At 43.7% G+C, this 71,146-nt stretch overlaps 2 protein-coding genes and 1 long non-coding RNA gene across 4 annotated transcripts; 2 read left to right on the top strand and 1 right to left on the bottom strand.

Moving 5' to 3' along the window:
- Positions 1-25,819: 25,819 nt before the first annotated feature.
- Positions 25,820-31,954, bottom strand: SPRING1 (SREBF pathway regulator in golgi 1). 2 transcript variants are annotated; one of them, XM_062631138.1, is made up of 5 exons: positions 31,695-31,954; positions 31,122-31,278; positions 29,744-29,922; positions 29,151-29,264; positions 25,820-28,167 (listed from the first exon to the last, which is right to left on the bottom strand). In XM_062631138.1, exons 1-5 carry the CDS (start codon positions 31,803-31,805, stop codon positions 28,084-28,086), a joined length of 645 nt encoding a protein of 214 aa, XP_062487122.1. In that variant the 5' UTR covers positions 31,806-31,954; the 3' UTR covers positions 25,820-28,083. The 2 variants fall into 2 exon arrangements, with proteins under 2 accessions (XP_062487122.1, XP_062487123.1); XM_062631139.1 differs by having other exon boundaries at positions 29,771-29,922; positions 31,695-31,951.
- Positions 31,955-31,969: 15 nt separating this feature from the next.
- On the top strand, positions 31,970-62,514 carry RNFT2 (ring finger protein, transmembrane 2). Its single transcript, XM_062631137.1, has 11 exons — positions 31,970-32,104; positions 33,022-33,201; positions 35,291-35,776; positions 38,760-39,238; positions 40,353-40,429; positions 41,963-42,063; positions 44,549-44,702; positions 55,090-55,239; positions 59,460-59,525; positions 60,565-60,666; positions 61,904-62,514. Exons 3-11 carry the CDS (start codon positions 35,694-35,696, stop codon positions 62,036-62,038), a joined length of 1,347 nt encoding a protein of 448 aa, XP_062487121.1. The 5' UTR covers positions 31,970-32,104; positions 33,022-33,201; positions 35,291-35,693; the 3' UTR covers positions 62,039-62,514.
- A 5,005-nt stretch (positions 62,515-67,519) lies between these two features.
- LOC134170072 (uncharacterized) lies at positions 67,520-69,866 on the top strand. Its single transcript, XR_009967114.1, has 2 exons — positions 67,520-67,654; positions 69,119-69,866. It is a non-coding gene; the product is annotated as an uncharacterized LOC134170072 (long non-coding RNA).
- Positions 69,867-71,146: the final 1,280 nt, after the last annotated feature.

Genomic DNA, 71,146 nt, shown 5'->3' with positions numbered 1-71,146 from the left:
TAACCACCTTCTAAAGATCTCACTAGCCACCATAGCTGTGGGAAATGCAAGAGCTGGGAGGCAGATGTGCACTCTTGGAATCCCACTGTGACTTGGATTTCTGTATCCAGTTACTGTCTCAACAAAGCCATTTGTAAAACGAAGCTGTCTGCGCCCTCCCCCTTCCCTCTTGCTGCATTACTGGGATCTATTTTTGGTTGGGTTTTTTTTAAGTGTTCCACTTAGAACATTTTGTTGTGTTCTTTGCCACAGTGCTTAAGACCTCAGTGCTCAAGATGTAGGCAGCGTGTACCTGGCTTCTTGCAGGGAGAGCTGGAATCCAAAAGGGGTGCTCTTTGATTTACAAATTACAGTCTTCTAAGTTTTAGTAAACTGAGTAAACACAGGGGAGAAAAGGCTTTTATTGTGCAATCTTCTGCGGATAACAAATATTATACTGCTTTATTTATTTTAGTCTAGTAAAGTGGGAACATTGCTACCTACCCATGCATGTGTACATGTACACAGATCTATTTCCTTTGGTATAATACCAGAGATTTACACTAACAACCGTTCCTGAACAGAAGCAGTCCGGAACACTTTGGTACATTTACAGAACAGACTGTATTACTGTTTTATAAGGAAAAAATCACACCCTTATTCAATCAGTGTTACATACAGGAAACCTCCATGCAGACAAAGTGCAGGGGGCAGGAGGGAGCTGAGGGACCCTGCCTGCCTCTCCGCCACACTGGGATGTGCTGCTGGCGGGGCTGGGATGAGGTGCAGGATGCCCTCTAGTGATGCAATGTCCTATCTTTGGAAATAGCGTGGCTTCTGAAAGCTGAACAAAACAGCAGGTTTTGGCCTAAGCAAGGCAAAGCAGCTGAAAGCATTAGCGGTAATTCCACTACGCCCTCAGCCTTGTGGAAAAAGGGGCACTGTGCATGCTGCTGAGAGTCCTGCTTTTCAGACAAGACTGTTTGGGAGGCTACAAAATGAGCCTCACGCAGAGCACCTCTGTCAGAAGGAACACTGCTGTGATGGCTACTGAGCAGGAAGAAGGGAGGCTGAGGGAAGAGTGGCCTGAATCCTCTAACCTCTGGTTTATGACTGTCTCTGGCATAAAGCCTTGTTTGGGAAGGTGGATTTTAAAGATGGGCATCTAATGGGCAAGAACTTAAAAGCAGAAGAATTAGGTACAGGTAAGGCTGTAGACAATATTACTGGAGAGAGGAAGCAGTAGCCCTGTGCTTGAGTGGTCAGTGGGGCACAAGCTCTTACTTCAAATCAGACTATAGTCTTTGGGGAATATATGTACACACGGCTGTAATTCCTACTTGCTTACCATGCCTTTAGCTTCCATTAGACAGGTGATATTTACATGCACTGAGAACCGCCAATCCAAGGACTTGACTCATGTTGAAACCTATTTTCCTGCTTCCCATGAACCTCATGAGCAGTCCCTCCACCTCAGCCTGGAAAAGCAGTAGCAATAAGGCCAAGCCTCTCATCATGCTGCAGGCACAATGCAAGCGACATTGATATAAAATGGAAAGTGAGTCTGAAGCATACTCCAGAGACTTTCTCCAGCGTACTGACATCTGTGAAGACGCTGTCATTTCCCAGCAGCTAAGCAGGTATTCTTCAACAGAATCCCCTAAGGATACTATGGCACTCCCAAGCTGAGCTGTTGCTGCTAGTACCAACTGTAATAAACCCCAATTTCTTCTAATTGTTAAGGCTCACAGGGTTAATGCTACACTGGAAGCATGGTAAACTTGGCCAGGTTAGATGTAGCTGAGTATTTTATTTTCAAGGTGTTTTAGAAGAGCCAGGACCAGGGGGGATGGAGTGTGCCCTCGTATGACTGGATCAGCTCCATCACAATTACTCGGTTCCACAAGAGGTCACTCACAGTCTGTGCCCTGCGCCTCTGCCAGGACACAGCAGCGAGTGGCCACTGCCTCTTGGCACCAGAAGCATGATCCTTGTGCCAGACACAAACCAGAAGATCACTTCTTGAACGGCAAGCTACAGCCAAGTGCCCAGCTGCACTGCCTTCAGAACGTGTGAAAAGCATGGAGCATTAGAAAAGCACTGGGGAAGATGGCAATTAAAGCTCATCTACACACTAAGTAGAATTAACTCAGTTTTAAGATACTACAGCCAAAGGAGATACGGACACACAGACTTGCACTGAAATAATTGTCAGAATAAATCAAAACAGACCTTTGGTCATTTAGCTCAAGGTGTAAGCAGACAAACCCTTGCTTTTGGAACCAAGGAAACAAACTCGCCTCTAAATAAGATAAGATGCAAATATTTTGATATGGGGATGTGAAATCCATCAAGCAAACTCCATTACATCATACAAATAATGGCAGATTATCTGGTGACATTCATCATTTTCTTTTAAAATGTCAAACAAGAGGGCAAGACTGACAGCCCAGCAACACTGCTGCTGCTGGCAACAGCTCATTTCAGCAATGGAGATGCTAATTCTAATAATGTCCTGGGCTTCATGTAATTCTGATTACATCATTGTTTCTTCTCAGTCAAGTTTTGCACTGCTCAGCTTTACAAATAAGTGTTTTATATTTGATACTGTCTCTGTCTGGAATCTTCTTCTCTGCCACTTACACTTTTGCTTAGATTTGAAAAGCTGAAGCCCCATCTGCTCTGCTCCTGAAGATCCAGCAGTACATTTAGTTTTGAACAGCCATTTGCCTCAGACAGAATCATAGAATCACAGACTGCTTGGGGTTGGAAAGGACCTTAAGATCTTCTATAGTTCCACCCACCCCCCCGCAATGGGCAGATTCTTGGTGAAGTTCCTACCCATGGTTAATATTCACAGCATGCTCATTCCATCATCACCTTCTTTCCCCAGACATTGGTGCCTTCCAGTGACACTATCAAGTATGAAATACCATTACTCCTGACACATCTTCTATTCTTGTTCTTTCAGGTCTTTTGATCCCCTATCATTTACATAGCTTCCTCACTTTAACACCTATAATCCAAGCTAAATTTCAATGCAAGCCAAGAGGGAAAATAGCTCCATACCTTGTATAATAAGAAAAGGTAAGTTATTTGGTATCTTAGCTGCTCAGCAGCTTACATGAAAGCAAATAAAACAGTGTTCCTCATTATTTGAAACATAGCAGGCAATTCTTTTCAGGAGACAAGTTGCCTTGTAAAGTGAAATGACAGCTCTTCTTTAAGGGTCAGCAGCTCTTTCAGGGCCCTTCCCATTCCTCTCCAGCCTCCACAAAATGGATTTTAAAACAGAAGATATAAAAGTCCAATTATTTGCCTTGCCTGTATGAGTAAAATTATCCTCCAACATAAACATGTGAATATACTAAATACAAGCTGAATGTGGCCTGAAGGGATGAAAAACAAAGAAAGAATTAATGTAAGAGCAAATGGGAAAATGTAACTTTTAAAATAACTCCTGTGGTGATTGCAGGGCTTGAAAACCACTTGAATACAGCCAGAATGTTCATCACCTCTGAAGAAGCATCTTGTAAAACCCAGGTTTTTAATAGCAGATCATTGAGGTTTTATAAAATCAGTTCAGTAATTAAAAGTGCAGTTGTTTTCTACAGGAGCAGATTAAGAGCAGTTCCATACTGGCTGCTTTGCTTCTAAAGCCAGAAGAATGATGACACTGTCAAAACCAGGTGCTATCGCAACAATCTTCCTCGATTTCACTTGGACTTAAGAATATAGATCTGTTTATGTTAATATTATGGTAATAATTTCTCAGTTTTGCTAAAGACGCATAAAAATTTATATGTGATTTCCCAACACACACGAATGTGTGGAAAGTGGTCCCAAGGCTGAAATTCTCTATAATTGCCTTTGCGGCAGAGTTCATCCTTCTGACTCAGGTGCTATAACTAATTTATTACGTGTCTTATGTCTGAGCTTGTCAGCACTTAATTATATCCTAGAGAACTGGCTTGTCTGTCCTGACAAACTACCACTCTCCGTGTTGCTGTTCTTATTAGGACATGGAACACTTGTAGCTTAACATAATATACCCAGTAGTACAACAGCAAATCGGCTTAGGGTGGCTGCAGCCTCCTGTCAGCCAGAGCTGGGCCACTGAAGTGGAAAAGGAGGTTGGATCTCTGTAGCCACCTGCAGCATTCCTGCGGCACCTGGAACTGGAACCTTGCATTTAGGACACCAGCAAACTGGCCAGGCCATTCACCCCCAACCATTGAGCTGGGAACTGTATTCACACAGGTACTTAGGCTCTCATGTTTAAAACATCCAGTCTTACCAAAATGCATGTAGGTTAGGGCCAGTATATACCTTTAAGTAGTTTTATCTGACCTTTTATCATCAGTTGTATTTCAGCCACCCACCTTACATTTAAGCCTAATAACTTGTGTTTGGCTAAATTATGTCTTCCCAGAAAGTTTCGTTCACATTCCTAACAAAGCGTGAGCTTTAGAATTAGAATAGTTTCTGTTGAAATGGACCTTCACAGCTCATCCAGTCCACCCCTGGCAATGAGCAGGGACACCTTCAACTGTATCAGGCTGCCCAGAACCACATCCAGCCTGGCCTTGAATGTCTCCAAGGACGGGGCATCCACCATTTCTCTGGGCAACCTGTGCCAGTGCCTCACCACCCTCACTGTAAAGAATTTTCTCCTCACATCCAGCCTGAATCTCCCATCTTAGTTTAAAATCATCATCCCTTGTCCTATCGCAAGACGCCCTCCTAAAAAGTCTCACCCCATCTTTCTTATAGGCCCCTTCTTAAATACTGAAAGGCCACAATAAGATCTCCGTGGAGTCTCTGTGCAAGGCAACTTCATTTGAACAACGTTAAATCTTCAATAACGGTTCCAAATGTATGTGCCATTTTGCAGAATTATTCTGGTTTGGTTTCTTGAAGCTTTTCAACTGTAACTATTTCACTTCACTTTTGGCAGAGTTTTGTAGTGTGTAGAGATAGGGTCGATCTGTTCATTACAAAAGGCTCAGTTTAAATCAGACACAGTAAAACACCCAGTCCAGGGCAGGACTATTTCAGTTATTCATTTCTAAATATCTTTTTTAGTTTCTAACAACATAATGCCACTATGGACCCCCCAATTTTCCATTTTCCTAATAAACAGAACCACCTTTTGCTCAAAGAGCTGCTCCCTGTAATGCCACATGTTCCGTGCCCCTCTCCTCCACGGCAGCATTGAGACTGCACGGAGGATCTGTATGTTTGGGGTTGGATGCTGTGATCTACTGAGAAAAGGGAAGCAGACATTCCTCCCTTGTGTGAAATTCTCTAGGCAAGCCACATACACACAAGAGCAGACACAAGAATATGCTTTGTCACATAAACTCTACACACACAGCAGCACTGAAACTGAATAGTTCACACAGCCTGAAAGGGGCTTAGAGAAAGCCTTTCCGAACAGTTTAGTGCCTATGCCAGTAAAGCCATTGGTTGAGCTGATCTTTTTAATGCTTTGTGTGCCTTGGAACGCACTTTTACTACATGCAGCAGTGTAGCTTTGAAGGCAGCAAAGCTTTTGGATTGGCACAGTTATAGCGCTGGGTGAATTGTAACATCCTGGAAAATCCCTTTTAAATGCCAGACTAGGCCTTGGAACACATCCAAGCATTTGCAGCAGGCACAGCAAAACAGCTTTTGGAATTTAGCCTCCTTACTATGCAGACACTTAAAATGGCACAGATAGGCACGTTCAGGAAAGCTAAGAGCACTTGAAGTCAAGCAGCATAAAATAACCAGGGACACTGGATTAACTGGTATAAGATTCTGCATGGGGAAATGATGTGTTTGCCTGCTGGGTGAACAGGGGAGTGGGGGCTGCTCAGGAAGCTAAGCTTCAGCTTCTTAATAAACACGCTTCCAGCAATACCAATTCTTCTGCCATGGCTGGATAGGGATTTCTGGAGGAAGACTTTTTAACTAGGAGAAGTTCCAGCTGTTTGCAGGGACTAATGGTCCGAGTATCCCAAGTGCTAATTGACAATGAGAGCAGATCTCATCCCACAGTGTGCTACTTCTCATGCTAGAAGAGAGCCCTCCTTTCTGGCTGCAGTTAGCTGGCTGCCGGGCAGAGGAGCTGCTTTGGTTTCAGGCTGCCAGCTGGTAGGAAACTTTGGGATGATCCCTTACCATCAGCCATAGCCTGAGCAGGAACCCTACAGCTATGAATGCATTTGGGATCCTCCCCAGAATCAATAAGCCTGTAGCTAAACCTATAGCTACAGATGCCTAAACCACACCAGGCTGGCTAGAAGTAGCTTATTTTCTTTTAGGTGAAGAGCAGCTATAACACTTCACGCCAAGTCCCTCCATTACCTTTCCAAAGTTAGCTTGTTTGCAGAAATTAAAATTAAGCCTATTTTATATTGTATGTCTGGGTCTCAAAATCCATGACCACAGATTTAATGGTCAAGCTGTGGGCATTGCAAAGCAAGCTCAGTTTTTGTTAAGAATAGCTATACACACCTTTAAAGCAGCCTTTGCTCCAGGAATGCCTCACCCTTGCTGTTACACACTGTGTTGTGTCATCATTAGCCAGCCCTATGCTTCAAAGGGATATTGTCTGGTACACTTGGGCAACACCAGCAGGTTTTACTAGTGCCTTGCATGCTAGTCTTTAGAATTATTTCTGCATCTCAATGTTTGGAGAATTGTCTTTCTAAGTGTGCTAAGGTATGGATCTATAACAAACAGTGAGTCTGAATTCATAGGACTACTTAGGATGCTTACTGCAACATGAGTTTAGTGATCAGAATGTGTGCTCTGGTTTCAGCCTCTTTCCTGATCTTCTGATGTCACCTTTATTTGATGTTGTCTTTGCAAGATGTAACAGTATTAAACTGCATCCATGTCCTTTACTTTTCTTTCCACGGTCTACTGCTCAATGGGCAGAGCGATACCTTTAGGCACATGCCCACCACATCTCATGGGCTCCTTTTTGTGACTTCCTGTAGTCATTACAGACCATTTTCCAAATGATCATAGATAAACCTGCATTTCTTCTCTACCTTGATTAGACTGAAAAATGCCAGAGAGGCCTGGAAATATTTTGGGGAGTTTGTTTCTCTAGATGGCACAGATCATTACTGCTTGCTGATGTGAGCCCTTCCCAGACTTACAGCTGTCGCATATAGTTCAGTGCCTGTTACCTGGGGGCACTGTTACTGCTGCTCATCTGAGATACTCCCAAAATAGACAGACTGCTTTAAGCCAAGCTGGCACAAACTAATGGCAATGAGGAAGTCACTAACTCTTTACAGAGTTCTGAGAGCTTTGCCTAGTACTTGTTGACAAGACATAGATCACTAGTTTTGAAGCCTTACTGGTCTGTGATACTGGTATACAAATAAACTTTTTGAAACATACCATTCAACATCCATGACAAAATAACCTAGAAATAACACCACAGGAAAAAAAAAAAACAAAGAAGCTGGTATATAAATGAAAGGAAACCTCTGTGCTCACCAGAAGTTTCATGCAAACTGTCAATGGAACATGTAGGATGATGCAAGCTTGTATTTAATGCAGTGCTAACTGATTTAGGGTTGTTCTTGTGCAATTCTCATGTCTCTAAAAGGATCAAATGCCAGGGTTTCAGCAGCATACAAGGGAAAAATTAAAAAAGGCAAGTGTGGATGTGGCAGCACAGATGAGTAACTGATGGCAAATTGAGCAATGCAAACCAGTTGTTTACCATGTTCTAAAAACCTGAAAGTTCAGAGTCATCATCTCACCAGGCACAAATCTGTTTCCCCCAGCTCCTGGGAAAGCTTGTTTTCCTGTCTAATCCTAGAGCAGCTGTATGCCACTGGGACAGTGAGATTCTGTGATCCTATAAAGGTGATACCCAGCGGCTAAGGCATAACATAAGTCCTGATGAATATAAGGAAGAGAGCTTGAGCTCTGCTAGTGAACCTGGGAAATTAGCATCGGGAAGCAGCGAGATGCTGTCAGTAGATAAACAGCTGCTTTTCATACACAAGGTAGAACTGAAAGGCACAAATGCACGTGTCAAACCTCTATTTGTTGCGATACATCCTTTTGCCTACTTGCAACTTCCATTTTTGTAGCATTTATAGTTACTCAGGTGCCAAAAGCACTGGTAATGTAAAAGATGAGACTGTAGACAGAGCAATAATACTCTAATACACAGCTTGAGTAAGACAGAGACAAACCCCAGATTTATGGACAGCCATAGGTCACAGAAGATGAAAATGGATGCTTGATGTGACAATACAGTATCTACCTGTTCCCTTTCACCCTGTCCCATGTACCATGCTCCCAGAAGCCCTAACTGCTTTGCTGCAGGTTCTGTTCAATAGGCAGGCATCTTTTTGAAGTAAATATTGACACAGTATTTCCTTACAGGTCAGGGGAAGCTTGAAGTCCATCAGCATACAACACTGAAAATGCCCAGAGTATTCTTGCCTGAATGTGGTACTTGACATAGCCAAACAAAACGTCATCTACTGTAATAATGATTGTCCCAGTGATTTGCTTATCTTTGCATGGACATTACAAGCTCCATAGCCTTTATCCCTAAGTTTTGAACACTTAAGGTCCTTTTTTCCCAGATCATTAACAAGTTTCAGATGTCAATCTCAATAGCAAGCCCTAGAATGCTCAATTATTATCTTTGTTTCATGGCAAGATGCAGTCATTCCTCACAACTATTTGCCTTAATACTGCATTTTTGTGTGGAAATCACACATTTAACCTCCCGTTCCAAGCGCTGTCATACAGGTGCTATCTTGGTGTCAAAACAGTGAAGATTCCAGACAACACACAAATTCATATCAGAGAGTCCTCCTCAGTATTTTTTGAGGTTCTGGCTCCAAGAGTTCCTCTGAAGATGTGCTCACAAAAAATACTGTTGGTCAAACTTGGAAATCATTCCAGAAAAAGAAAACCCTGCTACACTGGGGTTTTAATCTAGCAGGAAGTTTTCTATGGAGAACAGTATTTTGAGTGGTTTGCTGTAGCATTTTTACATCAGAGCATCTTCACTGGCTGTGGTCAGAAATAGGATGCTTGCAATTGCTTATGTGACATGAAAACTCTAAACAACCCTCGGTGCCTGCTTCACATTCCCTCCCAGACTTGTAAGGGAGCCCTGAACTGAATCAGGGGTCAGCCATGAGTCAAGTCAGAATTATGGGCCCCGTTAGCCACGGAGCAGACAACTTTCCAGACTGGCAGTCTCTTTTGGTTTTATGCCACCATGCAGCCAGCTGACAAAGTTACTTTATGGGGTTTGGGACTTTAACTGGAAGCATTTACTTTTGAAGCAACATGAAAGAAAGCCTCCAGTGTTTCTTTCTTTCTTTCCAAGTGGATTTTTAGGTCTTGACTAGCATATACAAACAAAAGATGACTGATGAGAGTATTCATCCTCTGCTTCTTGTTTCATTTATGAAGCACTTGGGAAACAGAGAAAAAATGTAAACCAAACCCAATTCCTAATATTTCATGTGTAAGAGAGGAAAATTTTTCTGTAGAATGCTGCAATAGTTCTATCAGAATGTTCTATCTGGAAAATAACAACTCTTTGGGAAAGGGTTTTGCTGGTAAAATGACTGACTTCCCAAATCCTTCCTCAGAGCTCATGATTTAGATCTGTGAGCCCTCAGTCAAAACCTGAAGACATTCAGGCAACTCATTACATTACCAGCACACCACTGGCAGGATATTAGCAAGGTGTTTCATGGAGCACTCCTGGTCTGTTGATGGCAGATATTAGCTCATGCTGACAAACAGTACTTCATTCCTCTTTCTTCACATCACAGAGAGTACCACTGAGAAACTCCTGACACCTGATGCCATGAAGACACAAGTAAACAATCAATTTTATAACTAAAAAAATCAATTTATTTCTCTTATACTCCATCATCCTAGGCTGCCAATGCTGCTCCATGCACAGGAACGCCCCTACCACCCACTCACACAGAAAAGCAGCACTTGGGGTACAGTTTTTGGTGATGGACAGAGCTAACTATATCAGCAACAGGATGAAATTAAAACTCACTTATGCCAACTACCATGTCATTCTGAACGATGCAATCCTGTTTACTCTCACTGCACTGGCAGCCAAACTCCAACTGCCCCAGATGGAGCAGATTAATTATGATGCATTCCTCCTCTCTGAATGTCATTCATTCTATAGTCCAAAATCTTCACTCATAACTCTATCAAGTGTCAGAAATGCTGGTATTTATTAAATCTCATTCTACAGTTAACACTGGTGATAGCTTGAAGAATAGGGTGTATGTTACAAGGTCAAAGAGAGTCATAAACCAGTACAATAAACAAGGCTGGCTGTGCTCATCTTCAATCATGTGCCACTGCGGTAAAAGTATCCCCCAGAAGGGAAGAGCAAACCAAGGGTATGGAAGGCAGAATTGGAAAGACCACTGCAAAAACAAGCATATTCCATTTTCCCTTTAGAGGCCTCCCATCTGGAACAGCACAGAGCAGAGGAACAGTTCACACTGTTTGTGGCCCATTGCTAGCAGTAGCCTGCCATCTGCTGATCTGCGCAGCTGTGTTTGTAGCCTGCAAGGTAAAGCAGCCATCCATCTTTCTTCACAGCCTGCTCTTGTTTCAGCGTACCCTGGTACATGAGAATGTGAAATGCAGTGTCTACTCAGCTATGCTACAGTCAAGCAAAACCCAAAGCCAAAACTACAGGATATCAAAGTGCAGCTGACCATTACAGAGAGATGCCTGGACCTCTGTCAAAAAGCCATTCCCTAAACTTACAGCTTTGAACCACAACAAAAGAAAATAAAAACACAGTTTACCCTAAAGCAGCTTCCTGCAACCAACAGAAAGTGGTTCTTGATACAGGCCAGCAAACTGCTGCCTTTCTGAGTACTGCTTGAGCTGCCAAGGAGTTCCATAATCTCACTGTTAACCCCTTCCTCCTCTGCAGGCAGTCCCTACGTTTGTGATATGCCACATTTACTCCCCCCTGATCAGAGCCAGAATCCTTCCAGCAATTCTTCCCGTGCAGGAGTACTGACAGAGCATGTGGGAATTCCACTCGCTGCATGTGGCCAGCTGTACAATTCCATTATGCAAATAGCAATGCTGATAATTAAAAGTGTTTATCAACTAACCACAGAGGAACAGGGCTCTCCTCCATGACCAAACCACAGTCTGCATCATTATGGGACTATATATTGTGCCTACCTCTTATCTTTACTATAATTGTCTTAGTACCTATCCAAGACACTGGTTTACAGTCAGTATTTTTCTGCAGTGTGACTATTGTAGGACGCTGACAAATAAGAAGTCTGGCATTGGCGAGTTGGGATTCAACATTTAGAGATGAGCTTTGAAAATTCAGCTTATTTCTCCCTTCTTTTCTAAGAAATTTGCTTTTGAAAGGTGAGAGCTTCAGCTGGTAAATAGAAGAGTGTGAATGTCCAGGTCCTATGCAGAAAAGAAGTTTCTATGGGACCTGTTGTAATCTTGGTGTTTTCTCAGATCTCTTTCAAGTAAAAAATACAAAACCCCACAGAAAAACATAAATCAAGGCACCTTTTGAATAGCTATCAACAATCTAAAGCTTAAAAGGAAGGAAGAATAGAATGATGTACTAAAACTGAAACTATTTGACTTTCACACAGGAATATACCACAGCAGAGGTTTTTCACCCACAACCACTTTTATAAACGGAATTGAAAGGGAAAATGAGGTGGAATTCATCTGAAAGGAAAAAAAAAAAAAAATGGAGAGAAAACAAAAATGGGAGTGGGTTCAGAAAAGTTCAGTGGAAAGAAACCAAAGCAAGTCCTGAGAGAGGGGAGACGAGCTGGGAAGACTGGAGAACTCGGCTCCCATTTATCCATACTGCCTGTGAAGCCCGAGCAGTAACACCATCCATTCCACCAACCATGGGACTTAATCTTACACCTGAGTAACCAGACATTTTTGGAAGGAGGCGATGTTTACTTTACATCTCTATAAAGAACTAATTCCCATTTATTTGACTAGCCTTAAGGTTCCAGCTGGGATTCAACTAGCTGTTTCCTGGGGAATAAAACCAACCTACCAAGTGACTGTCAAACACACCAAAAAGAGTGTAAAACATTATTTGTGACTCAGAACTGCTTTCGAACTGGCAACTCTGAAATTCGATATTATTTTCTCAAAAAAATGTCAAAACCTATTAACAAGTTGCCAAAACCAAATAATTTTAGCAATGTTTTTGGTAACCCTGGTAAGACTTCAAGAAACCGTTGTGGTCCACATTCTCCAGATAAAGCACCAGCAACTGGGAGGAAGGTTAAAACAACAAAGATCTAGACTTTCTTTTTGTTCTAGGGAAGTTATTTTACTCCTTTTTACTAAAAACATAACACACTATTTCTTTATTTGTTACCCCCTACAAAATATTCAAAACAACATTGACATCAGAGTAACAAGTGAGCAGGAACCAGCCAGGAACAGTTTTAGAGAGAAATTAGGGAAAGGTTCCCTAGCCACCAGACAGATGAGGTTCTCTAACAGCTTTCTAGTTCTGGAGGAGTACTGCATTCAGCTCTGAGGCCCCCAACACAAGATGGACATTGAACTGCTCAAGTGAGTCCAGAGGAGGCCATGGAGATACTACAAGGGCTGGAGCAGCTCTGCTTTGGAGCCACGTTGAGAGAAGGCTCCTTAAAGGAAGATCGTAGAGCAGCTCCCAGTGCCTAAAGGGGCTACAGAAAATCTGGAGAGGGGCTTTGGACAAGGGCCTGTAGGGACAAGGCCAAGGGGAATGGCTTTAACCTGCCAGAGGGGAGATTGAGATGAGCTCTTAGGCAGAAGCTCTTCCTTGTGAGGGTGCTGAGGCGCTGGCACAGGGTGCCCAGAGAAGCTGTGGCTGCCCCATCCCTGGCAGTGTTCAAGGCCAGGGGGCTTGGAGCAAGCTGCTCTAGCGGAAAGTGTCCCTGTCCGTGGTAGGGGCTTGGAACTGGGTGAGCTTTAAGGTCCCTTCCAACCCAAACCATTCTTTGATTCTGTGATTTTTCAGTGAAGACAAAATGGCATAACTATTTGTTAAAAGATAGTAGATTTACTGAAGATACTGTATGACCTTGACATCAGGTACCTGAACTTGATGGCACAAGTTCACATGGCTAGAGCAAAAAAGCACCTCATGATTCTTCTTTACAGCCACACCATGAGTCCAGTATTTGATCCTAGGCAACTCAACCTCTGTGTGTTTCCCTGTTTCAAAGGGATCTTGAAGAGGTTCATTGGATAATGCTATAAGCAGGCTAGGACTCCTCAAATGTAAGCAAGGTGGGAGGAAAACAGATTTACTTACATGTATAAAGAACCTTGACTAGTGCTGACAGTTGTTAATTGCCACCTCTGTTACTTTTTCCCCTTAGAAAACATGGTCTTCAAAGAATTTAGTCAGAATTCAATGAATAATATTTTGAGGAGAGAGAGGGAAAAGGTGACAGAAAATGTTGCAGTTACTTGCAACTGCTAAAATGTGTCTTGCTGGCAGCTTCATTTGGAGGAAAAATATAATCTCCAGTAAAAGTGATTTATCATAATGACACATCTCAACGCAGAGCTCAGCAAGAGCTACTTAATACACACACACAAAAATGAGAATGAGAGGCAGAACACTGAAGAGAATAAAAACCCTGCATTTCTGATACCTTTGGAAATTACAGTCCTCTTCTGCTTTCTCTACAAAAAAAGGCAGCTTTGCCACCAGGCTCCCACTCCAATCCCCAGCCAATTGCACATTATTCATTCATCTGATTTTTTTTCATTGGAAAGGACTTATTCTGTTATGTCTGGGTTTTATTCAGAGTAAGTGAAAAAAATTATCACATATAACACAAATATTAAGAAAAAATTGCCAAATATTCTAAAGGTTTAGGTTTTAATTCAATTTGAGCTACCATTTTTTTTACCCCCAGATATTAGTTTCTTAAACCAAAACTCACTTTTTCTCTTAGCATTTTCACGTCATCAAAAAGCAATTTTCTTTGGGGAGGGGAAAAAAAAAAGGATAGAAAACTTTTGATGAGACATTTTTCCAGAAAACAAATGAATTGCTAAGTCCTTCTGAACTTCCTGGCTAACACTGTATTTGTCACGCTAGCAATAACAGAATTTAGGCGGTCTGTTCTAAAAGCACACGCTTTGCTCTCCCAAGGAACAGCCAATTTTCAGGAGGTGTTAGCAGAGGAGGACCAGACACAGCTGAAGAGGTCTGGCAGCGTGCAGGAGGCTGAGGCACACATTCCCACAACTGCACTCCCTCACATGCTGTCTTCTGGTCACACAAGTCCAGTCTTGCTGTTCCTGTCTACAGGCAGTGAGTGAGGGCAATGATGTACAAGAATTACTAACTTGTCCTCTTCCCAGCACCTAGAACTTGAAAAGAAAGTACAATCTTGCCTTAGGACATTGTCCAGGCTCACAAAAGATGATGTTCCTAGTTTGGAGGGCAGCACAGCTAATACAGTATATACTTCCTGATTCTGTGACCCACTTGGTGGACAGACATGACTGTTAGAGTGCTAAAATGAACTGGAAGTGTGAGATTAAAACATACTCACTGCTCCTTTTCCCTCTGTGAAGGAATTCATTAAAATATTTTTCAATGCAAGATAAAAACTGGCCGGATGACAACTCAGATTGAAGTCATCAGGTACTGTCAAGGCTTCTTAAGAGGAAAAAACCACAGATGTAGCACTTATAAGCACAGCACCTTGCCAGCAACAAGATTCACTAGTATCCAACTGTCTACTAAAGAATGGCTCTATTCACTCACCTGCAGCATAATCCTTACAACAAGGCCAGCTATTCAGTCTTGTGCCCTAAGCAAAATCCTACAAAGCAGCCAGTTTTATTTGGCATCGGTTGCTATGGGTATCAGTGCATCTCGCTTTTAAATTAGCTCAGGTGTGGTTTAAACAGTAGGAATAAGGGATGTTGTGGAATTTTAGAAAGCCTGAGGACACAGTTTCCTTCAGGGATCAAATTTACAGATGTTATATTTAACAGCATTTCCTAGAAAAATAATTCCTCAGTAGGCACAGACTCTGTTACTAATTGCACTGGGATAAAAACACAGTAATTTCACTACCTTAAAAGTTCTTTTCCATTTAAATCACCAAAAAGAGAGAGATTTATGCAGCTTGGTTGCAGATTTTCAGTTCTGTCAAACAAAAGATGGGGAAAGAATAAAAATAGCAGCAAAGCTATGCAGTGAACACAGCCTTTGTCTACTTCTCTACAGAGTACTCTAGTATAAACCAACCGAAACAGCATAAGAGCAGCAGAGTTTGTGGGAATTAAGTAAAACAAAGCACATGGATTAAACAAGGAGATCAGTGAAATGTCACAAAAGCTGGTATTTCAATACTGCACAGTAAACACTTTTAATAGAGTGATATACATTTATTTCTTCAAATAAATCATAAGTGATTTAGCAAAATAAAGATCGTTGAACACATTACTGGTAAGCAACTGCAAATGACTGTAGCAATATCCTTTGCTGCCTTGTATACAAAATACCAGAAGAATTGCCCAACAGATGCAAAAATAAACAAACTAACAAATGATTAAACAGCTCCTGGCTGGGCTCTCTCTGCCAAATCTCTGCCTGGAGAGGACTTTTATGCCCATGTAATGAACCCTCAAAATTAGGGACTTACAAAGGAAACAGCTGCTTAACCATAATGGTAATTACCCTGGTCAGATCGCAGAGCGCCCAACCTTGAGGCTGCGGCTCAGGGCACCCATCTCCTGTAACACCCAGGGATGCAGAGATGGAACCGAATTAGTGTCATTGCACAGAGCTTGTGGCTGACTCATCTGCATTGTTTGTCACAAGACAGGTTGAGGAACAAGACAGAGCAGTGTGTTTGGCTTGACTGTGTATCAGGCTCTTCCAGGAAGGACTAAAGGCTGGGAGTGTGTTGGATACAGGCCATGTGGCACCATCATAAGGTGCTGTGGGATGTGGGAAGCAACATGATGTGGCCCAGCTCACACATCCTACAGCTTGTGGCAGTTTCTAGCCCACCCTGAAAGTTAGTGGGGTCAAGTTCTTCTCCCACTGCCCACTGAAGCTCACCCAAAAGTCATACAAAAACATCATCTTAGGCTCCAAAAGCAGCCAGGTAGTATTAAGGCTGAAATTATTATGCCAACAGTCTGTGGACCTTGAAGCAACCCTGCGTGCAGGGCTGTTTATCTTACTGGTGAGTCTCATTCATCTCCAGAGAAGGTGGTATAGGCCCATCTGCTTCAGCAGCAGTGGTTATGTAAAGAGAGAGGAAAGAGTTTCCTGTAAGTACAATATATCCTTCTCTAGCAAACATTATAGTTGAAGCAAACCTAGATAAAACCTAGCTGAGTGTCTTTCTCATGGTCATCTGGCAACTTTGTGCCAGATGGAGTTGTCAAGCCTAGAAAGCAGGATCCTGACTCTTAGTTTTCAATTCTAGCTACTAGAAAACACAGTTTCCTGTAAGTGCTATTTTCCATATTTATCTTGATACCTATGTAACTATGAATAGTCACAAATACAACACTCCTTAAATTCTTCGATAGATGGAACAGATGGAGGCTGAGACTTCCCTTGCCACAGATCCTGCCCTAAGTGGTGGAAGCCACTGAACTGAAACAAAGTGCTCCAGCTTGCACAGAAATTATTCTGATACATATATGCCCAAGGTAAAATCATCAATTATTTATTCAGCAGATGACAAAGGGTACCACTTGCTACTATGTGCCCTGTAATTCCACACTGGCACAACCAGTTTTGGCTCAGTAATCTGCAGGGTTAACTGCACAGCACCACCTATGAAGTGCGTCCACAGCACGCTGGAACGTTCATGCATAAACTGCTCATTCCAGCTAAAAGAGTACTTGGGCTGTGAAAGTTGCTGCAATATTCATATGCACAATAGGGTGCTTTCAAAAATGTCACCTGCCAAATACATTTTCTGACAGAAAGTGATTGCTGGTATGATACTAGATCATTTCTGTCTGAATGGAGTTAAGCATGGCTTGTAAGAGACCAGGACAGCAGTATTTCAAGAAGCAGACAAGAGATTAGAGACAAGTGACAATGCTGATCATGCAGCTGCAATTAACTGTCTTTCCTCCAGTCTCTCCTGCACAGTCCAAGAAGGACTATGCTTTCCTCCTGCTGCTGAAGGTTGATTAGCAGTCAGGTGGGGAGAGGCTCTGGGGATGGCATGACGCATTAATTAAATCACTTCTACCAGCTAAGTGATGACACTTTGATTTATAGCAGAGCTCATTCAACTAGACACTGGCATTTCCTGGGCACCAAGATGAGGAAAAGCCAAGCTGGGAAGCAGCTGGGAGAAGAGGGGACATGCACATGAAGGAAAAAGAAGAAACTGATGTAAATACCTGCAGCTGAGAGAGACTATTTCTGAACCAGCATGCTTGCAGAGGCTGTAGGAATGACCGTAAAACGCAAGATGAAAATTATTTAATTCACATTGCTTATATTTAATTTTGGTTGCATCTATAACAAAAGCTGCCTTAGGACAGACTCTTGTAAAAACCTCTCAAATTAAATGTAACATGAATTATTTCATAAGGCACATTTCAACCTTGCATACTCAGTTTGTGACTACAGACATGAGTCAGTGCCATCTCCGGGCACAACAGCAATCTCAGAAGGAGAAGGTAGAAACCTCCAGAAGGCAGCACAGGGCAGCAATCCAGGGGCCAGTTTTACATGCTTGCCCCAGCCCACTCCTGCTGCATCTGACAAGAAGCTGTCTCCTAAACACTGTGTTTCAATTTCTCCCCCCGCCACAGGGCGATAACATTATTTCACCAGCCTCTGTAAAGGGTTACCTTTATCCAACTTGATCTATTTCGGTTGGGATTTTGACATTTGCAAAGGCTAACTTAAACAGTCTTCCTATTAGAAAGCTTCTCTTTTAGTGACAATTGAACATATTCTTCCTTGGGAACTCTGTGGTTAAAATTACAAACCTGCTCAAGGGAGAAAAACACTTCTACACCCCAGAATCCAAAATAGGTCAAAGCATGATTATCATTATAGTAATATTTCACTCCCACTTCTGAGTCAACCACACTTTGGTAATCCTTCAACTACTTTTTCCTTTGAAAGCCTAAAGCAAGCATTTTAGAACACTTAAGGTCTAAAACACTCCACACGCTGTACAGGCCAGTGGTATTTTTAGTAAGCCATACTTTTATATCTTTGAACACAGAGAAGGTTTGTTTGCTCACAACATTTTGTGGGAGAATTTTATTTAAATAAAAGATCTTTAAAATATATGCAAACTTTTAGCAAGAATCATTTTGGAGCTCTTGAACTACACCAGGTTCAGTCTAGTTTCATAGATGAAGTGGTAACACTTAAGAAAAAACATCAAACAATAAGGTTGATTTAGAGGACGTGGCAATCTCTGTTGCTCTGTTGCTACAGCAGACAGTAGCCTCAGTCCTGTCTGAGGCCATGTCACGGTAGCTGCTTGTAAGATTAAATAAAAAGTGAATTCTTATTCTCCAACCTTTCACTAACAAACAAAATAAACCACCTCTACTGATAAGGCTTCTCTAACAGTGAAATAACTGCTCTTACTGCAAATCCAAATTCTCATCAGAAGATCTCATGAGCCTCTTTGCTTGGCACATGCATCTTGTGTACATTTATTTTATCTCATTAATTTTGCTTATCTAAATTGTATTACTTCTTTCAGCTCAAAGCCTTGCTGTGTCTTCTATAAACAATTTCCACCTCTCTCTGTGCTTTATCTTATTTATAGGTGTGATTACTGTTACACTTGATAATATCTTGAACTTTCCTAGCATATCCCTTAGGACCCCCAAGTGCTTTATGACTAATTTATTGTGAGTCAGGCACAAGAAACCCTTTCCAGAAGCAGCAGCAATGGAGAAATTTGGATCATAAAGGAACTCTGTAGCAGACCAGCACATAGGTGTTTAACCAATATCATCTGTCCTTATTAATGTTGTATAATGTATTTGTATTCTTCTGCATCATCAGCTCTTAATAACAAGAGACTTTATTTAATGCTGAATTTGGTATGTAGCTAGGCGGGGGTGGAGAAAAAAGCCAGCTTGCTTTTAAATAGATCCACATGCATCTCCTTTTCATCATTAGAATAAATTTCCAGAGGGGTGAGCAGAGGTTTAGCTGCATGACTCTCATTAATGTTAACTTTATTTCAGTAATGAGGTGAAAGTACAATCACTGAAGCTAATATAATCAGAGTGATGAGACAAAAGTCTGCTGCCATAAAATACTGCTGAAGAAGATGACATTGACAATACTGATAGGTAAGGAAAAATAGGTGTCAGCAGCAAAATGATGCAGTGAGGGCAAAGACCTTGCCTTTAGCTACAGTAGTAAAACTTCAAACTGACAGGAACTGTTGCACTGATGTGAATGCACTGACACTGGTCAGAGGACTGTCTGGCAAGATACCGAATATGCCAACACTCAGCTTTCCTACTCCCTAGGAAAAAACTGAGGAAGCAGGAGGCTAACAGTCCTGTGCCCTTAAAAGTCATTTAGGAAGGGTAAGGAAGATCAACGTAGTAGCAAAAAAGAAATGTTGAGATAAAAGAAAATGGCAGGTGTAGGAAATCCAAAGCAATTGGTGACAGCACCGGAAGACAATCCCAGTAACTTATTGCTCCAGAAAGACCTCATATAAATGACAAGTGTGAGAGCCATCGTGCCACTGCACTCCATTACTTTAGCTAATAGAATGATCCTAACAGAACAGGGCTGGGAAGAGTTTTATAGTAATTAGCAAATCTGCTAGCACCTATTTTTCTTCTGCACAACAAAAGAAAAGCAGACAGAGCTGTAAAAAAGAAAGAGTCAGGAAGGAAAAGTGGGAAGACAAAAACTGAATTGGGTACCTCTGCAGAAATAAAAGTAATGATTACTTTTTTTATTACAAAAGCAGTATATGAGGAATTTTAGCTTTGCACTAAAAAATACATACTGTGATACTCTACTAAATATATAGCACATAATCATCCACATGCAAGTACTATTAGTGGAAAAAGAACAGAGGAACCATAACATGTACATGCACTCCATATAATTCTTGCAACATTCAGTACCTCTGTAAGCAGCTCAGTATAACTTTATCCAGATACCATAAACACAAGGGGTTTTTTTAATCATGTGGAACTGATCCATTGCAAGATGTTTGTACTGAATCCATGATTTTAACCTTATAGCTACAAACGAAGTGTATTTATAATGACATGAACAAGATGTGCCCTTTCCATTTGATTTCAGTATCTTACCAATCCTTTGCAGACTGGAGCAGAATTGCTCCAAAACTGCTGATGCTCAGCAGTGAATCTAGGTAGTAAATCCTCTCGCTCACTGGATTAAGACAAAGCATATTTGGTTTTGCCATCCTGGCTTGCTGCACTGTCCTAGTCATTGTTATTGCAGATACCCAGCCCTAGCAAGAAGAGCCCTGATCAATATGTCTTTGTTGTGTAGACTTGAATTAACTGCAACTCACTTTCCTTTGACAGCAACACAGATCACACACAGCTGCTGCTTCCACTATGAGAAACACGAATTCTGGAAAGCATATTCATTATCTGGCTGTTCAAAGCAACAGAGCATGCAAGCCTCGCCCTGCCTGGGTTAACTGAGAAATCAACATCTCCATCTGATTCAGTGACTGCCAGCCAGTCACCTTCCATTCTAACCTTGATGTGGCAGGACTGTGACAAGCGCATATAGTGTAACATCACAAAACATTTCACTGATGTTCACAAATAAATAATTTGTTTTAATAGCCTGGTACCTTGCAGCATTTCCTCTGGTTTTGAGGACAGAATATATCGACTCTTTCAACAGAACCTACCCAAAAGCCAGCTGGCGGGAAGCCAGAGAGAATCCTGATGAGGTCCAAAGTTTTCCCTCTTTACCCAACTTACAGCACTCAATAAATTCCAACGGAATTCCACTAACCACCACTGCCATTTTTTTAGCTGTAGGATTTGGGATCAGAAAAATTGGCTTTACAAAAAGTACGGCTCCTTAACAGATCTTCTGTAGTTGAGTATTACTTGTACACCAAAAAACAAACCCTGGATTAATACCTGTTTTATATATGGGAGCAACAAAGTCCCTGTAAGGTGAGGTTTTCTTTCACTCATCTTGCAGAAAAGCACAGTGCTGTCAGTCACCAACTCCCACAGTGTTTTCATGGGCCTTATATTACTGGTTGCTTTTTTTCCAGTTGCAGCCACTGGATGAAGGTGGCCACACAGAAAACTCAGATTTTACACAAGAAAGAGAAATGAAACCTTTACTGTTGTAGAGGGGAACTAGGACCTTTGAAACTTCATTATTCTGCCTTCAGGTGATAAATAAGCATGGTTCTCGCTAATGTATTGTGTGAGTGGACCTGGCTTGTGATTGCTGAACATTTAAGAGCTAGAGAACTCTGAGCATTCAACATCCAGGTTCATGTACCACCAGTAAATCATCTCACTTCCAGCTGCAAAGCTATTATAAATAGAAACATGATAGATAGAACACATAGAAGCATGATAGATAGAACCCAGGCTGAATTTACAAACTAGCAGGACAGGGCATGTTGAGCACTGAGTCTTCCCAGGTGTCGCTAGGCAAAGATCTCTGTTCATATATTTCCTTAGAATTACTTTCCAGTATAGGGCTGCACCTCCGTACAGTGAGATGAAGGTTCATGGGTACAACACATTTAGGCTCATTTGGAAATAAAATTTACATTAACTACTAAAAAATTAATTGATCTTGGTGCTATTTTTGGTACTACAACAAATCTCAGTGTAACGTTTTTACAGTGAAGCCTGATACAACCTACACCTTTCTTCTTCGTAAATCCTATTTCTCCCGCAAGCAAGCCTCCTGTGCTGTTGACAGCAAGCTAGGATATCACAATTAGGGCAAATGTTTTCTTCAGTAAGCTAAGGGTTTTCAGTAACCTTCAAATGGGTGCAGCAGCTCTTACTGCTGCAAAAGAGCTCACCCAATCTCTAATCTGAAAGCTCATGCTGAGAAAACACTAGTTTTCTCTCCTGAAACTTCAGATGGGTTTGACTTTTAACACACGCTGCAACCACAGTAGTATGGAATTTTGCATCAATACCCAAAGCAGTGGTGGACTGAGACACCGGAAAGCTACAGCTAGCACCGAAGTGGAGTCGAAGAGAAACTGAGAAGGCAAGCACAGTGAGATGCCCTCCCATCTCAAAAGCGCTACCTCTCCCTACTTAGAAAAGCAACATTTCAACGAGAAGGGAGAATTTCCACTCCCCTGTTTCAACCTCCAGTAACTACAGACAAGGCCCGAGGCAAAACAGGGGAAGGGAGAAGGCAAAGCTGACACAAAGCAGCAACATGGCGCAGACACGCGTTGGAGCAGCCATCGCGACGCTGCCTCACCTCGTTTTATCCTGCCAGAGCAGCCATCGGGGAACGCGGCGAGGAACGGGCGCTACAGCGGAAGGCCGCGGTTACGGAGCTCCGTGAACGGCAGGAGACCGCTCTGAGAGCCACAAGCCTCGGCCGGGGCCCGGCCCGTTACCTCAGCGGCCGCCTCAGCGCAGGGCTCCCTTCAGCGCGGCCCGGACAGTTAATGGAGGGCACGGAGTGGCGTGAGGAGACAAAGGAGGTAAACGGCGCCGAGCGGGAGGCGGCGGGGTCACCCTGAGGCAGCGCTCCTCACCCGGCATCGCCTCCCGGCCAGCCTCGACCTCGACCGCGGAGCCGTCCCTTCACACCTCCGGAGCCTGGCTGGAGGGGAGGAGCCTTTATCACCGCGCTGTGAGAGCGCGGCTGCCCTGTGGCGTGAGGAGGGCCGCCATGACAGGCACAGCGGGAGCGGGACAGGGCTTTCCTTTCTTTCCCCCTCCTATGAGGGTCAGAACGGGATTTTTTATCTTATTTTATTATTTTAGTATAACGGTTGTCAATCAGCGTGCCACAATGCCACGGCTTTTTCCCCCACATTAGCACTCCACGACTGCCCAACGGGTTGAAAACCCAGGCAGCCCTCAAAGGCGAGTTCATTCCGTGGGTTTGGGCGGCCCGTCCGAAGGCGCAGCAGTAATTCCAGACTCTCCACAGGTTTTCCTAGAGCAGTGCAATGAGTTGTGCTCTGTCCTTGCAGGTTTTGCCAAGTGAAACGCAGCTCTAAGGGCCATCTGCCAGGGAGGAGACCGGCTTCTATCCGCATGCTGTGGTAACCTCTGCTGGCGGAGCCTCGCTGTTGCACCGGTTGAGACGCGTTAGGGGTAAGCTTGTGAGCTGATGCAAATGGAGCAGACAAAAACACCTCGGAAGAGGTATTTTTCCTTTGCTTCCTCATACTTCTGTATGTATTTGCTACTACAGATGATTGGGATTTTATCCTTTAACGTGTATTTTTAAATCCTCAGCGATTCAGATCCTCCATGTATGAACATGTTTACTTCCTCAGCACAACTTTTATTACTAAGCGGGTTTGTAACTGTAGTTTGCTACTAATCTACGTTTTTCAGTTGGAAGTTTTGTACATGCATACCCAGTGTCATCTTACGCACCTGATGGATGTGTTTTTATGCATAGGATAAGGTAAATAGCTTAGGATGCTACTCTTTTGTGTGTATTAAAATAAGTATGTTACACCTGTGACTTATACCCAACCTTATCCCACTTCTCCAAATGGCTGCATTTCATATCTGTGTAAGAGGTATGATTCCTATCAATAGGTACATTAAAGGCTCCACATGAAGCCACAGTCAGATGCCATAGGAACTACAAATGTGAAGTTATCCTTTTGCTCTAAGGAGATTAAATCTAAACACAATTTTGTGCAGGGAAGAAACAGAATGCAGACAAATGATGTGATTCCCATTCACCTTGATGCCTATTAGTGTGCCTTACTCTGTAGGTGCATGCAGAGAGACAGAAAACATACAAGATAAATGAGAGCTGGTTTTCATTAACTTAGCAAGAAATCGGGTGCTAGACCTTATTTCAACCATTAATAGTAGAAACAAATTTAATTGTAATGTCCTCTATAGAAAACCTAACAGTTGCCTACTGTTCTATTTGCAACTACAGCCTGTGGTCTTCTATCCCCTTAATTGAAATACATATCAGAACAGCTTCCACAAGGCAAGCTTTTCAGCCAGAATTAATTTCTTCATTTTCTCTACTCTGCAACGCTGTGTTATTTTACCGTAGGCAAAACAGCAGAGTACAGCAAACATGCTTCAGTCTGAATGCATCCTGAGAACGCTTCTTTAAGACAACTAAGCTACTAAACCTTGATTTCTAAGAAAAAATCTGTGGCCATATGACTGCCTTGAAAACGGAAGACATCATGCAGACAATATGCATGTTGCTACATGTCAGAAATTATTTGAGCAAAAATAGTAGATAGAACTGTTTAATTAGACATGGATCAAAAATGAAGAACTAAGTACTTTCCCATCACTCCCTGCAGGTTTTGAAGTTGGCATTTTTCCCCCTCTGCATATAGTTACTTGTTTGCCTTGGGTTGTAAAGAAATGCAGAGGGCTGTTATTAAAGCACCAATAATTTGCTGAGCAACATCTTTTGTGGAACTTGCTGAGTTAGAAAATTCCTTTTCACTTCCTCCCCCACCTCTGCCTGATTAGAATAACTGAAGAACAAATATCACATTATGGTGCTAGGTAAAAGGATCTAGTGTGTTTGCAGTTTAAGTGACTAGCACAACACACAACAAATCCTAAAGCCTGTCCAGCTAATTGACAAGGAAAAAAAAGCATTTGCTTTTTAAAAGCATATCAGTACAGAGGCTTATGTTTAGGATTTGCTGTGCTTAGTGCTTTATATTCAGAAATTGGTTCCTAATATAGTTTGTTAGAAAGTTCTCCAAGCAATTAGAGCCCAAACACATACAAGAGAGTGAAGAATTGCCACTACAATGAGTGAGATTCTAAGACTGCAGAAACAGTGATCCCAACTCATCAACTGTTTAGTTCTGGCCTCAAGCCAGAAGTCTGCTTTTACCTTTTTAAAACTCCAGCCCATCACAGTAAGAATTTTTATCCAGTTCTCCATGTACCATCCCAAAGGATCAGTACAGCAGCTTCTTTCAAGGCCAGTGGCTCAAGTTTAAACTCAGCAAGGAGTGCAGCTACTGCTTTGCTCCTCTGCCATAGATTAGTTTCCAAATTGGTAGATAAATATGATACCTGTTCATTATCAGATGCCAGCTGCTACCATTTTTCACTAGCACTAATATTTCTGTAAACTACAGGACTCAAGGAGCACAGAACCCATCCTGTCCTACTACAGAACCTTGGCATTGACCTCTGCAGATAAAGTGTTCTCATTAAATCTGCTGCCAAACCAAGCCAACAACCTGAATCTCTTATCTGGCAAACACAGAATCACCAAGCCTTTTTGCAAGAGGGATGGACATCACTTAAACCACACAGAAGTCTTACCAGGCAACACAGATTCAACATTTCCCACCATATCTTCACAATATGAAGCACTCATTTGTGTTCCTTTCCCTGCTTGATCCACTTTTGCAAAGGGCCAGATCTTTCTGTGTACCATTGAGAGAAGCATGCTCTTTTCTTAAATTGAAATGAAACAGATCTCCTCTTTGCCTCCATTTGCTTGTCTTTATTACATGTATTCAAGTTAGTGGCCCTCTCTGCTCCACTGCATTCTTCAAACTTGCAGTTTGGTACAGTTTCCTTTTAGTTCAAGGAAAGACATGAGACCAGGCAGTAGTCTGGAAGCAAAGATACAGTTTTAATGATTCAATATATAACAGACACTAGTTGAACAGCTCAAGAACCAGGGAGGGAAGATGCAGTTTCTGTTTCATTGAATGAACAACGATCACAATGCACTTCTGATCACATCCTGTTTTTCTAGGCCAGGAATTCCCACTAACATTGCCTGAATTAGGATGGTTCTTATGATTTATTATAATTACTGCTCCAAGCAGTGGTATCACCTGCTAAGGAATTAACACCAAGTTGGAAAAGAAAGCAAGAACAAGCCATCAGTATCTTGATCTTATCAGTAGTGGTGCAAAACATGAAGTGCTGGAATACATCTCAGCAGGAATAATAGAATAGACCAACCTGATGGCCTTCCCTGAGGAAAACAGTTAGGAAGTGCTGGAACAGGGGTGAAGAATGTTTAACACTGAAGAGAAGTAACCTCTGCTACCCTCTGAAGACAGCATTTCACACTGCATCTTCACACTGTATCGTGTCTGCTGCAGGAAGTTGCCATAGGGTGGCAGCAAAGGGGAGATAGAGTTTCAGCTGGATAAACTGCTAATGCTAAAGCTTTTAAGCTTTTAGAAAAACAAGATTTTCAAGAGAATCTGCTGACGGAACCATTATCTCACTTGATTACTTCTGGGAAAGAACAAAGAAAACAATGCAAGTAGATTTTATCAGATGGCTGTAATACTACTTGTTTGTATCTTATGTATTTGCAATAGTATTCTACAGGTATTTTGCACCACTGTGGTTTTATTTGATTTTTTTGGGGGGTTGTGTGTGTGTGTTTGGCTTGGGTTGGTTTGGTTTAAGCTTCTGTATATTTTATTTCAGTCAGGGAATGGGAACTATCAGTTTAAACAAACACACAGCCACAAAGTCAAAATCACGGAGGAGATGGACAGGGTTAAAACAAAAGAAATGAGGCTCTGCATATAGAAAAGAACAGCCCGATTTTGTCTGACAGTTGGACTTTGCAGTGACTTGCAGGGGGAGCACAAATTTAGTCAGCATTTTACAGGTTCTCTACCCATCTTCTCTGTGTTGCCTTAAGAAGGAGACAGTTTCAATTGCAGCCTTAGAGAGCTAGGAGAGATTGTGGGAGAACCACCCCTGTTCTAGGGCCATTCTGATCAGACTGAAATCCCAGAGTAGCAAACATATCAAACAGCAAATCAAAGCCATCATTGCTGTTTAACTGAACTCATGCAACACAGTTGTCCTCAGAGGAGGGCTTGGTCCATGTTCTGACATTCCAATTACTCCACGCACAAGGACATCATTAAACTGAAATCCTAGAACTCCACCCTTTTACCTCCTGCACAACCAGGAGCGAAGTACATTTAAACTACCAAGGCCTGAACAAGTTCAAGCAGACAAATCTTCAGTGCTCCCTGTCAGAAAGTGGATTAGCAGAGAGCTGTTTGCAAAAGTAAGACTCCTCTTTGAGGAAACTGTTGCAGAGTAACAAGGAAAATGTTTAAAGACAATAAACATCCCACCCTAGGCAGATCCCTGCTCTTCTCTCATGCTATGGGACTTTGACAGAATAACAACTCCATTGGAGTTCTGAATACTTTAAACTCACTAAGAGGAACATAACCACTCTAGTGACAAATCCCAATACAATTCCTTTAGACTAAGGAGGGAAAAAAACAATTTTATCCAGGATCTAAAATACCCTTTCTACCTGACGTAATAAAACAGGGTACTGAAAGGCATCAACAACTAGCTATGCAAAGCATCAATACTTTCAGCTAGTAATCCATAGAAAATGAATAAATAATTCATAATTACATATGTAGTGTACACGATGCATGTCAAGGAATGCTCCACAGAGAGAAGCACAACAAACATGCTTTAATCTCTACAAGCAAAAATCCTCCCATTATTACTGTCACACTGGGAAGCCTCTGGACTGCAGAGATACAACTGAACCTTCATGTCCAGCTGAAAAGCTACATTAGGTATTTTTCTCATGTTTTATAGCCTGGATCGACTCTGTGCATCCTAAAATGTACAGAAAGTATTCAAAAACAGCACTAGTACAACACTAGTACCTAAAGCAGGTGCATAACAAACTGAAGAAAACAAGATTCAATCCTGGAGTCCCTTGCTTACACTGTACACCCCTGGATTTATCCCCAGAAAAAACATCAGCCTTTTACACTGAGGCTTCTGTAAAGCAAGAGCTGTTGTCTTGCTCTTTTGGATTCTAGTCTCCAGTTCCTCCCCTTTGTTGCATAGATCATGCAGCTTTCAAACAGGCAGGAGCTCAGGGGGATATTCACCATAGCAGTATTTTGCAATTGGATCTCTGTAGGTGTTCTCATGTTGCACGCTCTGTCGGGAAGAGAAGGAGAAGCTTTATCAGAACATACATACTGAAACAACACAACCCTTCACCGAGGCCAGGACCCAGAGCATTTATACACATTCTACACAGTAGAGTGTCATCTGGAGTCAAACAACACTGCACTCCTAACATGTAAAAGACAGGTTCTTTATTACAGTGCTTTATTGTTGAACCACACCCAGAACTTCCTTTTCAGAAGGCTACCCAAGCATGTGGGAACAGCTTCTGTATTAAAATATACTTAAGCAGTACTGTCAAATGCCCTAAGCAAACACAACATAATACAGTTGCTGTTTGAGACACGTGCATTTTTTCCTGAAAAAGCTAGAGTTCAGGTATTATGGATAAAAATACAACAACTTTGGAGACATTTGGAACTATGTCCTTTGTTTGCAATCCATCCCTATTACTATACTAAATACTCAAGCTGTATGACATCTCCAACAGCACTGAGAGCTTGCTTAGACCAGAGCCTCCAATAAAATCCCACAGGTAACAGAAGTTCATCTGTTCTTAAAAATAAACTAAAATTAAAACATACTTTTTGAGTTCCTATGCAGATGATTGTCAGTGTATGGTAAGTCTAGAACTGTACCATAAAGTCAATAGCATCCTTTAGCTACTGGGAACAATTCTGACAATATGAGAGCTTCCCCAGAACTCATCCAAGATCTTCACTAGTCACTGAACTCAGCTAGTCTCTTTTCAGATAAGTACCACTTTTCTAAAGAGAGTGTACAACTTATCCTGCTCTAAATATGCTCTTTGCCCTTCATTTACTCCTGGTGTTACTATTTCACCTTACAACTCAAAGGATATTGCCTCACATTAGCTCTCAGCCATAGCTTCAGTGTTTATGAAAGTACCTGTGTGCACACAAGCACAACAGACCAGCCATTCACAGGACTAAGCCCCATTTTCAAAGGGTATTTTTTCATTTTTGAGCACTGGGCATGTATTTGTGTCTTACCTGTGATGAAGTCCTGCATTTTGCCAGACACAACTCAAAGTGATCTTCCACTGCCATGAAGAGGTTTTGGAAAGCAATAGCTGCCCGGTTCAAGAAACGTTCCAGAAGATGTTGCTGAAGTGGTCAGCAAAAAAGGCAACAAAACAAAAAACTGTATTTCAACAAGGAGTAACCAAAATCCATCTTAACCTACACAGCTGAAGTCTCAGAGGAATAGTAAGCAACTCCACTTAGAACTTCTAGCAAGCACTGAAAGGTTAACACATCACAGAACCAACAGTAGGAAGAGAGTCTAGAGGAGCTAACAGAACACAGGGGAGTACCAATTGCAAAACTAATACTGGCTGGAATAGCTTTTCTGCAATCAATTCCCTTCAACAAACACAATCCCCCTGGTGCTGAAACATCTTGCAAGGCTCCCAATATTTCCTCTCAATGGTGGGAAGGATGAACTTTTTTTGAAGCTTTATTTATAGCTTGCCATATGCAGCTTTTCCTCATCCTTCTGAGAAAAGGAACTGTCCCCTCTAAGGAAAAAGTCCCTCACAAACAAGCACTTTAAGGGACAGAGGAACCCGAGCAACTGAGAACACCTGAAAAGCAGGAGAACAACTCTGCACCTTGCTGGGCTGCAGGCAACAGGAAACACAGTACTCATAGATACTGCAGCAGCCGTTGGGAAGGCAGCTCTCACAGCTGTACAGCTTTGTACTGGGCACGTTGACATTACAACAGCCATTTACCAGTAGGTCCTTCCTCTCACAGATGTAGCCTGAAAAACAAAAGTAGTAGTAACAACTGGCAAGACATACCCCTTTGTAAGCTCTATGGAAATTTATAGTAATATTCACATTACTTGAGAGGAGGTTGGTTTATCATTTAGATTATGATCGCCCTCAATTTGACTCAAGTCCTAACTAGCAGTAACACTTAAGACACAGGGATGAGTTTCACAACAACCTGGTTGTGAAATAATAGGTACAACTGCTATGTACCTAATACATTGTATGTACATTTTAAGTATTTAAAAGCAGAACATGTAAGCTCAGATTTCTTTCTGGCATGATTCATTGGTGTTATTGGAAAAGGTGATTGGTGATCACTGTACTGGAAAAAAACTGTATGTTCTTTCGACTGGCCTATGTCTAAATAACTCTGTTTAGTTCGGTATGAAGAGACTTAGATTTATCCACACAGGATAGCTGTAATAGACAATTGCTCAGCAGAATCCTTACTAGTTCAGAACCACAGCGTATGCCCTTACAGGAACTGTACTACCAGTGTTAGACTGTGAGAGCTCTCTGTGATGTTAAAGACCTCAGTAAATTGGCAGTAAGTATAACTGAGGCAGTGCTAAATTTAAATCAATGCAAATCACACAAGATGGGGTGGGTTTTCTACAGCCTTGATTTCTGGTTGAGAAAGCTCCAGTGCCTGACCAACAAGCTCACTGGGCAGGAAAGAGCTCCATGCACTGAGAACAAGTGGCTAATGTGCTTGGGTTTACAAGGGTCAGATGAGCTCCTTAACTGTGACTGAGCACTAATGATACCACTCCTGAGCTCCCTCCAAGCAAAGCCAGTCAGGTTTCCCCTATTACTCTGCTTAATATAGCTGACTTTGGGAATGCACAGGGAGCTACAAACAGTTCTGCAAGCAACCATGCTAAAGCAAGCAGGTCACAATGTAAGTTCTGTGCAGAGGTAACTGGAGTGCTTTGAAACTGAGGTGGGTCTGGGACCAGCAGAGCCACACCCATGGCATGCTGAGCCCCTTGGACCCACGCCTGCTGTGCACAGTCAAACAGCAACATGAATCCAGTCTGTGGATGGAACACCAGCAGCTGAGATGATGCAGTAAGAATGTCTCAAGAAGGAGCAATTGCTACTTGAAAGGGCCATCAACAATTGGACAGGCAAAGCAGCACTAAACACTGCAATAGGCAGAATAAATTCTTAGTATCAAGTATACCCAGTTCATCTGTAATGAGGAGCTTCCCCTGCACAGAATTCCTGCACTGGTTACTCAGCTGACTGCTGTTTCCCGAACTGAACTTCACCTTCCACATGATCGGCTGCTCGTGCTCCTGCACTTGGAGGAGATTCCGATCTCTCACCATCCTCTCTTCCTGCAAGGAAAGACAGTAATGCAGACAGACATCCAAACATGCAATTCCTTCTGCCATTCCAGTCAATGTGCTTTTCCCCCAGTTAGAAATGTCTAGTGGCATTAAACTCTGCAGAATAGGAAACTACAGTGTCAGTGGCATAAGCAACACACTACTTGCAGTAGGTTACTTATGACAGAAAGCAGCACAATCCAGTAAAACAGGGGGGATACAAGTTCCCCAAAGGCTCAGCTAACCCAGCTGGATTCAGTCACTGCCACCACAGAAGCAGCACGCGTTCCATTAAATAACCCTCGGTACACATACCCCTCTTTCGCAAGTTCCGCACCTGAGGAACAAGAGTTACTCTGGGATAGGGATGTTTTACCCGCCCGCAGAGGCCCGGTGCCGAACGCCGCCGCCGGGAGGGCACTGACCTGCTTGAACGTGCTCGTGAGGAAGTAGACGAGGGATAGCCCGAAGACGACGCCAAGCACCCAGCGCTTCCTCAGCAGCCGCCGCCACAGCACCGCTCCCCAGGGCACCATAGCGGCGGGCAGGCCGCGGGCTGGGCCCTCAGCCCCCCGCCGCCGCGCTCGCCCGCCGCAGGGACGGAGAGGAACGGCGGGGGCAGCGCTGATCCAGGACCGGCATCACCGGCTCCGGCAGACAGCCGAGCCGTGCCGAGCCGAGCCACTGCCCGGCCTCCCTTCCTCCCTCCCGGGAAGCGAGGCCCAGCCGCTTCCGCCAGCCGCGGGGCGGGGTAGGCGGAAGCCGCGGATGTGCGTGCGCTGAGGGGGTGCGGCCGCGCCGGGTGAGGGCGGTGCTGGCGCCGCGGCCCGCACGGGTAGGTACCGGGTTGCGGCCTCCGGGGACGGGTGTGCTGGTCTGGAGGCTCGGCTCTGCCCGGCCCCCGTGGACGTTCAGCTACGAACTGCAGCGGGAATCTCCTTACCGCGCCGAACTGGAAAAAAAAAGGCCTTGCCTGTGCCTCTGTGTGTGTACATATATATGTGTGTGTGTGTACATATATGTGTGTGTGTGTACATATATATGTGTGTGTGTGTACATATATGTGTGTGTGTGTGTACATATATGTGTGTGTGTGTACATATATATGTGTGTGTGTGTACATATATGTGTGTGTGTGTACATATATGTGTGTGTATGTACATATATATGTGTGTATGTTACTGCATTTCTAAATCTATATTGTGTGTCTGCGTATATATGCAGTGTTCTCCGTCAGGGATTGCAGTGACAAGGAGTAATAGGTTTAACCTTAAACGGGAGAATCAGGTCAGATATAAGGAAGAAGTTCTTTACAGTGAGGGTGGCAAGGTACAGGGTGCCCAGAGAACCCATCCCTGGCAGTGTTCAAGGCCAGGTTGGACTCAGGGGCTTGGAGCAAGCTGCTCTAGGGGAAGGAGTCCCTGCCTGTGGCAGGGGTTGGAACTGAATGATCTTAAGGTCCTTTCCAACCCAAACCATTCTGTGATTACACACATGGACATGAGTGTGTGTGTGTGTGTGTGTGTTATACACAATGAAAGCAGAGCAAAGCCCAACAGGCACCCAGGGACTGTCTGTACAGTGAGCAGGGCTGCAAGTCCCACTCTCAGAGGGGAATGGCCTTGTATCATGCACACGTGCTGGAGTTGAAGCACTAGGGGTTCCTGCTTCTCTCCATCTTTCCCAAGGAGATGGAAAGGTGAAACTCACTCTGCTATGGTGAAAATGACTCTATGTATGTGCTTCTTACAGGTGCGCCTGTTTGAGCACTGTGGTCAGGTGCCTTACAATCACCCAGCTTGAAGGACCTGTGATGACTTTGAAATTTGGACCATCTTGGATTATCTGAAGCACTCCATGTGTGAGATGTCTGCATCCTCTTGAGCTTCCCTCTCTTCCATCCTTGCACCTCTTGTTAAACCTGTTCTTCAGGTACTGTTAAAAGATGTTCAAGTGTAGCAAGATGAAAACCCCTAATCTAGGAAAGGCAGGAGCAGTGGGTATAGAAGCTGAGTGCCTTTTGGAACAAGGTCTGTTTAAATGCTCTTAAATCTGTAAGTCTCTGGGCAGAACAAATACATCTCGTGAAGTCCTGACTCTTCAGTACTTGGCATTTCTGTCACTGTCCCCTCAATGGTTGATGCCAAAAGATTTTTCTCCCCACAGAGAGAGAGAGACATCATTTGGGAACATGATTTCACCTCACATTACAGTCTGGTAGACTTCTAATGGCCTAGAAGAGAGTGGAGGGTTTTCTAAGTTGCAGAGTTATCTCCACACTGACTCTAACTCTCTTTATGTAGCACAAGAAGATGGACAGATTTCTTTATAAGCAGTGACCCCAGAGTTGTTCACAGGTAGGACAGCTCTGCCTGCGTGGGTCAGCCTGGCTTGGCCTTTTCATCATGTCTTAATTACCATTTTGGTTAAAAAGGGATAATATATATTAAGTTGACAGAGATACTGTCAGGCAAGGAGTAAATAACAATTGCTGCAGGGAAGGCAGTAGTAAGTCTTGTTACTATAAATACAGCTTTAAAAAATCTTGAAAAAAAGAAAATATTTATGTTTTTACTGTATAAAACATCCTTAAAAATGAATTTTGGTCCTGAAAACACAACACGAAGCATACAGCTAGAGATTAAAAAACTGCTGGGAGTTAAAGATCAAAATCTGTAGTAAAGAGAGTGTTGGTAACTTAGGGTGTCCTCTCCCTAAAATGTGTTGAAAGCTGTCTTTTTCCTGTCATATATGATGATGCAAAATGTTATTTATATAGGGCTGTGTATTTACATTAACTGTCAAGGGGATGTGCAAAGTTGGCAGCTCATATTAAAACCTCTGTGTTCTCTGTCAGTGATGACTCAAATCCAGTGTTGTCTCAGTTCCACCCACTTCATTCATGGGGTTCTGCAAGACTGGATGTTACAAACCAAAAGTCTTTCTCTTTGTTTTGTAAATGTGAACATTTTTATCTTCATCTTTTTACAACTTTGATACAGTTCAGATTTAACTGAAATACACTTTCTTCTGTCACTGATTAGTAACTTATCTTCAGGGCTGGACAAACTCCATATGCCTTTATTGCAGGTGTACATGGTGAGCACAATTGTCTCTTTATGAACTCTGAACTGCATGGTTTGGGCTTTATCAAAGCATAAAAATGGAATTTAATGCAGTTTTCCATGGGCTAGTGGGTCACTGAAGGGGGGGGCAGAAATAAATATTCTGTGTTTTCTATGTCTCAGCTTCCATAGCTCTGCTTACAGACGGGTAGGAAATGTTCTCAGAGCCATTGTGCCTTTTCAGAATAGAGATATATGGCTACACATTTATTTACATATATTCATGCAGTATGAAATAAGTAATGTTGCAACTTTTGATATTCAGAAGTATTTAGAGCCTTTTACATTTTATTCAGTAGCTGTTGTAGTTTAGGGCTGTGTAGGATCAAACTTCAAGGATTTAAAGGATGTCTCTCTCAAGCTTCAGTGAAATGCCTGTGTGAATCTGGACAAATCACTTGCAAAACCAGCCTATTCCTTAGGTTTTATGTAACAAATATAATACTAAGCAGTCTAAGTATTTGCCAGTTACTCTGTGCTGTGCCTTGATGATGATTCTGTGTTCTTTGCTTTTGAATTAACTTTAGTTTTAAAAGGTGGAATGTGTTTGAGGTTGTTCCCTTAAAATTAGACACTTGAAAGCAGAGATTGAGGTAACTAAATGAAGAACTTCTCTCCTTGTTCTAGAAAATGTTCCTGAAGTTAGTACAATTCCAATGCCTTTTGATTTCCCACTCCAGACTTTACTTTATGCTGACAATTCCAGAATGAATGGAGCAGGAGCATGTGATCTTTTGTGTATGTTCATATTACTTATGACCATTGTGCAGAGTTTGCCAATGGCATTTCTGTGGTTTAAAAGGAATGGGTTGCTTATTTGAAACAATATTGTCCTGACCTGACTGTATTTTTTCCTTTAAAATGTTTATATGTTTTCTTTTTCCCCTCCCTCTCAGTTTTGCCTTACAAAGCAAGTTTCTTCAGAAGAGGAAGAAGGGATTTCACTTCCAGAGTGAAACTGATTCCATGTCACATCAAGAGCTTCTCTGTTGTCCTCAAGTTCGCTGTCAGAACATCTCATCACAAACCTGCACACTCCTTGTGACGACTGCCATGGGCTGCAGAAGGGGATGTGACTAGTTCCTGCCCTGCTTGGAGACCTCTGTGTGTGCTTCCATTTGCCAGTTGAATGCTGTTCCTTTGCGAGTGTGCTGAGAAACAAATGCATGCTCAAGGTGGCCTTTCAGAGAAGCCAAAGATTTATGCCAGCCATGTCACTAGCTGAATGGGTCTCACAACCCTTTGACTCTGTGGGCCTTTGTTAGGAGTCACACTGGGATTTGTTGACCTCCAACATTAATGTTGAGTGTGCTGTGCTTTAAGGTTTTGAGGAAAATGCAGAGACGGCATAGCAGCAACACTGACAACGTTCCTCCTGAAAGGTACATCTTTTTCCTCCTTTTTTCCCTTCATTTTCCTCTCCAGAGGGGAATGTTCTGATTTAAATGTATGCTGTGGTTTAGAAAATGAAAGCTCAAAATTAAGGAAAGCATGTATGTCCTGTGCATGGAGTGTGGCCAGGCTTTCTGCTTGAGTTTAGAGACAGGTTTACTTTTCTCCAACATTTCACTTAATGACTGCTACCACCTGCAGTGTTTCAGATTTCATGGTCTGGTGTGGCACATGTGGAGACAGTTGGCTTAGCATAGGCAGGATATTTGGGGGCTCTAGAACAGTGATTCATGGCACGGTCCTGTGGGGATCCTGAGTGCTGTCAATCCAAAAAGATCCATCTGTGTAAACACAGGCTATTTATACTGTTATTAAGGTATTTAAAAAGTCTGCTCTTCTGAAACTCCCAACTACTATGACTTAGTATTTTATAACGAACTTGGGTGATCCTTTACATCATCCCAGAATCTGTATCTAGCTTCATGTATATGAATATTTAGAAGTAGAATACAAATAACCTCTAATTCACTTCTGTAATTATAATATCAGCAAGGGAGGCTTGCCACTGTTATTGTTCTGGTGCTAAATATTCCCTTGTGCTTTCCCAGGGTTAGAGCTTGACTTCTAGTTTGGTTTTGGTTTTTTTCCCTAAGAAGAAACTAATCTAATTGCTCTAAGGCAAAGATGGAACTAATCAATTTCATCGCTCTGGTTGAGCTTAGATTTTAAATGAAAGATGAGTATTTCATACTGGCTTTGCAAGTGGAGGTGAAGTTTGATGTCATGACCACTTCCAGTCCCCATTCTGAATTTCAGGGGAAAAGAAAGCCATCTTCAACTTTTTCAGCATGATGCTGCCCAAGCCTCACTGCAGGCTGTGGGTTTTATGTCAGCAGGCAAGGCTGGGACTTGAGAGGCGCGTTAAGGTTGTATGGGCCCTCTTGTCTTTAACATAGAGCTTTCTGAGTCTGTGCAAACTTGTAAGGCACTTCAGGATTGTTTGAATGGTTCAGATATATTCAGGATAGGTGCCTATTGCTGAGTGCAAAGAATAAGCAGAGTAATCTCAGTTGGTTTTTGTAAATGCTTCTGTTTCTTAACAGTGTAAATGCATCTTGTCAGTACCATAGGCTGGAGGTTTCCTAACTGTCAAATGAAAAGTTGTTGCCACTGGTCTTCACTTCCTATTAACTTCAACAAATTCACTATTTCATCCTTGTTTATTTGTTTTTAAATATGCCCCTGATGAATTGTTTCCTGTTGAAAGCGGAGTCATGTATCCTGGAAGTATTTTTCCAAACAACAGTTGTGTCTTTATCTGTGGCACGGGGTCCCACCCGACTTGTTATGTTCCCAGACATAAGTCCTGTCACATTGTGTCCCTCTCTTGTGTATACATCCCTCAATTGTAATGTTAGGTGTAAAGTCCAAGATCTGGTTGACGAATATTTTAAACCAAAAAGAGGTGTGTGATGTCTTTGACTTGATTCCTTGCTGGAGCCTGTAGAGAGACACTGGGAATGGGGTGTCACTATAAAAAGCCTTATTAGGAGTTTACTTAGTGGGAGGTATTCCCAGAGAAATTTGAAGCAGTCTCCAGAGTGAGGTGAAAGGCAGTGCTCTGTGCCCTGTAAGATGCCTGGGGAGGCTTTGGAACCCATGGGGGAGAGAGGGTTAAGGGCCTTGCATGTGCTATCTCAGCTTGGGACCACTATTTCTAAACTTAGAGATCTCCCAGGACTAAAATCAAGAGAGACCAAAGCTCTGCAACATGCCTTATTTGTAGGCTTTGCCTCTTGCTGAGCTTTATTTATCCTTTACTCTCCTTTTGCAAGTTAGAGAGGTGTTTGCTGTCTGCCTAATGATTGTTCTATGGTTACCTGTATTGCTCCCTGTGATCTAAACTTCATGTGTATTAATTTCAGTACCACTGAGTTCAGGTGAAGAAAGCCTGTTTTCTTCTGGCGTTAGGATGAGGGTATTTAAGCCTTTCTTTTGGAAATCTGGCTATAATCCAACAAGCTCAGGAAAGAATCAGTGCCAGATCTAATTCTGTCCAGTGCCCAGTAATTTGGGTACACCCATGTCCAGTTTGCCAAGAATATCAAAATAAAACAAGTTCTCTTGTTGATGATGAAGGAGCACATCCTTCACTTAAAATACTTCTTGGGTCAGGGACACACAAGCAGGTCTCAACGTTTCTCTTCCCCAACTGACTCTGTGTCTTGTTGGTGTTACTCATCAGTGGGCAAGTAGTGATCATCTCTCAATAAAATCAGAAAATTTAGGGGGTAGGCCATTTGTTTGAGTTAGCTTGGTTAATGTGACCTGTCTTGGTTGTGCTGTGTCAGTTTACATGGGGCTTTGTATGTTTTGCTTGAAATATTAAGATCATTATAGACGATGTTGATTTTGGTATCAGATGTGTTATTTCTTTGGTTCCTCCAAAAGTAAATGGGGTGTCTGGGAACTCTGTTTCTTAGGGGAACTTAGGGGAAGTTCAGGTTAGATATAAGGAAGAAGTTCTTTACTGTGAGGGTGGTGAGGCCCTGGCACAGGTTGCTCAAAGAAGTGGTAAATGCTCCATCCCTGGCAGTGTTCACAGACAGGTTGGACAGAGCCTTGAGTGACATGGTCTAGAGTGAGGTGTCCCTGTCTTCGGCACAGAGTTGGAACTGGATGATCTTAAGGTCCTTTCCAACCCAAACCATTCCATGATTCTGTGAAGGAACTTGGCATTGTGATCAGTTCCTTCAAAGTACCCTGATCTTACAGTCTGCTTACTGGCCTCTAATTCTGCAACTCTGACTTTCCAACAGCAAATAGAGGGAAAAGCATCTGTCATCTGGGACCTTCATGTTCTGATAGTGTGTGAGGAACTCTTAATAGACTACAGTTAGGACTGGGCTATAAGACTGAGAAGTTCTGTGGCACTCATGTTGGTTTAATCACTTTCATGTCCATCCACTACAGAAACCGGAGCCAGACAGTGAGTTCTGAGACCAGCGTGGATGAAAGTGGAGTCTTTGAAAGTCTGAAGGCTGAAGCTTCCTCACCACAACAGTTGTTCTCAGGCCTGGCAGGCATCCCCTCAGGCACCATCACAGCCACCCCATTCCAGTCAGGTTTGGTCCTGGGCTCTTCAGCAGGAGGTGGGGAAGTATTCATTCAGATGCCAGCCCCAAGGGAGGAAGGGAGCAGTCGTACAGAGGGAGCCCCGTTCCACCACCGGCAATCATCCCATCATTTCCACCATGGCCATCACCGGGGTTCATCTCTGCTGCACATGGCAGGAGGGGATCGCCATGGTCACACTGAGGAAGGCAGTGATGAACAAGCTGGAACTCCAGCCCCAGCTCTTTCAGAGTTAAAAGCTGTGATTGGATGGCTGCAGAAGGGACTTCCCTTCATCTTGATCCTCCTGGCTAAAGTTTGTTTCCAGCACAAGCTTGGTAAGCATCTATCCTTTCTGGATTGTAAGTGTATTAGAGAGTGGTTAGGGAGCTTTAGCATGCTGTGGTGTCTGAGATATTTATCTGCATAACAGTGTCTAAAGGTAGTCTAGCATGAAGGGGACGTATTTAATGCATGCATTAATGCAGCTGATAAATTCACCCTACTTTCAGTCCCAGCTGTTTTCACCTGTGTCAGTCCCATCTGTTTCCTGTCCTGGCCTGTGGGAGACCAGTTCTGTTCCTTATCCTAATCTCTCCTTGAAATTCCTGTAGGGGCTCAGGATGTTACCAAGGCTTCTCCCTCAGACCTCTCTCCAGGAGAGGTGGGGAAAGCTTACATTAGTGACTAGCAAAGGCTGCTGTGTAACACAGAAGGGTTCAGAGGGACGAGACACTTTTCCAGCTGGAAAGATGGAAGATGGGAAATCAAGCCAAACAGCATCAGCGTTTATGTCTTACAGTTGAGATCTTCAGAGTTCCCTAAACAATGTGTCTATGTAGGTTTCTTTAATAGGAGGTGAGTCTTTCAACCCCTCAGTGCTCATGTCAAATCCATTCTTCTAATCCTCCTCTTAAATGAAATTATATGTGTGGCCTGTCTGAGGATCCTTACTCACTCTGGGAGTAATATGCTAGATTATCATCACAGGGAAGCCAATAATGCTTTAGTCCACCTTACAGTTCTGCCAGTATTCCCCAAACCAGGTATTGATTCATGTCTGAAACATCTTGCTCCTTGAATTTGATCTCCTATGTGGATAGCGTGCCTTCTCTTCCGCAAGCTGCTGAACTGATACTGTAACACTGTCATCTAGCCGAGTTCTGTTTGCACAACACAGCCACAACTTGCAGCACTTCTCCTTCAGCACAGAACCTGACATTAGTATTGGACCAGGTGTCAGATGCTCACTGCAGTAGCTTCATTTTCATTTGGACTGAATTTTAACTTTATAGAGTCCACACTGCCCTGGTTCAATCACTGTTATACTCAGTTCAACCAGAATATCACCCAGTATTTTTTTCCTAAATTTAAGATGCTGACATCAAATGGCTTAAGGCTGAAGATCGTCCTGTTCAGCCCTGTGTACTCTGACAGTGTCTTTCCCTGCAGGGATTGCTGTGTGCATTGGTATGGCCAGCACATTCGCATATGCCAACTCAACACTCCGGGAGCAGGTCGCTCTGAAGGTCAGTACGGCCTCTTACTCTCCTATGGTCCCAGGCAACATCACTCTGCACACAAAACAATGTCTCTGTTGAACCTTCTTTTGCAATGTAGGGCTGAAAGCTGTTACATAAATACGTATCCGTCAGATTAAGAGTACTGTGCTGTAATCCTCACTTCCTACTTCTCCCCATTGATAACTTTCCCACAGTTTATATCCTGCTCCTTTTGTTTTATTATGCTACACTTTTACAAGAAGGAAGGGTCAGGGATATCTTAATGTGCTCTTGGCTCTGCCATTGCTGTCAGTGCATCTTCAAGCACTCCTCTGCACCTCAGTTTCCCATTGTGTACCACAGAGGTGCTGAAACCTATTCACTAGTTAATGAGGAGATTTAATTTATTATCATTTAGAGACTGTTTTGAGACATTCAGCTGAAGGATTTTGTAGCTGTATTGCTTGTTAGTATCTTGATAATGCTCTGGTGATAATATGCTTAGAATATAAAGAAACCAGGAGATCTTTTCAGGCCTTATAATCAGTGTCAGCAGAATACTTCAACAGCACTGAAAGCACAACACTAGAATTGCTTCTTTTGATAAAAATTACATGGGTGGCACAAGTGTATATTTCTGTCTCCCAGCAGGAGTGGAATAAATGTGATACAGTGCTGAATGAACAGATAAATTGCACAATCATGTAACAGATTGCTGTGGCCTTGCCCTTTGCACCTTTGTCTTTCAGGCAGTGTGCCCCTTAATCCACCTGCTTTAAATCTCACCCTAACAACCCTGGCTGTTGAGTAGCTACAAAGAGCTGTTTTCTTAATAAATCAGCTCCCAAGAAAAATGCTGGGATTTTTCCTCCCAGGAGTAAAATTTACTCTGGTATTACACCAGGCCAAGACCCAGGACAAGATCTTCTGCCACCCACTTCCGTCTGTAACATTCCATGTCTTTTGAAAATGAAAATTTACACTTCTTTTGACCTTTATTTCCTCAATCAAAAATGCATATTCTAGAACCAGCATGTGTCCAGATCACATTCACAGGTGCTGCGTGCAGTGATGGGTTATGTTATATTTGATTTAGCTAAGCCTTCTGTGTGAATTCGGGTCTATTTGTAAAACACTTTTCAAACAGGTGACAACTCAGAATTACAGGACAACATATGGACTTTTTTCTTTCCTTTTGTTTTAACCTCTTGTCAAACTGCATTTTGAATATCAGGAGAATTTAGATGTCCCAAGAACGATCCCAACTTTGAAAACTGAATTCTGCAAGTAAGGCTGTCGTTGTCACTGGTGTATTTGCTTGATTTCTCTGAAGTTACTTTATGTTAACGAGTTAGCTGCGTGAGAGCCATTTCTGCTTGTGTTTCTGTATATCTTTACCTACAGCCTGTTTCTGAGTCGTAGTCCTGTATAAATAACTACTGAACACTTAGTGGCATATTTATATCCTGTGGGTTGGTCTTGCATTTTTCAGCAGTCAAAGACTCAGCACAGTCATTGAGACTTTGAATTTATCCTCTCTGCTTCTTTCTTCTTGCTCAGGAGAAGAGATCAGTGTTGGTTGTCTTGTGGATCCTGGCCTTTCTCACTGGAAACACCTTGTACTTGCTCTACACATTCAGCTCTCAGCAGCTCTACAACAGGTGGGCAACATTTCCATTGTTAATGATAGAAGGAAGTGATAATTTCCAGGGAGGAAAAGAGGGAAACCCACTTTCCTCCACACTTTGAGAGGAAATGTGCATACTGATGGTATCCGCTGTCTTTGTTAATATCACTGTAATACCATTTGATGGAGGAAAAGAGTGTGTGTTACTCCCACCAGTGGACTATGCTCCTACCAATGAATGACATAACCAGGGTCTGAATGGGTCAGGGTGTGATGATTCACTGCCGTGTTGCTGCTTGAAACATGTACACTTGCAGTTGTCTTACATATCAAAGCAGGGGGATACTTTTTTATAGTGGGGCTTCTGAATTTTGACCACTGCGACTGAACATAAAGAGAAGGTGTTGGAAGCAGGTAAGAGATTGTCCCACTGATTTTCCACTTCCTCTGGTGTTTTCTTTTCAGTCCATCAAGCTTTGAGTCTATTACAGGAGATAAACTGGAGACGAAATAATAGTGTTTTACTCCTGTGTCCTCTGGGCCTGGAGGCATTTGGATCTGAGGTAACTAAGATAGCCTCCGCTTTCAGATTGTGACTGGAGCAGTTCTTATGTACAAGCAAGTTAGTACCCAGGGATTTGGTTCAGCACTATCCCTGCCTGTTATAAAGCAGGGATTAAATGACATATAGGAAGCAAAGATACAGAACTTAAGCAAGGGAGTGCTAGTAGAATAAATAGGAAGCAATGGAGCAATGTCAAACCTAGTTATGTGAGAAAAAGGTTTTTATATTTGTAGCTAAAAAGATAGGAATTATCTTCCCAATGAAAAATTTATTTGTCCCATTGAAGACCACTTAGAACTTCAGACTGAAAATACAATGTGTGTCACATGCATCAGTGGGATTGTGGCCCACATGGCTCTTGGCTATGTTTTTTCTGTTATTTATTTCATTGCTTCCCTGCTTCTTCTCACTGATACTGTCTAGTAAGTGGAAGAGTCAAGGTCTGCCCACAACCCTGGTATCCTTTGGAATTGCCCCTAGTGTATTTGGGTTTGATCATTGGGAAGCTGTGTATGTAAGTGCTTCTAGTAAGCAGGAGAGATGAGGTGTATGTGTGGGTCCAAATGTGAGATGGTAAACCATGGGATACTCTGCATAGGGCTTGTAGGAGGGAAGAGGGGGGGTTAAGGTTAAAAGCATGAATGGGACTACTTTGAAATGAAGGCTAGATCATCTAAAATAAAAGGGTTTCAGCAAATTGGGGCCATCCTACACACTAGTTAGGCCAAGGGTTATTAACAGGGGACAGACTGGGCAACAGCTTCAGTGGCAAGCCCTATTCCTCCCAGTGTTGTGGTGGTGCCTGCTGGGTCATACTTGGGCTGGTGTATCTATTGCTTGCCGTGTGGGGACCTGTGACTATTCACAAGGCAGGCTTGGGAAATCAGAAATAGCTGCTTTGGTTTTGTTTCTTTCTGGCTTATTTTTAATTTTTCTGATTTATTTACTTTTTGCTTTTTTTTTTCCTAGTGCATGAATAGCAGTAAAGTCTCTGATTCTGTTTCTGTTTTTAGGGTGTAATTTTACCTGTTGTGCTGTGCCAGTGTTGTGAGTATTTTAAATTCATGTTCAGGCGTTTTGTTCTGGGTTGGTTATTTTCCTTTTACTTTTTGGTTTGTTTTATTTTAAGTTTTTGCTTTCTACAATGAGGCTTTAGTAGGTAAATTCCTGAAGAGGAATCCTGGTGTTTCAGTCTCATTGCTGCTCAGGTCAGTAGCTCCTGCCCATTGCTATCTGAAGTTCTGCTGTCCTGGAATCCCCTCTTTAAAGGGCAAATGTTCAGCCCAGTCAATAACATTATGTCAAGGGAACTACCTTTCTGGATCTTTGTTTCTGGTAAGAGTTGCTGCTTAACACAGTCCAGCTTTTCTTCTGCTTCAGACAGTGGCAAGCCACCATCAGAACATGACACACCTCAATTCCTGATCTCTTTGCCACACTAACAGTGCTTCCTTTGTCACCAGCACGTTTCACATGCACAAGCAGCTTTAGAGACTGCTGCTCCTGCAGTAGTTCTACCTGTGGCAAGCCAGTCTCAGAGGACATAGGGGTCTTGACTTCCCCAAGGAATCATAACTACTGCTGACTCCAAAGGGTAAGCTTTTACAGTCAGATCCAATAGAGCAAGCCTGTGGACTAAAGGCATTGCCATTAGACCAGAGCTCACTTACAGTGTGGATTGCAGTCTTCCAAAATAGGTTTCATACATGTTTGGGTCCTGCTTTGTGATAGTGGGCAAACCTGCTGACCTAAGTAGGAATGGGCAAGACCAAAGTCAGGAGGCCCAGAAGAACCATGGGACTAATCTGCATGTCTTATTCCTATTGCCCTTGGGAACTGAAGTTCAGTGGAGTTCCTAGGCTTTCTCTAGCCTGCAGTGGATAGAGCTGCTCATCAAGAAGCTTAAGCGAGGTTCTCCTTGCTGGTATCTGAGCCTTGGTGTCATGCCTTTCAGCCTTATATTTCTGAAACCCAACCTGGAGAGGCTGGACTTCTTCGACCTGATGTGGATTGTGGGCATCGCAGACTTTGTACTCAAGTACCTCACCATTGCACTGAAATGCCTAATTGTTGCCCTGCCAAAGATCATCCTTGCTGTCAAGTCAAAGGTAGGAGTCTCTTCTCTTCTTGCTATACAGATGTTTGTCTTTGATAATGTGATACCTTTGCAACATGTCTGCAGCATGAAATATGGGTGGAAGAATAAAAATAATAAAACCTCTGATAAAACTTGGGCAGAAAGTCACCTGGAGAGTCAGCTTTTTGGCTTTTGAGCCATCACAGACCTGAGCAAGGGTTTGGTAATCCCAGCAAGTAATTCAACTCCAGGCAGGTAATCATTGCTTGAGAAGGAATAGTTACTAGCGATGAGATAAAGGCTTTTCTGGTTGATGTTGTTCTAGATCTTGTTTTCTGAGTAATCTCGGCAAAGAAGTATTTCTAAAGCACCAATCTCTTCATTTAATGGAAGGAAATTGCAAGTACTTATCTCTCTGGCTTTCTACTTTGGTCAAAGAAGTAACAGCATTAAATGTAAGCTTCTGATGCCACAGAAGACAGCACCAATTGTAACCATGGCCAGAGAAATACTTTAACTAAATAGCTAACAAATGTTGATGATAGCATATACAGATTAGGCCTAACTTTTGAAACTTTCTTACCACATTCTCTCTTGAAAACCCTTTTCATACTGTTTTTTGACATGCACATGAAGTGGCTCTTCCTCCACTTGGTGGTAACTACATTTCAGTGGCAAATGTAGCAATGTGTAGTGTTTGCATTTGGTAAAGAAACTTCCTGGCAGCTGTTGGGATGAAAGGCAGGATGGAGATGCCAGATACCATCATTCATTGCTGAAAGTCTCAGGCAGGGCACTTAAGGGGATGTCTAAGCTGGGAATAGTTTTGCTTAGAAATGACATGGGTGGCAAGGGAGTTGAGCAGTTTGTTCCTGCACAGCAGGGCTATGAGATGCTTATTAATTTATTTCTGGCAATTGTCCAGCTCTTTTTCCTTCTTCTATTATTATTATTATATTTTGGGAGATTAATGTGCTAGGTCAGAGCATAATCCAGCCTGGGGAGGGAGGGAAAAGCAATGTGAATAGTCTTCCCAAGATAAATTGCAGTGTTGGAAAAGGTTCACAGCCTTTGCTTGCTTGTCTGAGAGCTATCCCAAGTACTCATTAATCCTTGTTGGGAGAGAAGAAAGAGAAGGGGGCTTTATTTGCAGCTACAGTGGGAGGCTGGTAAGATCACATCTGTCATGGGCCTATAATGACTCAGAGCACAGATGCTTCATTTTTAATACCTTTTTCTGGATAGCAATATTTCTCACTTTTTTTGAGTCTCTTTTTGTCTTAGGATGTTGTTGATGGTCTTCTTGTCCCTTGATATCTGAGACTGCTGTTACCTACCACTATGGATCTGGATTTATTTTTATCCCTCTCTCTCCAAGGCATCCATTAAGCCAACCAGGGATGAGATCTGGTGTTACAAATTAAGCAAGATCAAACTGGGATGGGAATGCTCCAAGAAAACCACAGGATGCCATAGAAATTGTAATTGGTAACCACATAGCTGAGCTCTTTCCCCTGAGCTGGGTGACCCAGCTTACTTCTTAAAGCCAGCAGAGTGCTATACATCTTAGTTTCAGATGAGTTTTAAGCTTTTTCTCAGAACAGTTCTATTGCACTTTAAGCACATTATCTTTGACCAAGTTCTTATCAACTTATTTACTATCTGCTATCTTAATACTTGCCAGATACAAAGTTTTTCTCTTCCTCCCCATATGCTTGTAGTAATGTTCCTGCTTGAAGCCTAGCTTGTAGTTTCTGAACTTCTGGATGTCTGACACATAATCATAGCAGATAGCAAGCTGCTGGAGAAATAAATTACACTGGGAATAGAGCTAGAAGATTTTTCCATGGTAGACATAGAGAATTTTGCTGACGTAACCAGCCAGAACTGCAGTTTCTAGCTGCCCATAACACAGAGCCTAAAGTGGAGGTTGCTGCACTGTCAGGGATAGAGTTCAGCACAGCTTAGAATGGGATAGAGGTATTTTATCTTGAGCTTCCTTGCAGTACTTTGATCATTCAGCACTCAACCTCTGGGCACGCTCCTCATTTTGGAAGTTCAAAGGCATTCCAAAGCCAATCTGGCTTTTCGCTGCTCATTGAGATTCTCGTCTGCTCTGAATAGCATGTGGTTTTCACTGATGCTTTCATAGCCTTTCTAGTACAAGGCATGCCCTCTGAATGTCCTTCTTTTAAGACTCTTACCTCCCCATATCCATTGTGAATGGAGCAAGATCAAATTCTTTCTTTTACACATCAAAGTCTTCACATCTCCCCTCAGCTTCTCTGTAGACTGGACACCACTAGTTTTGAGTCTTTTCTTGGAGATCATTCATTCTAGATCTTATTCTCTTCTGGACTTTCTTCAGTCCCCCCCATTTTCCAGACCATTTCTTCAGCCTATAAAGAAGAGTTTGGATTATAATCCTTCTTCCCAGTGTTTACAGCCTTTCCCACTTTAGTGTCAGCTGCACATTTGATAAGCCTACTTTGTTACATGAAGACACTAATGAAAACAGTGAGTAGTACTCCACTCTTACCTCAGAGTCATCTTTTCATTTTGATAGTAAACACTAGGAATTTGGGCTAAAGCACTCAGTTCTCCCAATCTAAAGTACTGGGTCGTGTATTCCTAGTATGACACCATCACAGGAAGGGCAACTTTTGATTTCACGTGGCATCGAGGACCATCTTGGATTTATAGCATAGGATTTATGATCTGAGAGGCAGAAAAAGTCTGTCTTTGCAATCAGAATACAGAGAACAGTAAATGTGATCATGAGTGCTTGAAATGTGAAGCATGAGGACTGCTATGTTATCAGGATACAACTAGGCAGAGTTCTCCAAGATCAAATTACTCAGAAATAGAATATCATTGCAAGCAACCCTCCAAAGAGTGAAGATTGGAAATCTGACTATTTAACCCCAGACTTTCCCAGGTTCCAAACCAGCTCAGAAAAAAGAGGTGCCAAGAGAGGCTGTGAGACTACAATCAGGCTGGAAGGCAGGGAAAGGAGACAGAAGTAGAAAAAGGAAGGGAATCCCAACATCAGATTCCAGCCTTCCACCTCTGCAATCAGAGGTTGTGGGAGAAGGAGCATACCTGTGCCTAAAGCTGTTCCTTCATCCCCATGAGCTGAGGGGCCCATCCAGCTGAGAACAAGTTTTAATAGCAGCTGGGCTCATCATTACTTTGGAAGGGGGGTTTGGCTCCCACCCTGCATGCTGAAGGCTCTCCATTAAGAAAGGCAAATAAGATCATTTGGTTCAATAGAAAATGAATTAAAGTAAATTAAACTGCAGGAGCCATGTGGCCTGCAGAGGCCTCCATTGTTGTACACACATAAACAGCAGCTTTTCATTTGCACTGCTAAGGAATGACAGCTTGAGGGGGGTGGAATTAAAAATAAGGAAATAAATAATAAAAAGACACAGTTGCCAAAGATTCCCTTTAGGAAATCCCAGGTGTCTGCAAGTCTCCCATCCCCTCCTCATGCTGTTGTCAACAGTCTGATCCTGGAGAATGGAATGAAGCGTGAAGGGGGAAAGGGGAGAAGGAATACCAAACCCAAAGAATTGGAAGAAACTGGTACCCCAGGTTCTGTTTTATATCTGTATATTTCCCTATATTTCTACAGGGGAGAAAGGTACCAAGAACACACTTTTTTCCAACAGCCTTAGTAGCTGATATGTAAGTATTTTCTGTGCATGCTCAGTGCAGATGTGCAGCCAAGTTACAAGGAGCTGCATTTCCAGAAGATGGAAAATTCAAAAGGAAAACACTAACATTTGTTGGTTGAAAACACAGCATGAAATTACTGTAGGGAACCCAGATCCCAAAGAGCAGACCCAGACTCCTCCAAGGAAGGTACCCAAAATGTTTTTTTCCTGTAACAGAAGCTCTCTGCTGTGGGATGCTGGAGTCTTCTGACATCTGGTTTAGGGACCTGAAATCCAGGGAAGCAGCCCCAGACTCCTCCAAAGAAACTACCTGACATGATTTTTTCCTTTGGAGAAACATCTTTCCTCTGAGATCTGGCAGAGACTCCTCCCAAGCATATCCTGCAGTATTTTGACTTGTCAGTTGTGTTTGAAAGCTGGATCATTACAAATGAGGTTTCTTTTGTGGCAAGACTGGCATTACTCATGTGAAGATTTTTTTGGTGCTGTGTAAATATTGGCAATGTACAAATACTCATCCACACTAGCACTGTGGACTCCTCACTGCCTCTTTGAAAAGACTTACTTTTGGTTGATTGTGGTTTTTTGATGCTTTTTTCTTTAAAGTACCATCTCATCACATCTGGTTGGAGAAAACTTATTTATATGAAGGCACCCATTCTTTATATGGCTTTGCACTTAAACTTTGGACCAGATACCTTTTCTAGGTGCATTCCATGGTCCCTAGCATAGATAGTTTTGCCAGAGGGGAGGCTGAGATGAGCCCTTAGGCAGAAGCTCTTCCCTGTGAGGGTGCTGAGGTGCTGGCACAGGGTGCCCAGAGAAGCTGTGGCTGCCCCATCCCTGGCAGTGTTCAAGGCCAGGTTGGACACAGGGGCTTGGAGCAAGCTGCTCTAGTGGAAGGGGTCCCTGCCTGTGGTAGGGGTTGGAGCTGGAGGAGCTTTAAGGTCCCTTCCAACCCAAACCTTTCTATGATCCTGTATGATTGTTCTGCATCACAAGAAGAGCAAGTTGGAGCAGTTTGCTCCTGCCAAAGCATTTTCTCTAGGCCACAGCCTGTTCCAGGTGGCTCACATGAGGAATGAAGGTGCCAGAAGGAAGTTATATTAATTATGATGATGGCAGCAGCCTTCTCATGTCCCTGCAGCCTCTTTCATCATGCAGCCAGATAGTTATCACTCATTTTACATGAAGTCTGTGTACTTGTGTTCCATCCTGAGAAAAACAAGGTCTCTTGGAGCATTGGAGTCTTGTAGATGCTGACCAAAAAACCCAGAAATATTAAAACAAGCAACGGGAGCAGGCACATAGATGTATTACAGAGTATCTGGGTAAAGATCTTCCTGCTTCATGTCTGTTCTCTCTTGTACTGTGTGATATGCAAGTTAATCCTAGTCTTCTCTAATAGTGTGGCTAAAGTGGCATTTCCAGCTAGGCAATGGACTGTCCTCTCTGTACCCTCTTCTTGGTGATCTTGGATGCTACTTGGGGGAACTCACTCAAATAGATTCACTCTTCTTGGGCAACAACCTTAGTTTTGATCCTCTGGAGCCACAGGAACTACGTGATGGTTCTGCAGAGACTTTTTCCTATTGCAGCCTGGGATGGATGTGATGTCCCAGAGTCAGAAGTGGGGGATTTATTACTTCTGAAAGAAAAATACTAACTAAAGCATAGGATTAGGTACTGGGGAGCTGGGACTCCTTTCTGTCCCTTTCCCTAACACACTTTGAAAGTCACTGCTACTAAGTTTCTAAAGGAATCATTGCTCCTCTGTGCCAAGTTTGACTTTCCAGTTTAAGATATCCAAGATGTGACTTTCAGACATGCTGTGCACCAAGTAAAAATCTCATTTTCCCCTCTAATCCCACCTTGGAATTACTCCTCATTAGTCTTGCATGGATTTTCACCAGCATCCTCTGTGCCACAATCCTGTTTACTGCTCCTACCCAACACTTCCTTATATTGGCAATATGACCTGAAATCTCAGCAGAGCCTGCTTTCCTCTCATCCAAATTGCCAGCAGGTCTCAAAAGTTGTTTTTCTAGCATCTTCCTGTTTCAGAATATGTCCTAATGCTGCTGGCAACAGAACAAGTGAGACTTGGAACTTCCCTTGAGTGCTAATCACAACTTACAGTTGCCTCATTGCAACTTCTCTCACTTCTCTTACATCCCATTTTAATTCCGCTGTGTAAAACCTTAGCATGCCTGTTTCCTTCTGTGGAGCACACGTATGCAAAGCCTTATGTCGAAAGGGACCACTAAGTCAGTGCTCAGACTATATGGGAATTAGCATTGCTTCTGCAGCTGTAATTTTCCCCCTTTGATGTTTCTAAATTATGATTCAAGTTTTAATTATGTGATTCCATGTTATTTTTCCGTAAGACTTCTTCCGTCCATCACCGGTGAAAGCAAGGTGAGGTATTGAAAGAGGGTGGTGTAGAAACTGGAAAGCATAGAGAACAAAGAGACCATTGGAAGAAGAGGAGTATTCTACAAGTTGAAGTTGAATGCTACACTGGAGAATTCAGTTCCATCCTTCATTTGCCAAATAATTCCTGTGTGATTCTAGAAGAGTCATGTACAGCTGCAAACTGAAGTCAGTGCTTTAGCTCTTAATGGTAATGTGAGCTATAAAATTAAGTGCTTTATAAAAAGTCTACTCCCAGGCATCTCAACTTAGACACCAAGAAAACCTTACCTTAACCTTAGTCTTTGTGTCTTGAGCTCTCATTTAGAAAATAGAGAAAATAGCTGTCCCTTATGTCAGCCAACAATGTGAAAGTAATGGGGGTTTAAAACATCTTTTACTGTAGTGGTATCATAAAGAGAGTGAAGACATTTTAGTGATAGGCTACTCTGAGTAATGCTCAGATAACATGAAGTGATAGGATGCAGATCTGCCTTCAAGTAGCGAGGAAACCGTACTCACAAGTTACATGTTTAATTAGTACCACTCACCCCCTCTGAAAAAATAGTGATCACATCATTACAGACCATAATGTATTGCCTGTACAGAGAGAAAATCACAATTGCATGAAAATCCTGAATTATGCTCTCAAAATAAGTGCTTGCTTTAAAGGCTAAACATGGTCTTTATGTGCTGAAGGAGACAGAAAAATAGAGGGCTGTACACAAGTAACTGGCTTAATTTGTAACTGGGAAAAGAGAAGTCACAGTTTCACCACATGGTATCATAAGGCCCATCAGAGTTTCTGTAACTGGATCCACAGCACAGTCCTTTGCCACTTGTGCTAATGAAGTGTTTGCTAACAGTAGTAGATGACTGTCAGCTTTTATAGTAACCAAGGAAGCAGGGTAAGGAGTGTATCACAGTATCACAGTATGCTAGAGATTGGAAGGGACCTCAAAAGATCATCTAGTCCAATCCCCCTGCCGGAGCAGGAACACCTAGATAATGTTACACAGGAATGTGTCCAGGTGGGCTTTGAATGTCTCCAGGGAAGGAGACTTGTTCCAGTGTTCCGTCACCCTCACTGAGAAGAAGTTCCTTCTCAAGTTTAAGTGGAACCTCTTGTGTTCCAGTCTGCACCCATTACCCCTTGTCCTATCATTGTTTGCCGCTGAAGCAGGGACACTAATAAGGTCACCCCTCAGTGTACTACCTTTTTAGCCAGGCTTAACTCCAAGCTATTGCAAGAGCTTGATGAGAGCAGAACAGAGACTTCTCTGGCTTTATCCAGGTATACTTCCAGGTAACATGCTGTTTAATCTCTGTAGTCCAGCAAGGTAGGTGTGCTCCTGCACAGCCCTGTCTTGCACTGGGGCTGGCTCACAGGCTCACTGAAAAGAGCTTTTGCTGATCTTGGAGAGCTGTTCAACTTCTGTAGAGTGTATTCAAGAGAAGATTCCCAACTTTATATGGATTTTTTATGAAATAGGAAGTCACCTAACAGAAGCAGGCCTTGCCTTATTTCAAGCTTCATTCACAGTCAGATATATGGGAGGAATAGTTGTATTTGTGCTTTATATAACAGACAGCTCTTCCTAATCTTAATGAGAAGTAGCTGAAGTACTTCTAGCTGAGGTTTTCAGGCAAAAAACAGCTTGAGACAAAGATTTGACTTTGCAAGCTTCAACCTAGATAGCCAAGATATAACAAAGTTGAAAAGCAGATGACAGACAGGTAGATTGGGTGTGCTTCCACCCAGTGATGGGTGCCATCTGCTGTAAGTTTTTGCTATCAGAAGTCTAGATTTTGCTGCTGGAATTGTAGGGGACAATCCCTGTTCTTTAAGCTTTAGGTTCAGAAGGAAAACTCCATTTCTGCTGCAGTCCTTTGTAGAATTAATGCTGATTTTCTAGGCACCGTTCCTAGTTTAAAAAGGGCTGGTGTGTTACACTGAGGACTGAGATGCAGGACAGTACATTTCTAAAAGTATTTACTGTAGCACTACTTCTCTAAATGATGCTCAGCTTCTTTGTATTGCTTCCCTCCTCCTAGCTGTAATCACTCCAAGCTTATCAGTGGTCAGGTGGCTGGCATTAAGGGGCTGGATGGAGAGATTCACCCATTTAAAGCTTGACTTCACTCTTGTGACAGTGTAAATAAGTACCTAGCTGCCAAGAAATCCAGATACCCTGCAGTTACCACTGAGAACTGAAGGTTTGTATTAGATAAAGGGATTTTGAAAGCATTGTAAAGGGTGGAGGTTTTGTGGTTAGAAAATTGAAGTGTGTCACTTGTTGCATATTCATTTTAGAGCCGCACTCTGCCATTTCCAATTGTGCAGCTTGTCTGGACCTCTAGGGCTGCCTGTGACCCATCTTTCCTTATGCTTTGCTGTGGGTTCTGGTGTTTACATGCCTCAAAAGCTTCTGTTGTAGAGGTATTTCAGCTTTGATGCCCCAAATGCTGGATCGAGAAGCTCTGTCTGATGCAATGAGAAAGTAAGCAGTGACCTGTCCCAGCCCAGTCTGCCAGGGAAGCAGAGCTGAATAAAAGCAGATGAGTGCGAGCCTGATGGGAGGAACGAGTCAGAGAAAGCAGTTTGCTGCCTTTAGCTTGCTGTAGCTTTCATCAGAGCTGGCTGAGGAGGGGGAGGCAGAGAACTGCCTGTGTGAAGGGAAGGAAGTGACAGCATAGTCATTAGCAGACTGCGACCCTCTGTCACAAGGGCACCCGAAATAAACGATGATTGCATTGAAGCATGAGGCTGGATAGAGACCTCTGTGCTAATTTAATAAATTGCTTGCATTTAGGACTCCAGATTGTTGCTATTCCATTTTTGCTATGTGATGCCACCTGGGATTAACAAGGAGGAGGGGATTGGACGGGGGAGAAGAAGAAAGCAGCCCAGGTCCGTTAGCAACCGCTGGTGTGACCTCACTCCCTGTCCCCGGGGGGATATGAGATCATGAGCATGCCAGAGCCCTCTGAAGGATTCGATTTGCTCAGTGCAGCAGGACGGCCTGAGGAGTGAGCTCATCTCTGAGCCCCTGGGGAAGGGCACTCGCTGCTGCTTAGGGGCTGCACAGGACTTAATCCCCACTCCAAATCTCCCCAGTTAGCAACTGCCCTGTGATGACATCACTGATGACAAAGCTGACCGGGACAGCACAGCAGAATTCCAGGGGAATTTCCCCTGCTCCATGATCTTAAAGAAAAGAACCTGGACATGTTAAAACCAAATCTTTCAGTCCTAATAGTGTCAGTGGAGGTTAAGCCTAGTCCTGCATTCACAGCTTGCCCTGACCTGGAGCCCTGTGACCAGTTCTCCCTTTTAAACAGTGTGGGACAGAACATAAAGGGTCCTCATTAAGACTGAGGAAGGAGTAGGGGGTTGGAGTGGGTTTAAATTAGAGCTTTACTTAGCCAGCTTTCCTAATCTTATGTGCTTTTAATAGAAATTACATGGTAAGAAAGAGACATTTCAGTTGCTGCATCTCATGGCTGTGTAAGCCAGGAGGGAGTTTGTTACCCTGCAGGTGTCCTTCAGGGAAGGAAAGCTTTCTATTGGAGTAAACACCAGAAGGGCAAGGACAGCTTTTGTGCAGGTTTACAAAGGATGGCACTCATTCTTTGAGTCTCTTTTGAGAGAGAAGTGTTTAAACTTCCTCCTCCCTCCCCCCCCCCCTTTCTTCCTTAAGGCCCTCAGGAAGGTTTGTTTCTTTCAGTTCAAAATGCCTTGAGGGTTTGCGTTTTCTTTCAGCACCAGTCTTATCTGTGTACTGTACAATGCACAAGAGCCAACACACACCTGAGTGGAAGGATGCTGGCAAATAGATTATGAACTTGATTCTTTGGGATGATCTAGAAAGTTGTCAGGAGGAGCAGTTTAATCCCTGTAGCTTCAGAAGGGGTACAGGATCAGAGACACCTACCTTGCATTCCTTTTCTCATCATTAACAGTATCTACAACTTATGCCATATTAATTCCTGTAAGTCTTAAACCCTGCTTTTAGCATTCTTTAGCATTGTCCAGATCAGCAATAAGGTTTATATCCATAACTTGCTCTAAGAGTTTAAGATGCAAAAGTGTAGAATGGCTGGGTAAGTGGCAGAGCAAGAACACTATGAAACAATGAAGTGAGTTATCCTTTCTACACCCCAAGTTAAATGGCTGCAAAGAAAGCTGCATGTCATGAATACTGGTCTCTGCACCAGTTAGCAGTGTGCAGATGGACAGGGAACACAAGCCCTACATCAACTAAGTGTTATTGTTTTGCCTTCCTGATAGTAATGATGTGCCCCTTGTTTGGTTGGGTTTTACAGGGGAAGTTTTACCTGATTATAGAGGAGCTAAGCCAGCTCTTCCGCTCCCTTGTCCCCATCCAGCTATGGTATAAATACATCATGGGAGATGATCCATCCAGCAGCTACTTCCTTGGTGGGATCCTGATTATCCTGTACAGCCTCTGCAAGGTAAGTACCACGTCCCTAATAACCTCTATGGGAGCTGTAGCAAGAGCAGAGTGAGAAGCACAGCTGAAGGGAGCAAATGTACCTCTTGATTGTTGCTAGCACTATGCAGGAAGGGAAGCTGCAGCAGATGGGAACACCATGTGCTTCAGTTGCCAAAAGCCTTTTGCTTCACCAGTATGTGGGCATTGATGAGCTAGAGGAAAATCTGTGAGTGCTCATGTAGCATTGCATCAGGCTTATGAAGTCATTGCTGCTTTCTAATACCCTTCTATAAAAGAGAATGGGAGTGGAGTCTTGGGGACCAGGACTGGAAGAGATGTTAACTGTCACTAAACTTCTAGATGCAACACCAGAAGGAAGATTGCAGTTAAATGTTTCTCTCAAAGCCTTCCTCTGCCTTTCAAGGCAGGGTAGGTACTCTGTTAGTCACAATACTCAATGGAGCAGGGAGAGAAAGAGTCATCCAAGTCCTGATGAAGTAAAACAGATAGTTCTGGCCCCATTCTGGCTGATACAAGTCCAGGATCTCAGGAATGGACAAGAGTAATGTTTCGTCACAAGCATTAAGAGCACAAAGTCTGGCTGTACAATTGGAAATAGGTGTGACTTACTTGGTGTCCCGAGTCTGAGGTCCAGAAATAGTTGTATATCTAATTGTGTGCATTGAACCCTGCCTAAAGGCAAAGCAGTAGCTGAATAAGGATATACGTATCTGTGCTGTCCATCTCTGAGAAAGGCCAAGTGATTCAAGCTTGCTGCAGCCCTGATATTTGTTTGTGCCTAAGAAAAAGGGGCTATGGCTTTGCAGAAGCAGACTGAAGAACAGAAGACAGCTGAGCTGAAAACAGCTCAAAGGGGCTAATGGGTTGCTGAGTCATAACTAAACCATAAAATAGATCTTATGCAAGATGTGCCTGCAGTTGCATCTATATGTTGTATAGGAATGGAGCATTGCAACCCCTGCTGCCAAGAAACATACAGGTTTTGTAAGCAAGATAGGCAGAGGAAGTTGTGAGAAGTGATTTGGGCACAGCAGGTCTGTGATCAAGCCAGAAGCACAGCAAACTATGCCAGAACAGAAAGAACCTGAGACCAGTGGAATGCCCTACGCATCCATTCATTCTCTTAGCTGTATATTTCCTGCTCTTTACTCTGTCCTGCTGGAGATTTTTGTTGCCCCTTTCATAGATGTCATTGCCTGGCTCCATTTTGGACGATATTCAACCTTTCAAGCACACATTTCACAATTACAAAGAGAGATCTGGTGTCCCTTCTTGCAAGAGTTACTCAACACCTGGAAAAGGGACTCTTATCTGCAGTTCTGCGCACCATTTCTGATATTTGGAGAAGCCCTTAGAGTGTGAAGAAGCAGTGGGGGCCATGTGTTCCTTGGCTCAAGGTGAGGGTAGGAAGTCAATCCACATGCTGGGGTGTCCAGGTCAGTGGAATCTGTAGCTTGGCACAGGTATGGCTGTGGCTGGACTGGAAACCACCACTTGCATAGCATAGCTCAGACATGAACTGCTGCTTCCAGGCTGAGCTTCCCTTCCCATGGGCAGGGATTGTGGGTAGGCACCCCAGGTGAAGCTTGTCAGGGCCATGCAGGCCTATTAATGCACTTAGGGCCCTGACACATAGGTGCCAGCAGTTCTTTATGGTTTAACTTGATGTTTCTGTACTATGAAGCCTTCATAGGTAATGTTGTGATGATCGAGATTTGAAAAGCAGCCCCATTTTGGAAAGTCTTGCTGATCAGTTGTTTAGAAGAGGAGAGGGCAGGTATTTACCAGCCTTGGCTATACCTTAGGGTAGGACTGAGGTGCACACTTTATGAAAGTGCTTTGGCTACAGCCTGTGCCTTTGACATTCTTGTTTTTTTCTTTAATTCATCTAGTTCATCAAAGATGTCCACGGAAGTATAGGCCAGCTGAAGGGTGATAGGTCCAGGAACATGTCCCAGGTCATTATGTGGCAACTGCTGAGTACCACACGCGTGTCCAGGTTAGGATTAGACCTCTGCACATGAGAGACTTTGTTTGGAAGTGGAAGAAAAGTGAGAGCACACTTCCCATACAGATCATGAAATGTTAGGTGTGTGCATCCCATCTACAATCACAGGGGTTGCAGGTCTAATTCTTTGTCTGAGACACTGAAAGTATACCCAAAGGAGTCCACATTAGCAAAGCCACAAACCACATTAGAAAAACCACAGAAGCCAATTTGGCACTCAGAGCTTCTGTGCTGCTGGCAGAAATCCAGGGCTCAGCATCCCCTTTCCCTACACAAAGGGCAGGCTGAACCTGGAGAAGGGTGTATGTAGCACAGCTGATGGGAGCTGTCTTGGTGTCCCTCTCTGGACGGTATAAACATGGATCTGTGATTTTGACAAGGAAATCTCAGATGTTCATCAGTAAGGACATCAGGTCTTACTTCTTCCCTGTCCTGAACAGAAACACTCACTGTTTGTGAACCCAATTGCTGCAATCGTATTGCTAGAAAGATGACTGATGCAACTTCAGTGCATGGGGTGATAAATGGATGTTAGACAACTGTAAGATGCATCTTTTGGGGCTACAGAAAACTCCAGAGGAAAAGAAACTGAAGGGGGATAAATGGGCTGGGAGTAGAGGAGACATCAGAGCCAGAGCAGGGATGTTAGAAGTCATGCTATAAGCAAAGCAACCAGAAAAAGCTCTGAATTGGACTGTAGAGAAGAGCTGATTCTTATCCTTGTTAGATGATACAAAGTGTAGTAGTGGGCAGCCTCAAGTGCTAGCTGCTGACTGGAAGCATTACTACAAGGACCATGGGAGCCTTTTTACTTGCTGACTGGAAGCATTATTGGTGCCTTCATTTGATTCCACGTCTCTTGCCTGATGATCTCATTGGCATTCCCTGCAGTGAGCCCACTTAATCACGCTGACCAAAAAGGGAAAACAATAGAAAGCCAGCTCCAGGCCTTCTAGTGCCTTTGTACTGGTGAGCCTTTGTACATGCAGAGCTGGTGCAGTTCTGCATGTCCTGCTTCACATCAATGCTGCCCTCATACCTGCTTCTCACTCATGCAGGTTCAAAATGGAAAGGTCCTGTTATATCATCTGTCCCTTCTCCCCACTAATGCAGGGCTGTTCTTTGCAGTCATTTCTTCATATCTTCCTAGTGTTCATAGTGTCTTCTTCCCTGTGTTCTGCCAGCAGATAGGGAAGCTGAAGCTTCTTACTATGTCTTCACTTCAGGAATGTTGAGTGTCTCCTCTCTTGCTCAGCCCCTTGATACTTGTAGGCAGTTTATCATCTTTTCCTCCCACTTTTGTATTCTGACAAGCTGTACATACTTATGTCCTTTAGTCTCTTTTCAGCAATCATTTTCTGCGAACTCATTTTCTGCCCTTCCCTGAACTGCTTTCAGTGTTCAATGAGGAGCCCAGAATGAAGGCTGCTCACCACATGTAGTTACACCATGTTTGCTGGGCGATGGAGGGAGGGGGAAAGAACAGGGCTGGTGTTGCCCCTGCTTTTGGCCATCTTTGGGCATCTGTAAAGAACCAACGTGCTGGACACTCACCCCCTTCCTGGCAATTGAAGTTTCTTACTCTTTAGGTGGGTGGGAGCAACCCAGCCTCAGTCCTGCTCCTCATTCCTCAGGTCATCCTTCTCTTTGTAGTATCTAATCCCCTAAATCACTCTCAGCAGCAGGACAGGCAGAGTATCATCTGGGCCCTCAAGTGTCAAGCTGTGTGGCAGTTCCCTTTTCCCAGAGGCTGAGGAAAGCTGCTTGCTTCTTCTTCCATGTGAAAAGGCTGCTTTTCCTTTCCTCTTTCCCAAGCTAGCCGCAGTGTTGTCTAACCTCACTTCTGGGCTTCTCAGGTCCTCAGTTCTCATGGTGGGAATGGGTCCATTTTAGCTCTTTCCTACTTAGTAGGGCTGGACAATTTGCCCCACCACAACCCACTCGTGTCTGCTCCTCTTTCTGTTGGTAAGGTCTCTGCTCTGCAGTCAATTGTTACCAGCACTTTTTTGGCCACCATTCTCCCCTGTCAGTTCACATTTATCACTTATTTCATGATCACCATGAGATCTTTTTTGGCACCATCGTTACTTAGGATGTTTGTTCCCTTTGAGTATCCATTTGGAGCCACTGTTTTCCAAGTTCCTGGACTGTCCACACAAGCACACACACGCTCTGTGAAAAGTATCTAAACTGGAATGTCTTTATTGCAGTCTTTTGACATCTGTGGTCGTCTGGGAAGCGTCAGGAAGGCTCTGAAGGTCCTCTGCACCCCACAGGTGAGTAGTCGCACACATTAGAGCAGTTTCATAGGTGGAACTTTGTTACTGTTGAACTGTGGAGTTGAAAATTGCTCAGTGTATCAGGATCACAGAATGAAGTCATTTGTTGTCCCATGGCTGGATAAGCTGTATCTCTTGTCAGGGGTGTTAGGGACCTTTTCTGGTATCTGCCCTGTCCCAGCTATGGTAAGAGATTGTTGCTAGTCTGGCCTGTTTGATTGGAAACACTGTGTAATATGGATTAATCCATTGAGGCCAAAGCTGCAAGAAGCTGACAAAACTTTGCAGTGCAGAGTGTGAGAAAGACTTCAAATAGAAGGATGTAGTTCCTGATGTGCACTGACTTTAGAAGAGATGCTGCAGTGCACAGGAATTATCCCAGGCATCACATTATACAGTCCTGATACTTAGATCCGTGCAGTGAAATAACTGTGGCATATTTTAAAGTGATAAAATCAAAGACTGTAGAGGAAAGGGACATAAAACATCACTGATGCTTGTTGGAGCGGCCTTGCTTGTTCTGTGGGCTTGGGCTGGGCAGTTTTCCTCAGCATATTTCCATTTCCCCTATTACTGTTCCAATAGGAGAAGCAACATTTACCTTCCACATATTTAAAAAGACAAGTGGGAAGCCTGTGGGTGCTGCTGTTGTTGTTCTTTCCTCTATTGTCTAACTTGCTAATAATAATACCTCCTACTATCTAAACACCTCTGTAAATGATGCTGAATTAATCCTTTCAGCTCCCTGTTGAGCTCATTACGTTCCATTATCATTGCTCCGAGTGGAGGCACTAAAAGATGGAGTCAGCTCGAGGGGAAAACAAAACGGGGAACACAGAGCTCCACTCCCTCTGTCCTGTGTGCTGGTGCCCAAATCTCTCTTCCCCATACACAGTGACATAACACAGGTGTCTTGCCCAGGTCATGCAGGGAATCTGGGTGTGAAAACCAGTGTCTATATATACGTGCAGGTTATATACCCAGATTATCTTCAAACCCTTTGACACTGGAGTTTTTTCCCACCTCTCCATAACAGACCTATGGAGTTCGTGCCACCAGCCAGCAGTGCACTGAGGCCGGTGACATCTGTGCCATTTGCCAAGCAGAATTCAGGGAACCTTTGATCCTGATATGCCAGGTAAGACCCCAACTTCCCATGCCAGGTTTCCCCATTGGCATTCACCTTCTGCAACTGGGGAGAGGCACAGTCAGCCTGGGTACTTCTGAAGTAATTTACTGGGACTCAGTCTACGTCTTTGTGGACATTTATTACTTTCTTCGAGACAGGCAGTGATTTGGAGATTACTGAGCCACTATTTAGGGGCTGATCACGGCTAATGTGATGGAAAAGACCAGCCTTGTAGTCCAGACACTGCAGTTGGCAGTCCAGATCTTGGATCTAGAATGCAAGGCATTTTTATCTGCTTTGTAACAGGTTTATCAAATTAAAGCAAGTAGGTCACAGTGAATCAAAAGTGCCTCTTACTATTCCTGTGAACATCTGTGCAGATGTTATCAAGCTGTCAGCCACAGAGATTCTATCTTGGTATGTGTTTATCAGAGTTGAGATTCCAATGAGTAACATTTCTCCTGGCTCTACATGTGCTGAGGAGGTCTCAGCTTCTTACAGCTTCTCCATGCTCTCTTTTTGTCCTGTTCCTGCTCTTACAGCCTGGGGCTAGATGGTGGTGTGTGCTGGGCAGCCATCCCTCCTGATCCCTCCTTGTACCCAAGGCAGGCTGGAGGGAGAGTCCTGTTGTGGCTCAGTGTTGAAATGAGAGAAGATAGGGAGTGAAAAATGACATTTATAGAGAAGGGGAAACTGGAACTGAGGGTGCTGAGGCGCTGGCACAGGGTGCCCAGAGAAGCTGTGGCTGCCCCATCCCTGGTGGTGTTCAAGGCCAGGTTGGACAGAGCCTTGGGTCTTGTGTGAGGCATCCCTGCCCATGGCAAGGGGTTGGAATTGGATGATCTTAAGGCCCTTTCCAACCCAAACCTTTCTATGATTCTATGTGAGCCCAAAAAAGCAAATGCAATGAGTAGGGGGAGAGAAGGGGTTGTTTGAGCTAAGTATCGAGGATGGAAAAATGGTCGAGAAAACCCTTTCAATCACTTTGTTGGCCCAGATGTTGCTTTAATGTTTGCCTTTTTAATGTTTCTACTGCTATAGTAACAAACAGTAAATATATCACTAGCTTTGGCCAACTGAAATAGTAGTAATGCTGGGATTTATATTTCTTATCATGTGAGTGCTGGTAACCAGCTCCACTGTCCACTTGAACCTGAATCATTCCTTGCTCCCATGGCTGTCCTATTGAATGGGACAAGACTGGACCTCCTGGCCTCATCCTGATGATGCCTTTTTGTCTCCATAGCATGTGTTCTGTGAAGAATGCCTCTGCCTCTGGTTTGACCGGGAGAAGACCTGTCCTCTTTGTCGTTCTGTCACGGTTGAAACCCTGCGTTGCTGGAAGGATGGCACCACCTCTGCTCACTTCCAGGTGTATTAAAACCATTACAAATGGAATAACATGTGTGGAGAGAAGACAAAGCTGGAAAATCTGGTGATCCCAAGGCCCCTGTTTAGTAGCCCATTTATCTTAGTCTTTCTTCCAGCTCTGTTTCTCCAGGAGCCACAGAACAACTGTTACTATCCAGAAACTTTATCCTCGGAGGCAAGGAAGAGGTGGTTTATGTTATGGCAAACTGCATGGCTAAGCTGCAGCCAAGATTTTGTCTTGAACTTAAGCAGCTGTAAACTGCCTGGGATGTTTCCTTTATTTCTCTCCTTTTAGTATAGCTAAATATTGCATGTATAAGGCAAGAGTACTGTGAATTGCATGTGTATAACAGATACATGGCGAAAAAGCTGCCCTCTGGCTCAAACTGCTGTGAGATTTTTCACATGAATTGGCTCTAGCGTCCCTGCATCTTTGACCTCATAGAATTATGCTGTTACTGTTACGCTTCCCTTGAGAACTCCTCCCAGTAAGTTCTTCAGAACCTCCTGCCCCCACTTCATTTCGTGTTGGAGCAATGTCCTTTCCCAGCAGCCATGTTTTGGAATTGATTCCACAAATGGCATGGGTTGGAAATCTCAAGGAACTTGGGAAAGACCATGCCAGTGACACTGGAAATGACACCCGGAATATTTTTCCTCTTTACTTTTCATGATCAGACTTTCTGATTTCTTAGCGTATGTGGAGAACAGTGGGAGGCAGAGAGAGGTTAAAGTCAAGCTGCTAACCCAGAGCATCTCATAGATCCACATCTCTCTGCAGTACGCTTCTCAGTGCAGCCCCTGAGGAAGGCACAGTGGCTTCATCCAGAGTCTGCCTGGGTCCAAACCCAGGAAGCATGCGAGTCTATGCAGCACCACTGGTACCACAAGCACTGGGGCATCAGGGAGGCTGAGTTTCCTGAGACTGCCTGCCCTGAGGGCAGAATTGCACAGCAGCTTCAGGAGCCAGCCTGATTTAAACCTGTGGTGGTGGAAAGGAAAAGCTCTTTGAAGGGGATACCTTGTGCAGTTAACAGAATGACCGCATTTCATGTCGCTGCAGTTCCCGTCGCTGCTGAGGCTGCTGCAGTGGCATCTCCACACAAATGGAGTTGTTGTTTGTGGGATGGAGCTTTCTCATTCACTGAACAACCTCTGCTTTGTGCTGCATGCCCAGAGAAAGCTCCTCATTAGGCAACTGTGGCATCTTCCCTGCTCATTACTATGGAGATGGCTGTAAGGTTACAATCCACTTGAGTGGATCATCAGGAAGAGCTGTACCTGGGGGAAATGAGCCTCTGTGTATGTACTGGCTGCTGCCTTCCCCTCCTGCTGGGAAACTCCCCAGGGAGAATTAAAGCAAACAGGAGCTAATGGTAACAGGATTAGGGCTCAACATTTCTTTGGGAATAATAGTTCAGTACAGCCAGAGGAGAAACAGGAGAGGCAGAGCCTGAGTGGGGAAGATAGTCCAGATCTGGCTTGAGAGGTACAGGGGAGCAGAGGAGGAAAAGCTCCACTTGCCAAAAGAAAGTGAGTTGATTGTTGTCAAATGGATCCCATGAAAGCCAAGGAGTCTGTGGCCATCTCTAATGGGAATAGCCTTTTTGGGGATGGGGAAAAGACTTCAGGAAGGAAGGAAGGTTTCCAGTGGGCGCAGAAACATTGTGTATGATAGTGTGGTAGTGAGGTACGGTCACTGGGAAAAGGGAAAATGACTGGTTCTGTAGCAAGGGATTTACAAAGGTTTGAGCACCAGTTTGCAGGGCAATGCCCATTCGTTACAGGGCTGGTGCTACCTGCCCTGAAAGTGTTTGAAAAGCCACTTCGAACTCTGATCTTTTTACTACATGCTCCTGGAAATGTATTTGGAGCAGTGCATGGAAAGGTCGGTATGAGCCTAACACAACAGATAGCGGTTGATCCCATTTCCTATGGTTTTTGTTTTCGTTTGGTGATAATGAAGGCGATCAAAGGGACAGGTGAGGAATAGTTTTTGCATTCTTACAGCCTTTTTTCTTATGTTATTGAATGTTGTTTACCAGTTGGCAGCAGAGTTGCTGTTCAGGTACCTCAGTGACAAGATGCAGCACTATGATCCGATGGGTGACCTTCGTTCCAGGAGGTGCCTCCCTCTGACCAGGTTTGGGTGCTGGGCCACCCAGTGCTCCACTTCTCTAAAGTGAATTAAGGTGAATTAGTGCTAAATAGGTGATGAAATTCATATGTTGGATGTTTATTCTACTGGAAGCATTACAGAGATCACCTTAACTCCTGCAAGATGAGGAATTTACCACAGACCACTATTACAGACTGTTAAATTGTCACAACCCCCTTCTGTCCCTGTTCTGGGGAGGAAGCAGCCCATGCTGCTCCGGGCCTGTTACGTGGTGGCTTTGGGAGGCAGGATGCTTCCACCCTCAAATAGGACATTTGGACCAGGGAACATAGAGGGCAAGCTTCAGCTCTAGCGACAGCTGATGAGGAACCACAGTGGAAATTATTGTCTCCAGTTTCAGAGGGGAAATGAAGACCCGGAGCCTTTTTCACCATTGAACAGTCATTTTTCTTTTGCTTTTTTTAATAAAGTCATTATAAATATGTACAAAGAGTCTCAGCATAAGAAATTCGTTTTACAAAAGAGAGAAGCCCCATCCAGTCACAACGAGGAGCCTTCCTGAACTCGGCTCAGCAGTGAGCTTCGCTTTGCTCTTGCTTTGGTAAGGGTGGAAACGTGCACAGTGACTCTGCCAGGGTTTAAATCCAAACCAGCCATGCTCAAAGCATTGTGTGTTCACTGCACTTCACCTCCTGGAGCCTGGCTGCAGGCTGGAGACGCTGCCAACATCCTGTGGACCAGAGGTGAGGGGAACACTTGTTTTCTTGTGATCAAGTTTAGACTTCACACTGATGGGAAATGTGAATACCCATGAAAACCAAACCCCACTGCAGTTGGCCTTGCTCTCTACTTGGGTGGCATCTGAAGCTAATAACTGTAACTAATAATTGCAGTTCAATACCCAGATGCTTTCAGTGAATATTTATCAAGCTCCAAAGTCACTTTCTTTAAATATTGGAAAAACCTGTTAAATCCCTCAAGGATTGAGTAGGGTGAACTCTGAAGCATTCTGATGGGAATAACATCAAAATTCACTCTTGGATTCAAATAAATACTTTCAGGGGGAAGAAAATCACTTGTTTTGTGTTTTCTAACTTTCTTTTGCAGACTGGGAGTGGAAATCCTGCAGCTTTGCCTGGAACAGTCACCCTGCCACAGGCAGAGCTGTGGTCTGGAAGGCCCAAGTGAGGCAGTGCACTGGGGTATGTGCTGACTGAGATCTGTGTTACACAGATGGAACGTGAGTCAAGCCAGTGGGATTGGCAGAGGGAAGAAGCACCAAAGCATCTCCTGCTGGGAACAGGGATATACACCTGTACACAGCAGGGAGGGCCTTCAGACCAGGGCAGAACTAGAAGGCCAAGGTAGGAGCAGCACTCAAGGACTCCTCTCCTCCATGCAGACCAGCTGACACCCCAGTGTTTTCACAGAATGCAGATCTGCTCTAAGGGAAGATGTGGAGGTCCTGGTCACCTCTGTGGAGGCAGAATACAGCCAGGTTTTGACATGGACAAAAAACATGGGTCCGGGATTGAATGTGGAGCCACAGGTAGTTTGTTGCACGTGTCTTAGATGTCAGTCAAGTCACAGATGTTTCAAAACCACGTGCAGGAAAACTAACATTGAATATTAAGGTAGATGTCCTGTTCTGTCCTTGCCATTGTGTACATGGCAGTGCAGCTGTGCTCTCCTTCAGCTGGGCTTCCCCATTTGCCATTCCCCTGTCACCTGTGAGATTCTCCTCTGCCTGCTCAGCCTGCAGGACCAAACAGCATTCCACCAAACAGTTCCATCTTACATTGCATTGATCCCACAGCTTGTGTGCACATCAAAACTGCCTCAGGTTGACCAAAACAGATTGTAATCCATTTCCTTCAAAGGAGCTGCTTCTGCTTCTGCAATGGATTTAAGTCTCTCATCATTTTAGCATGATAGAAACAGAGCAAATTCCCAAATCAGATTAAACCGATTGAGTGGCTGTTTCTGATTTAAGGAAACTGCTTTAGTATGGGGCTTAGCTGAATCAGGGTCACTTCTGTATGCCTGAACCAGAGGCACGATGGGCATCTCGCTCCTCCCCACTGACACCTCACTGGTTTGGGTGATGCCTCTCCTGGGCACATGAAAGTGTATGGCAGGAGGCTTGGTCCCATTCCATATTACTTTAACTACTGAAAATAATCCTAAGAGAGAAGAGGAAGGAATGTGGAATTAATGGGCCTCATCCTGGCCTGGGTGTAACCTGCAAGCAGACAGCGGTGCTGTCCTAGGATTAATTTGGCCAAAGGACTTGTCTTAACACCAGGCTGGGGGAGAGGAGCTTCACAGGGCACAGCAGCTTTGTTATTCCAGTGTGAAGTTCCAGCGTGTGCTGGGAGCTGTCCTGGTGGAGTGCAGCTTTAAAAATTAATAACGACTTTCCTCACGGCCACATTATGTGGTGTTCTGTACAGACTATGATCTCATAACCTCCTCCTCGGCCTTCACACACACCGCCTGCTGAAACCTAAGATGAGGCCTTTTCTCATTTAGAGAGCACTCCCCTTCTTTACAGAGGCACAACTGCAGAGCTCATCACAATCAATGACTTCTTGGCTGCTGCGAGGGAGAAAGCAGAGGAGCACGAGCGAGGAACTGTGCTGGTTTCCTACCCATGAGTACGGTGCAGAAGCCACCATCTCACACAGCTGCTGCAGTGCAGTCACAACAGTGCTAGGGGAGTACGCAGCATGCTTGCTTTTGCAGTACAAACATCAACCAGGGTTCAAGCAAGGACTTTAAAAAGGATAAAAACACCCCTTGTCAAAAAATGGAAGCATTCAAGAATAGCAATTATACCAGAAAATGTAAGGCTTTGACAAACATGTACCCTCTAGGAAGTAATGCCATTTATGTACAGTGAATGCTGGCTGTGAAGTGCTGGTAAGCTGCTCCTCTAGCAAAGCTCACTTAAACCAGCAACTACGAGATGAAAGTGTCCAAAACTGAACCCGTGGTTCACACCAAACATCCCATTTAGAATGACAAAAGTGAAGCAAATCAAGATTAAAGCAGGACTTGGGGTACTGGACCTGCTCTTGTTTTCACTTGAGAAGCACCATAGGTTTGGTTGGTTCATAAGAGTAGCAGTGGGCAGCGTGTGTCTCCTCATGGTTTTGATGACTAGTAGGAACCACCAAGGAGGACACTGATCCCTGGGAGTTCTGAGGCTTGGGGGTTTTACCAGAAAGCCTGTCCACGGAGGGTTAGGATGGAGGCAGATGAGCCCATCGCTTTGCTACCAAGGTTGATCACTGATGTAAGGGTCTTTCCCAAGGTAAGGACCTTACTCATGGTAAGGACAGAACTTCCTTTTCTCTTCCTTCTCTGTGGTGTTTCAGGGGAATTTCTTTGGGGAAAATGCCTCAAGAAGTCCCCTGCCTGCAGACCCCAACAGCAGGAGAGCCAGCAGCAGCACATCCTGCATGCCCAGAGATGGGAGAGCAAATGGAATAATGCATATTCCAGGTAAGAAGTTTACTAAACCTTCAGAACTCAGGAGCTAATGGTTGTTAAAGGTGAGGAACATGTGGAAGAGGCCTCTGTCTTGCACTGAGAAATGGAAGCCAGATCCTGTGCCAGATGGGTTGGCACAAGGCTGCCTCTGGGTATGTGGGGTACACACATGGGGAGGGAGGATGGTGTAGGGGAGGAAAGGCCTCCTGCAGGCTGCATGTCCTGTAGAGCAGTTCCCCATCCCGTCCTCCCCATGTCCTGTTCCAACCTGACTGTGCAACACTGTACTCACAATTCCACTCCCTCCTTTGAGTGATCTGCAGAAAGTTCTATTTTTAAGACTATGCCTGATCCAGCACCTGCAACACTGCTCAAATCAGCTGAGGCTCCTCCTTTTGCTAGAAGAATTCTTACTTATCTCAGCAGGAGGCTGAGGCAGGAAGGGGACAGGATGCTGAGCATCGGGCCCCAAGTGGTAGGAAAACGTTTTGTGGGTCCCCGTAGTTGTGAGACCATCGAAACTATCAATAGACAAACTACACGTAGCTACATGATCCCTCCCAACGCTGCACATAATCTAAAGTAGGGCAAGGTTACTCATTAGGAACAATTTGCTCTTTCAGCATAGCCCTTTCTGCTGTTTGTGAATTGACTGGGATCAGTAATACCCATGAAGATGTGTGCAGGGGCCCAAAACATTGAAGAATAGTTGATAAAGGGAGAGTTGAGCTTTGCGATTGCTTAGAAACATTTCTCCTGCAGTAGTGAAGAGCCCAAGGTTTGACTTGCCTTGTTCCTTGGGTGAGGGTCAGGGGTTTAAAAAGACAGGGAGCCAAACTTCCTTCGGAAGTCAGGTTCCTGACATTCCTTTATGCCCTTGAAACCGGCCCCCCTGCCACGGGAGGGTCAATTTTGTGGTGCAAATATCTGAAGCTGGGAGAAATGTTTCTAAAACCCTGCACATAGTGATCACTGTCAGTAGCTTCTGGAAGGTATCCTACATCTGACAGGTAGTTTTGGCTGCAAGAAAAAAGTGCGCTGTACTAGACTGAAAAAAGCCCTTTGCTTTCTAAGGACAGGTTCTCCTGTTATCCCCCAGTTTATTGATTAGTCTAGATGCAGTTCCCTTCCCTGGTTCATGGGATTTGAGGCTTAAATCACCATCCAGGAGGATACCCAGCTCTGGAGCTGTAGGAGATTCTGCACCAGCAGACGTCCACTGCAGTGAAAAGAGCTGGTGTGTCACTGCCAGCCCAGCGAATGCTGCTTCCCAAGCTCCCAACCATCCAAAGAAAAAGAACTGCCCCAAAGAAAATGCGTTTTATAAAGTTCTGGGCTAGATTGTTTTGTCTTAATTTATGCAGAGATTGAAAGAAAGAAAAAGTAATAGCACCTTCTCAACAAGTAGTATTTTTTTGCTATCTTGTGTATAAATATCAATAACCAAAATAGATTTTTCCTTGTCCCATGTTTCAGAACATCCTCTCAGGGAAACTGTAGCACCACAGAGAGGCAGTTTAGCCCCAGACAAATATGAAATGTAGCACCAGAGAAACTAAGGTCAGAAGAACAGCTTATCTCACCTGGTGCTATAGCACTGAATATATACACACACAGACTGTCTGTCGTCCAAGCTGCCAAGCACCCATGCCCGCCCCACGGCAAGGCTGTGCCCGTCCCGCAGCAAGCTTGGTCTCTCAAGGTATTACTTAACTCTGGATGTATTTTCCACCCCACTGCATCGAAAGGAACGTTTATGTTGCCATAAACAAGGTGCAGTGGCGAAACTGCCAGTGTTACAGCAAGGACATCACTAATCTTTTGACTCAGACTGCAGGAGCACAAATGCTCAGACCACCATCATCTACAAGGAATGTTGCTTACGTTCTCAACAAGGCATGCACGTCTTAACGTATGCATACAGGAGGGTTTACATTCTTCTATATATAAGCATGTATGTGTCTCTGGTTTGCTGCTGGGCCCTTGAACAGCTCCTTCTGTGCAAATCCTTCTTCACGTTGCCCAAAGCACTTCCAACATCTTCCACTTCTTTCTTTCTCTCCACTCTTCACAGCTGCTGCTCAGGCTCTGGATCCCTGTAGGAAAAGGGAAACAATTTTCTCCAAGGGCACAGGGTTCTCTCCAGCCTAAGAAAGCAAAAGAATTGTGTTTGGGTTTAATTATATTGATGCATTGCTTACAATAAAAGCTTCTTTGAAATTTATGCTTGAACCCTCCCGCTAAATTTACGGACAAGGAGAGGTACGTAATTTATGGGCAGGATGGTTTGGTGGTTCAACACGAGACGACACCGTTACCCCTGTGCTACTGCAGGATGCCTGCTGAGCTCTCACTCTGCACGGCTCCTTTTGGGTGCTCCATCTTCATTTACATCACGTTAACAAAAACATTAACTTTTAGGGAAGCCATTAATTTTGTTCCAGGTAGGCAGCGGGGCGCAGTGAGTACCACAGGAGACTGGAAGAGCTCACTCCTTCCTGCTTCTGCCACTGATTAGATTTGTGGCCTTGGGCAAACCACTTCTTTCAGTTGCTGCTGTAAAATGAGGGCAGTAATAACTTCTTTGCCTTAGAGGTGGGCTGCAAGCCTTAATTAATAAAGTGCTCAGAGAAAGGCACCTATCTAAGTGCAAATTAGCAGGCGAGGTGCCCAAGGGGCAGCCACTCTGCAATTCCCATTTATACCTAGGCTTGTTGATACCAGCACTCACTGGGGTAGGTCCCATCTTTCAGGCTGTGGTGTCTGGTCTGCAAAGACTGTGGGAGTGAGTGACCTTACAGAAACCTCAGTGGAGAAATCTCTGCTGCCTTCGGGATGAGGTGATTTCACCCGGCTGGGAGAAGGGAGGGAGGAGTAGCTGACTGTGCAAGTGCATCAGCTATGAAGTCAGTGTAATTAGGGCTGGCAAACAGCTCTGGGACAGATTCTGAGCACCGTTACTCCATGTAAACCCAGAATCACGTCCCTGCTTTCTGTAGCACCACCCTGCCTATGCCAGCGTGAAGGCTGTCGCGATTCAGTGGCACCGTCTCTGAGATGAACTGAATCCTCCCCTGTGAGGGGACAAGTCCTGGTGCTGCAATGGGACTCTGAGAAACCTGCAACATCTCTGGTTCAGCCTCACCAGATTTAACCGTATCTGCTCTATCCCCATTGCTGTGAGCCCCCGAGCTGCTCTTGTGCACAGGATGTGGTGATTACAACCTCTCCCTCAGTTCACAGTCCTGCTTTCTGCTTTTCAGGAATCTGAAGCAACACTGGAAATAGCTTGAAGGACTCAAGCCAGAATGAATCATGTGGACTTGAAGCACATTTCCATTTGCCTTGCTGGGATCAATGCTCCCAGATAGCCACACAGCTCCTGGGGCTCCTGTATCTGCACACACAGACTCCACACACACCCCGCTCTCTGGAGTGCTCCAGGTATTTTAAAGGTCTTCTTGCAGAGCTACTTAGGGTTTTAGGAGAAGATAAATAGGAAAG

The sequence above is a fragment of the Pezoporus occidentalis genome, unplaced genomic scaffold (assembly GCF_034315485.1).
Source record: "Pezoporus occidentalis ecotype Australia unplaced genomic scaffold, CSIRO_AGI_Poc_V1 ctg37, whole genome shotgun sequence".
In the NCBI taxonomy this organism is placed as follows: domain Eukaryota; kingdom Metazoa; phylum Chordata; class Aves; order Psittaciformes; family Psittacidae; genus Pezoporus; species Pezoporus occidentalis.
The sequence above is the reverse complement of the archived record's forward strand: the minus strand, read 5'-3'. Positions and strand labels throughout refer to the sequence as shown.

What these genes read in the sequence shown, in the direction of transcription:
- SPRING1 (XM_062631138.1), bottom strand. Translation starts at nt 31,805, where the DNA reads ATGGTGCCCTGGGGAGCGGTGCTGTGGCGGCGGCTGCTGAGGAAGCGC. An exon ending in TCACGAGCACGTTCAAGCAG is followed by an intron (nt 31,279 to 31,694) that starts GTCAGTGCCCTC and finishes CTTTCCTTGCAG; the next exon opens with GAAGAGAGGATGGTGAGAGA. An exon ending in CCTCATTACAGATGAACTGG is followed by an intron (nt 29,923 to 31,121) that starts GTATACTTGATA and finishes TTTGTTTTTCAG; the next exon opens with GCTACATCTGTGAGAGGAAG.
- RNFT2 (XM_062631137.1), top strand. Translation starts at nt 35,694, where the DNA reads ATGTTGAGTGTGCTGTGCTTTAAGGTTTTGAGGAAAATGCAGAGACGG. An exon ending in AGGTCCTCTGCACCCCACAG is followed by an intron (nt 59,526 to 60,564) that starts GTGAGTAGTCGC and finishes TCTCCATAACAG; the next exon opens with ACCTATGGAGTTCGTGCCAC. An exon ending in CTTTGATCCTGATATGCCAG is followed by an intron (nt 60,667 to 61,903) that starts GTAAGACCCCAA and finishes TTGTCTCCATAG; the next exon opens with CATGTGTTCTGTGAAGAATG.